A 72,089-nucleotide genomic window follows, 5' to 3' on the forward strand; every position below is an offset into this window, starting at 1 on the left:
GAGGTCCACAGTTTATCATAGATATATACAGATCTATTCTAACAGTGCAAAAGTAATGATAGAAAAGTAATAACAATTTAGGTATTTAAAAAAACCCATTAGAATTCATGAAACAGAATGTCCCCACAATCTGCACATCCTAAAGGCATCACCTGTTCATTGCAGCATGTTTGGTCAGCGCACTCTCATATTAAATGCTACATACACTTACAGAGCATTATATTTCCATTTTCTTCTGTTTTCAGCTCATATTGTTTTGTCCTTTCTGTTGTTTCAGATACTAGAGTATACTACTTGCTCAAAGACTAAAGCTAACAGTATGTGTGTGAAAAATAGGTGGTGTTGAGGTAACTAAAAGAATGTTTACAGGAAAAGAGGCTTAACTAAACTTTAATTTTACTAAATCTAGGCCTATATTCTTAAAGCTTCTCAAAGCATGAGTGCTAACCTAAGGTGATATTTTTGTCTCATCTACAACACTGACAAACAAATCCTAGATAAGCATTGAGAAGCTTTATGTACATGCACCCCAATTAAAGCATAATTAAATGCTTATTGTAAAATTATTAATGAAAATTGTGACAACATTTAAGGCTCCAGGTCGTAAGAGGAAATGTGATAAAAACCACAAATCAAGTGGAATGGTGGAAATGAAGTCAGACAGCGACAAACCAAAACAGTTCAATGATATACAGTGTATTGTACAATAGACAGTATGATATTTATATATTTATATATATATATATAAGAGACAGTGTAACACTGGATTATAACGTCAGGAGTGACACAGGCCAAAATAACTCACTAAACCTAAACAGACAAAAGAAAAATACACATACAACTACACTACGTGGAAAACACAGAGCAAACCCACCCCCCAAACAAAATGGCAGTCACTTCCTACTTACCAGTGAAACACAACAAAGGGAACAAAGTGGAACATATACAAATACACAACGGCAAAAACAAACTGCTAGTGCAAAGTCAACATGGGAAGCAAAGTCATACACTAAGCCAACCATCAACACTGCTAACAAACAACTCAAGAGAACATCTCTCTCTTCCTCTAGCTTCTTCCCTCTTTTATTTCTCCTCAGGGTGGGCAGAGTCTTGTCTCCTGATTTTCTGCAAACATGAAACTCTGTAATGGAATCTAGAAGTGGATCTAGAATGGAACACACACACACACACACACACACACACACACACACACACACATTTACATTTACGGCATTTAGCAGACGCTCTTATCCAGAGCAACTTACAAAAGTGCTTTGTCATTTACTCATAGAATATATCCAAGTACAGTACAGTAGTTTAGAATCAGACATACCAATGAACTAGAATACTGTAGAATACAGGGATGAATGCTAATAACTAGAAGTACAAAATACATAAGGTCTATCTTAAACAATGATAAGTGCTATAAACAATAAGTGCTAGAGTTTGTTAAACAACATAAACAATACCCTACAAAAAGTATTAATTTAGTCAGTCAATATGGGAGCAGTGTCAGTTGTCCTTTAAATATTCTGCAAATAGATGGGTCTTCAGTCTGCATTTGAAGACTGCAAGGGACTCTGCTGTCCGGACAGGAAGTGGGAGTTCATGCCACCATCTTGGAGCCAAGACAGAAAATACTCTCGATGCTTGTCATCCATGAGACCTGAAGCAAGGTATTTCAAGCCGAGCCGTACTTGAGGTTCGAATTACTCGAGGTATAGATTGGGCTTTGACCATTGACCTCATGTATGAAGGGGCTGGTCGATTTTTGGCTTTGTAGGCAAGCATCAAGGTTTTAAATCTGATATGCGTGCAGCTACAGGAAGCCAGTGAAGAAAGCGCAGCAGTGGCGTAATGTGTGAACTTCGGAAGATTGAAGACCAGTCGTGCTGCTGCATTCTGGACAACTTGTAGAGCTTTGATGGCTCTTAGAGGAAGACCAGCAAGTAGCAAGTTGCAGTAGTCTGGCTTTGAGATCACAAGAGACTGCACAAGCACCTGGGTAGCTTCCTGTGAGAGAAAGGGTCGAATCCATCATATGTTACAAAGGAGGAATCTCCAAGACCGGGTTAGATTAGAAACGAGTTCAAAACGACAACTGGTTGTCCAAAGTTACGCCCAGGCTACAGGCAGCTTCGAATGGTGATACTAGGGAGTTCTCAAAGGAAACAGTGAGGTCATGGTAAGGGTTGGGAGTACCTGGGATGAACAGAAGCTCGGTTTTACTGGGGTTGAGCTTCAAGTGGTGGGCTATCATCCATGACGCAATGTCAGTCAAACATGCTGAGATACATCTGGAGACCTGCATGTCAGAGGGTGGAAAAGAAAGAAATAATTGAGTGTTATCAGCATAGCAGTGGTAGGAGAAACCATGAGAAGATGTTACATCACCAAGATAATGAGTATACAAAGAGAAGAGAAGGGGGCCTAATACTGAGCCTTGTGGAACACCAGTGGAGAGTCTACATGGTTTGGATGTGGATCCTCTCCATGTCACCTGTGCCGGTTTGTAGCCAGACTGGTTGGGATCATGCAGCTGGTTCTGGGTGAAAAAAAGAATTGATTATAAACTGCTTTAAAGGGCTTTTGAGAGAAAAGAGAGAAGTGATACCAGTCTGTAGTTGGTAACACTGAAGCTGTCAAGTGTGGCCTTCTTGAGGATTGGTACCACCCTGGCGGTTTTGAATGCAGTAGGCACGCATCCAGAAGATAAGGAGTTGTTGATGATGAAAGAGATGAAAGGAAGCAGATCTCTTGCGATTGTCTGGAACAGAGGATCCAGCAGACATGTAGTCAGATTGCAGGAAGTGAGGAGTTGAAGAATTTAATCTGAGGAAAGAGGAGAAAAATAGGTCAGAGAGTTGGATGTTGGGGAATATATGTTGGTTGGAAGAGTGGGCACAGAGGAAAAGGACTGGCGGATTGCTGCAACCTTCTCCTCAAAGAAGGTGATAAAATCCTCCAGAGTAAGAGTAAGAGGAAGGAGGGGGAGGGGGAGGATTAAGGAGAGAAGAAAAAATAGTGAAGAGCTTGCGTGGATCAGATGCTGATGATTTGAAATTCTCTCTGTAGTAGGATGACTTTGCAGATGTTACTTCCAGTGAGAACTTGGAAAGGAGAGACTTGTATGAGCTGAGGTCTGAATCTACGTGAGATTTCCTCCACTGCCTCTCTGCAGTCCTTCGTTCTCTCCTGTGGCAGCGAAGTGTTTCTGTTAGCCAGGGGGCAGGTGGGGAGGACTTAGCAAGTCTAGAGGAGAGAGGGCACAGAAGATTCATTAACGAGGAGAGTGTAGAAATGAAAGAATTTGTAACTGTATCCAAAGAGAGAGAAGACAGAGAGTCAGGGTGAGGAAGGGTGGACAAAACAGTAGAAGTAAGGGAAGAGGGAGTTATGGAGTGCAGATTGTGATGGAGGAAGGAGGAACATGTTGGAGAGGACAGGATGGAAAGAGAAGGAAGGGAGAGAGAGAAGGATAGAAAGTGATGGTCCGAGAGGTGGAGGGGGGTGACTGATGTCCGATGTTGTGGTGGTACAGGTGAAGATCAGGTCCAGAACATTGGCCGCTTTGTGGGTCGGAGGAGAGTGGTTGAGGGTGAGGTCAAATGCTGTCAACAGTGGAAGCTTGTCTTATGGATACACACACACACACACACACACACACCAAACGAACACAGGACACAACAATTGAAAAAAATATGCTTTTTTCTCTTATGGTTAGTGTTTTTCAGTAATACTCACACGAATGCTTTATTGTCCAAGACAGGAGAGATTATGCTCTCCTGTCAGTCAAGAAATGCAAAGTAAACATTCACTGAGCCTCCTAAAGCTAGGTTGCCTTCATATTACTGGGCTTTCCAGAAAAAAGATTGATTAATACTTTGGTTCCACAGCCAATATAATTTATATATATAAAGTAGAAAGCATATGTAGATTTTTCATATGCGCTTTTACTTTGTTTAAAAAAGAAGGACGATAGGTTAAAAAGATAAAATATTGTGCAGTAACCATAACTCTATTAACACGGTCACTCAGGGTTAACACAGTTCGCCACACAGGGGCGACGTCTGCGTTGAAATACCTTTAAATATAATTGACTTGAATATCAGTTGTCCTTCACTCTGGCAATGGTCATTTTCATGTGTCTTACTTGTCCGTTTTATGCTTATTCATATCCCCCAAAAGTCTGTTTAGACAAGCGGTACGTTTAAGCTCTTTCGTATCTTTACGCACCGCATGTCTTGTCTTAAACTGGTTGTTTTTCCACAGCCAATAGTTTGACGCTTTATCGTGGACGTTGAGCCAAAGCCATCATTTAGGGCCAGCCGACGTTTATCTGTCTAAAACGGTATCTGGAGAGAGAGTCTAGCTAACTGGAATATGTCCACTCTTTTGAAGAAAAATCATGGACAACAAGAAGATGGAAACAGATGGCGGAAAAGAAATCATATCTGCTTATATACACGCAGTGTCCCCGATAATAAAAAAAAATGTCAACGTGAAACAACAAGTAGTTAAATGCAATAATTCAGATGGGCAGAGATGAACACCACCACTGGAGAAACATGAGGGTCGTGGCTGACAGAAACTCCACCAGTTAAATTAATAAAAACAACAAAAGTATTAAGTAAGTACCGATATTAAATCACTGTTAGAAATGTAACTGTTCGGGCAACCAATGGAGCGCAATGAGTTTCCTAGTTGTACCTGGTTTTGTGATCGCTAATGGCGAACGTTTTCTGCTAGCTAGCTATTTCTATTAGCTCGCTAGTTAGCTCTATATTAGCTAGCAAAAGTCAATCTATACCATCAAACCTGTACGTTTAAGCAACACCACATAAGTAGCCATCTATATCACTATAAATGGCACCTTTCCAGAGAATGAAACAAAGTAGCTAATTAATCTTCGCTATCTTGTTAATAGCGACATAATTGTATGGAAATGCAGAGTTTCAGTAGCTAGTTGGCGCTATAGCTTGCTAGCTACGAAGCCGCCGTCTTAGGATGTCAAACCCAGACTTGCTAGTGGGATGCTTTTTCCAGAGCACCATGTCACAAGGCCAAAATGATGATAACCAAGTGGCTCGGTGAACAAAACATTGACATTTTTGGTCCATGGCCAGGAAACTCCCCAGATCTTAGTCCCATTGAGAACCTGTGGTCTCTCCTCAAAAGTGCAGGGGACATGTAGAGTATGTCAACAGTACAATCCCAAACCTGCAATTAAGGTGGCACCCGGTAAGTATCCGTTGTCATTAACACCAGGGGAAGAGATAGTAATTGACTACACAGACATGGTGGACTCAGCACAGGGGTACACGTACGTGGCCAAAATCTGTGCACAGACAAAATTAAATTTGGTTGACACCTTCCCTTTGGCATTAATGCAAATGAGATGTTCAGTAAATGCAACAACTGGTTTTACCCCTTTTGAATTGCAGACAGGTCGAGGACTTCCAGGACCCCAGGGACCCTTAACAATAAATGAGAAAACAAAGACATCTCACACACACATCATACTTTAATGAATTGCAAAGTATCGTTTCAGCTTTCTCCACGCAGGAGGGGGACCGGACAGGGAGCAGACAAACCCAGACGATACCCGTTAGGGACTGGGTGCTGCTGAGAGTCATCAAGAGAAAATGGAGTGAGCCGAGGTGGACAGGTCCATTCCAGGTGACAGAAAGAACCAGCCACGCCGTACGCCTGAAGGGTAAAGGGGAAACGTGGTTTCATCTGAGCCAGTGCGCTGCCGCAGAGTCACCGCAGAGGAGTCTGCAAGAGACAGCGAGGGACCTTGCTGAAACATCACCTAACTCATGAGTGTCATTTTACTGGTAGCTTTAGGGGTCCACCTTAAGACTCAGGTGTCCATTACATGGTATAGTAAACTATGGTTAGAAAAGCATGTTTAAATGACGGTGGGAGTGATTTATCACACTGTAACCTGACTTAACCTACACATGTATTCCCACCTTTGTGTTCCTCAGCATCCATTCATATTTCAAATAAAAATGATGACACCCCTCTATGGGTTCATAATATTTCTTTATAGCAATTCATCAAAAGCTAATATCAGTTCTACATATCACAACAGAAAACAGATCTCCAAACAAATCTTGGTGTAAACTACCATATGAAAATTTACTGGGTCCCTTTGCTTTCGTGTCTACCTACACTTGATACAGCATGATTAGGATCTCAGAGAGCGTTACAGTTAGTAATGGAACTACAGGAGCCACAGGAAGTATGCTATTATTGGAGTGAGAGAGAGGGCAGGAGAGAGAGAGAGAATGTGAAAGAGAAATGGGACAGCACAGGACGCTTGCAGTCTGGAGAGATGGGAACAGAAACTAGCCAAAGGAAAAAATATGTAATAATACTTTTGGCATAGCAGGAATCACACTCTGATATGCCACTGGAAAAAAGATTTTTAAAAGGCATTAAAAGGGATAAAAGGCTCTTGGATATGATACATGGACTATACATCATACATTTTGCACATCTCTTATTATGTATGTGTCTGTATAAGAAAAGATGATTAAAAGACTAAATGAATAAAAAAGATGATTAAATACAGGCTGAGTTTGTAATAATAACAATGCTTGCTAGGATTAGCAATACAAAGACAAATAATCTGGAGAAATGCAAACATTCTAGGGAAACTGGACCAATAAGAATATGGACCTCATTAATCTGGATGGAGTAAAAATAACCACGTCTATCGCTAATCACAAAATGGAATGCATTATTCCATACTGATTATAAATGTGCATTTAACCTTCATTTTGCTGTCCAGGAAGCCATCTGAACCTTGACAACCTGCATATGGAATATGCATTAAGATTATGAAAAAAAAAAGACTTAAATAGCCTGAGGAATGGGTGAATATAGGTCCTTGAGTGGTCCAAACACAGTTTTGAGAAAGGAAAGCATGTTGCTGGAAACCATTTCTGGCATAATAATAATTAAAAAAAACCAATCATTTTAATGAAGAGGGAAATTGCATTTGTTCCAGGGTATGTGCTGTCTGTACTCTCTGGACAACTGAAGAGCAACTGACAAAAACATTCTCTTCCCAGCTGCTGCATCCATGTATAAAATATTAAGGCCAGCAGACTTAAAATGGCATGTTTCTCAATATGGACATGTGTAAAAGAGCTGTAATAAAAGAACTGCATCTTTCATCGAATTTTGCTGTGGTATATTCTGTTCAATTAGAAGGATTTAGTTAAACCACTCTGGTTTTTTTGTCCCCTGCCACCAACATCCCTTGCTGTGGGGGAGTGGCTGGTGTGGAGAAGCATGACGAAGCATTGTTTACTTTGAATCATGTGTCCAGAGTTACACATCACTTCACCCAGCATATTTTTTTAAATTGCAAAAAATTGTAGGGGGAATTGTGATGTTCATGGTAACGTAGAGTGTGCTTCACACTGCATATTAGAAAATTACTGCACCTTTTTTTGTCCTGTATCATATGACTTGCTATGTGGGGTGTGTGTGTGTGTGTGTGTGTGTGTGTGTGTGTGTGTGTGTGTGTGTGTGTGTGTGTGTGTGTGTGTGTGTGTGTGTGTGTGTGTGTGTGTGTGTGTGTGAGTGAGTGTGTGAGTGAGTGAGTGTGTGAGAGAGAGATTTATCATAGTCTGGCTCCACATGAATAAGTACATAAAGGCTAAATTACTGTGCTGGAAAATGGAATCAGTCCACCAACATTTTAATTGCTTTAATATAGAAGACAATATGAACATCAAAAAATTCTGATTATTTGAGTGCTTTGTATCCTCAGAAATAATTGCACATAAAGCACAGTTTAATCAGTCTAGTGGTTAACAAATCTTGCTACCAAATGATGCCAAGTTACCTCTTACTTTTATTCACTTTAAATGTGGCCTGGTACAAAAGAGGGTAAGAGATTGTGAAGTTGAACTGACCTGAGAATGGTTATCTCTGTTCTAGCTGTACTCTGCTGTGATCACCTTTTCTTTCCAGAGGTCAGTTAGCTGAATGAAGCTTGGTTTGAATGAATTTCATTGGGCAACTGTGCTTATGACTGCAAGGAGCACTGTAGGGCATCCCAGGTGACAAATATCTGGAAATCAGCAGTGAATAATGAAATGCTTAGGTAAGACTGGTCATCACTGCAAAGAACACCAGACATGGCATGAAATGTCTTCCAAATTTGGATCTACTGACAAATTGGTTTCTTAGCTGCAATATTCAGAATTTCTTCTTGCTTTCTGGGCTTAAGGAGGATGCAGTGGCCACTGTTTGTCATCCATTTCCAAATGCTTTTTGGGACTATGCACTAGTATGAAAGCATGCATTAAAGCTTGAATGTATGATTTCCTCAACCTGGGCTTTCTTGAAAGCTATAACAATGAATGATGCAACATTGCACAGCCAGTGCTATGGCTTCTCCTGTTTCCAAGGCAACAGCTTACAATGCACATGATGGTCATGCACCACCTTACATGAGTCCTAAAAATAAAAGCACTACAAAAGGCTGCAGACCCCCAGTGTAGCCTTGCGTCTGCTGTGCTCATTAAAGTCTATGAAACCTTGTTTGATCAGGACCAATAGTAATTTTTCATCAGCTTACACTAATGGTCTTTGTAATGATGAGCGTTAATGATTAGAGGGGGTATCTCCCTCAATTATAGAGTGGATGAACTCTTGTTATGCAATTGATTAATTGACAGAGGTGCTGCAAGTTCAGGAGCCTCTCAGTTGGAAAGGTGTAGGAAATACTGCAGTCAGCAAGGTATCAGCAAGCACTTAGAGTGCCAGAGAGTCTAAGAATAGAAGCTGTTTTTTTCTTGGCCTTCTGTTTTTCAGTGTGGCAGCATCGCTGAAAGGTCAAGATGTTGTTTTAGCACACAGAACCACCTTTGAGTAACACAAGACAAAGAACGTGTCTTTTCTGAGAAGCGTGTAAAGAGACAGCAATCACTTGCTAAAGCCTGCCCAAAAAACAATAGCATCGATCAGGGCTCTGCTCTGCTTCAGACAGGACTAGGGGAAAATGCTCTGACAGATGTGGTGATCATAGAGGGGAGACAATTGCATAACTATAAAGCAGTTAATGGATTGAATATTTAAATTACTGCTTTCATGTGCAAGTGGGTCCACCCAAAGTAGCTGATTAAAGCTTTTGGTGGACCTACGGTCTTTCCATTGTCTCTGCATAGCCATGAAAGCCACTAACCATTCACATTATATAAAATGATTCTTGGGAAGTTGAAGGTTCTGGGTGGTTGTATTTCTACAAGCCTTATTAAGTGTCACTATAAAATATCACAGGAGAAATGCTGATGAAATGCCAGGATCAGATTTAGCCTTGGCCTAAATGAACCAATCTTGTCATGGCATATTTGTTGTCATGTTGTGGCAAATCTTGGCCTAAATGTGTCTGCTAAACATTAAGGCTATATATCCAAAATCTGGGCAAGCAGCCAGATCTCTCTACATCTCTCTCTTGCGATCTCTCTCTCATACAAAACACATGTACACATGCATTCTATCACTGGCTGTTTCATAAACCCCCAGACAGTTTCTATCCTCTTACAGGTCAATTCGGAAGCATCTCCAGCAGAATATCAAGAAAGAGGTTGAATGAGACTCCAGGTACACTCTGTCACTTCCAGCGCAATCACATATTTTTTATGACTTTGGAATGTGTGTTGCGGTCATTTTTAGACATCTTTTATTGTGCAAAAACGGAAGGGTTGGCACAATGAAATTGGAGTTCCATGTAAATGGTTGTGTGTATTATTGTGAAAATTAAGTAAAAGTAACAAGAACAAGACAGACCAAAACTCAGCTCAACATTAAAATCCAATGATATTGTTTATTATAGAACAGTTAGTTCTTTGATTAGACGATAGAGATTTCATGAGTGCTGATATAGAGTATAATGGTACTCTGCTTTACAAGTGCATTTTATTAACCCTTAATTACAATTGTTATCTATCTTAGATTGTAACATTTGCTGTTATCTCATCAGAGTCACGTCATCAAATGATTTGTCAACAGACTCATATTTTTCTGTTTGCACAATAAATGGGAACATGCAGATAAATGTACATTATAAAAGTAGCCGGCCTGTGGTAACATAAACCTCCACAAAGTAGCAACCTATGGGAAAATGTTTGTGTTGTTTGGTGACAGTTCAGTACCAGTCCATTTGCGGAGCTATTTGTGTTGACAGAACCAAATAAATTAGTAAATAAACAAACAAATCATAACATATTGTAGATTATTAGTGTTAACTAATAAATGGCACTTGTGGAACTGTTGTATAAAAGCAATATCACATGTGATATTGTTTGATTTAATCTCTGGCAGAACTGGCAGAACAATAAAGGCTAAGTAAAACAATCCACACCCACCTCTTGTAACTTCTAACAAAACTCAACCTCTTCCCAGTGAGTGACTAAAATGACAATGCAGGGATTTCCAGGATTACAAGGCTTATCAGGGGAGCAAATCAAATACTATAGGCACAACTATATAACATAATCTACCACAGGCACCACCCCTCATCGTATGGATACTGTATAGCAGAATATGGATATGATTATAAGTGTTAATAGAAGTGCCATATAGTAGACTCAGAAGATCCTAATTATTCATCACACTCTCCAGTATATATTTCACTTTTCCCAGTCCTTTTACACAGGGATTCACCTTGACTTATAATTGTGCGTTGCACATGCTTTTCATACATGTGCCAAAAAAGGTAACACCTTGTGTTTCTGTTTGTCAGGGCTCCTTTATCACATAAAACCAGGTTGCGCTGGGTTATCTTATTTCAGACAATGGGCTGCGTGCTGCTAAGGCTTTTTCATGAGATTAAAGGCACTAATGCTTCAGATTGCAGTCATAATTCACAGAGGCCCTTGCGGTTGTGAGTTACAGCTCAACAGAAGTCACTGTGCCACTTTTGCCAGTTACTGAGCCCTTTTGGAAGTGTATGCTGGAGGTTTCTTGCTTCTTGGGGAGGTTACTGTTTCTTTGTTCTGAGCATGATGTCAAGACAACATTATCTTATCCATTGTACAACTTTCAAGTTCTAAAATGTCAGATTGACCCCTTTTTTGTTTCAGTTCATGACAGACATCAGCTGTAAGCATTTATAAACATAGGCAATTTCCTGAGATAGTGAAAAATAAAAATAGAAAAATAGATAGACTGTTTGTAAATGAGAATGTCCTAAAATCTAATCTGAGCTCCCCAGAGTATGAGCAATAATTATTTTCAAATAGCATTTTATTTCAGTTCATTCCTTTTAAGAATGAAAGTCTGTGCATTCAGGTAGTGGAAATCAGGGGTAAAATCAGTGGCAGTTTGATCTGCAGTGATAGAGGTGCCTCAATGATCTACAGTGATCATCTTCACACATTTTCAAACAGAAGAATGTGTAGCTGCAGTAGTCTTGACAGTTTGCCAGTTACACTCTGATGTGAATTGACAATGTTTAGGGACAGCTGCCAACATCCACATTTTTAGAATGAATTCTCTTGTTTAGCAAGGGAATTTTGTTGAAGAAACTTTGTACCACAATGATGTGATTATTTTTTATTGAAAGGAACACAGAAATAAATGTCACACTGGAGTAGTGTGTATAAAGCAAAAATAATTTATCAGTCATTGCACAGCTTATACTGTGGGTGTCAATACATATAAGGACCTAAAGGTTAAGGCTGAATCTAAGGATATTGTGCTGGGTGGCGTGTCAAAGAAAAGGGTTACACAAGGGAGTATGCCATACTAACAATGACCAATTTTCTATATGATCTAACAGGAATATATATATAAGAAGTGAAAATAAGAATCAGTAACTACAACAGATAGCACCCTTTTACAAAATATTTTTCATATCACAGAAAGGAACTACTAGATTGTATCTCATAAAATTAATACATTTTGGATATATAAATTAAATTTGTTGTATAATCATGTTGTGATCATCCTGTTCCATGTATTTAATTTTTTTAATTAATTCCAGTATTTAATTTTTTACCATACTGATGTCATGACCAAAATAGACTTCTATATCATTAATTTTTTAAACAATAAACCATAAAACATCACATGAAGCGTGTTATTCTTGAAAACATTTAAATTTTTTTATTCCAGTTAAAGAAAAAATACTTGGTCAGTCCAGTGCATGGCCCAGCTGACAGCCAAATGTATACACAACATCTTAGCAAAGTCTGCACAGGCTCAACTCCATTATCCTTGTTGATAATATGGCTACAACCATATTTACTTGCTAAACTCCACCTGTCCTCCAGCACTAATGCACCTCAAATGACAGCAGCTTGTGGGCATCATAACTCTAAGCATAACTCATAACACATCAAACAGAATTGGCAAAGCACTTCTCAGCATCTCTGCAGACAGCAAGTGTTGAATATATCAGATTGGCTTCCTAGAGTGCTGCTGAGATCATTCTGTTCTGATTCTGAGTTCAGCTTCATGCCATAAGTCAGTGACCCCTTGTGTGCTCACAGTCTGTTTAAATAGCACCTTGGCAATAAGTGTCACAGAACGCTCATCTCCCGCGAGTCATGCGGTTTGGCCCGCCACGTACAGTTGGGAGGATCCCACACCTGGACCTTGTCCTGTCTGTGTATTTAAGCTGTTTGATGTACTTGGTCTTGTCTGCAATGCTGTGGACCTGTGCTTTGCTGGCATCTTTGCTGAACACACACAACAAGAGAGAAAATGTAAGGATTGGTTTATTGTAATAAAAAGAAATTGAATGTGGTTACAATAAATTTAAAACAACAACAACAACAACAACAACAACAACAACAACATAATCACCATCAAAAAGTAGAAAGATTAAAGCAGTTTCAATAGGAACTCATGTTTTTTGCTTTGATTGTTTAAAAATTCACCTGCTGACAATCTGAGGTTGACGGTTTATAGAGGAGGCATACCTCATTCCACCGCAAGGGATATAGCGCCTGCCTCGAGCTGAAGGGGTATCCTGAGGCTTCTCACCCGGGACCTAAATCCACATCAGCATCACTGGGTGATGACTCTCCAGATAATGAAGACCAAATGTTCTTTCATACTTTGTTTCTAACTACTGGGTCTGGGACTGCACTGTGCAATATCTATACCTTACTGTAAATACAATATTTGAACTATTATAATGGGAGATCACAAACTATTTACTAGGAGACAACTGTATTGCCTCATCTTTTTGTACACTGACATCTTTAATATATGATTTTGGCTTAATATATTTGTTGTATATACATACTGCTGTGTACAATGTGTGGTGCCTTGCACTGCTCTGTACTTTAGTATTTGTTTAAAACATTTGTCTACCTTGTCAGCTCTGAGGTGGGTTTCACTAATACTGTGAATAAGTTTAGTGAATAAGCTTTGTTTAGTCAGTAAGCTTACAGCATAGTGGCTGAATGGAATTAAAAATCCTAATCATATATACAAATAGACACTGTGCTGAATTGTCACCTTGGATTTCAGAGTGAGGACAGTGGCCCTGATGGTGGGCAGGTCTTTGGTAGGGATGTACTTTTCCACCATCTTATCAAAGTCGTGATGAGACGACAGGAACAGTAGCATGCGGCGACCAAAGTACCTGAGACAAATAACAGCCCCGTTCCCATGAGAGAACCATGAGGGAGGAACTTAAGGGTGACTCACAGCACACCAACAAATTGTACCAGTCTACTACATTTACTACAATTAAGCAGAGTCCAATATTTATTAGTATATTTATTTTACCAGGACACAATTCCAGTTGCCAAGACACTCTGTGTCTAAAAAACTTCTATTACTCTACAATTTAGCTGCATTTGCTGACTTCAGAGTGTCATAGTTAGGAGACTAAAAGAATAAACCAAAAGATTACTATCTGGGCATGTGAAAAGCTTTGATAGTTTTCCATCTGATCCTGGTACCAACCTGGTTTCTTGGGAAGAGTCTTGCGCCAATTTGGAGACTGCAGGTAGAATTCGATTAGTCACACCTTTTGTCCCAGACAATAAGCGGTCAGCGCCAATCTTTTCTATCAAAGTAGCCAAATGCTGAGAAGTGCACTTTCTTACTGCAGCATTCAAATGACTTTTGAGGAGAACACAAACGAGAAAAGAGAAGGAAATATTTAAAGGCACTCAAAAAAGTATGACATAATAACAAATATGTAGTAATCTAGTCAATGTATACAGTGCAATGTTTAACTCTTTCATCTTTAAAGTAACTTAATACACTTATCTATGAACTAAAGGCATAATCAAATTATCCTATTCTATTTGATGGCTTTAAAAAAAATCTTTAAGAGGATAAATCAACAAAAATACTGTCCAATGCCAAAAAACATTTCGAAACACCAAAGGATAAGTGAAAATAATAGCAAACAGCAGCCAAAGCGCTCTCATTTGTTGGCCTCTTGACTGCTGCAGCTAGATGAAAGCTATAGCTGAAAGCTAACTGCAAGTTAACTGACCCGAGTCCTCCAGTGAGAAGAGCGTTCATGCTTCGGGTGGGGGTGCAGTTCTGCACCATGCAGTCCAGGGCTGTGTCCACATCCTGCCTAATAAAAGCATTGGACTCTCCTGCTTTGTGGAGGAGGACCTTGGCTGTAGCTTTCACCTCCTGGTCCATACTTTTCTGCAGGCCAGAGTACAACTCTCCCAAGGTCACCACCGCCACGCGTGACACTCCAGAGCGTAGGTTCTGAACCTGGGGGAAGGAAGACATTCCAGCTTGTGTTATGCCAAGAAATGGCTTCATCACTCATTATTACAGTTAAATATGGCATCTAAAATGCCCTTAGATGAAAATTATTTTTATAATAATTTCAAGCATTATACTAACTTTACTGAAAGATCTGTGTAGTTTTTGGCAGCAATGTCTCAATAACATAGGCTGATGGTGTATGACAAAAAATTTAATGGTATTATAGGTTAATTTTAGGAATCAGACAGATTCACAGGAAGTTACAAGGAGTCAGACGCAATAGTGAGCAGATATAGTCACTTACCTCTTGATTAAGAACAAGGCAGACATCATGAAGCCTACTACTAAGCACATCAGAGTGATACCGTGCTAAACTACGCATGAGTATCAGGCCATCAATCTTCTTCTCCCTGTATGAAAATATTGGACAAACACAAACTGTAAAAGTAGGTTATCATAACTGAAAAAAGATTATGAAAGAGGGGACAAAAGGAAAAAAGTGATAGTGATAAAATCACTTTACTAATTTCTAAGCATATGTATCATATATGCAGAAAATCATAAATTACTAAACTGTTTTACTTGACCCTAGCCAAATGCGTCATAATTTTACAGGTATGAGATTTACCAGTCATCAGAGCTAAGCAGTCTGAAGCTCTGAGTGACAGCAAGGTCCGGTTTAGAGAACGGCCGCAAAGCCAGCTGCTCATGGGGATTCTTCCTGGGGGTTCCTGGTGTGAGTTCATCTAAAGAGGAATACCGCACCACAAACAAACTGACTACTTATTTTAGGGCTACCAGTTCAACTTTGTTTCAAATCAACTTGACTGCAAAACATAACATTATTCAAGATGGCCAACTACATTTAATGGCCTTGCACAGTATTTTTTCTCCTTACTCAAAATGTTGTATTAGCTGGAAGTATGTGATTATCTTCATACTTCTGCTTCAGTTCAGTAGTTATTGGGCATTGTAGAGTGCATAAAACAACCTCTAATTGTTTTATTTTTTCTATACCGCCTAACTTCTATTTAGGACTTACACTTTATGTGGTGTTATCTTTGATGTCACAGATAACACTAATTGACTATAGGGAATCATAAGCTATGTAATATTGCATATACATGAACTGTGAAATCAACTGACCCTACTACACTTCAATCACTGCACATAGCTCTTTTCAAGGAACAGAGATGACATGTACATACAAATGCTCAGTTTTTGTATACAAACGGGAAAAGGGTTACTCTACATTTTATTCCAGAAAACAAGACCAAATCAAGGTTGCTCAAATTTCTTTCTGGGGTCTAAGTGACACCCAATACAAGAGTTTGTAGCAAGCATTTTACTGTGAAATAATTTGCAAACTGAGCTCAATACAGCTCTAGATTTGCCTGCCGACTATAACTGAAACACAACACCTTTCCCCACACTTACTGGAGGTAATATTGATAAGTTAGTAAGTCTTTGATATTAATTAACAGCCATTGTTTTCATTCGACACTTTATTCAATACCGTAGCAAGTAATGGAAAATATAACAAAACGTTAGTACATGCAAACGTTTGCTAATTTTGTGCAATTTGGGTCAACAAATGTATTTTTTATAACGTTATGATACACCAACACTATTTGAAATTGCCACCAGTCTCTGCCTGTCCCATGTTTAGCTCTCTCCGTGCGTAGTCAAAGCCTGTTAGCTAGACCTGATTAACCAGCCGAATATACGCTAGTTAGCTAACGTTCCTTAATAGCTTTAATGTAAACATGATCAATATGTAATAAATGCACAGATGATATTGCTATAAATGTATTCTTAAAATACGAACTGTGGTGTCCTCTAATTGATTAGTCTATTTAAACACAGCAAGGATTCTGCTGTTGACCAAAATCCCTAATAGCTTTTCACACAGAGGCTGTCAATGAATCCTCTGAGGTCCACGCCCAAACAGCAGAATGGTAAAAGGACAACACTCTTTTTAATGTCGTTTTATGGTTTAAAAAAATGATAGTAGGAAGGTGACTGGAATATTTAACATTCTTTGGAATATATATGGTTGTTTTTTTTTTTTTTTTTTGCATTTTTAAACAAACAACTGTGCAGGGCCTTTAAAACACAATTGTGTGATACAGCGTTTAGAGCAAATCTATTTACTCAAGAGCAGTGACCATGCATGAAGCGCAGAATAACAGGTGACACTCACCAGAGCAGTTTGAAAGGGGTGGACATGCTCTGTTCAGACTGGGGGCTTGTTGGCGTCGTGGCAGCATGCGTCTGGAAGGAGCCGTGGGAGGGCTGGGACGAATGAAACTTTTGACCAGGCTTCTGGGTGCGTGTGTGCTGTTGGGGCTCGAGGGCAAATCATCCAGGAGTTCAGCCTTCGTGGATGCTAGAACACTACCGTTGCGCTGCAAATCTGATGGGAAGGAGATTAACAGGCTATGGTGACTACAGAGCTTCCATGAGTCTCAGTAAGCACGAGGAGGAGCATTCATTGAGGTCAACCGTTACCTTTCAGAGATGCCGTGTCGTCTGAGCCCACGTCAAATGCCATGTGTCTAAAGTTCTGCTTCAATCGTTGCATGTTCTGCCACTCCCCCTGTATAGGCGGAACTTCTTGCTGCTCCAGACGATGTTGATGCATCTTAACCCTTGCAAACCTAAACGGCTTTACCCTCTCCAACAAATACACATACATGAATAACCACATAGCATCTCTATTCAAGACTGTCAATCAGAACCTGGAGGACCGGACTGAAATTATGCAACGTAGGAGTCAATTTGCATTAAAATCTTATCAAATCGTTATTTTATCAAAAATTTTACTGTCAAACTGGCAACAAAGTCATTCCATATCAACAGCACATTCAAAAACCACTGCTGAAGTTAGGAAAGATTAAAGTAAAGGGAATCAATAAATATTAGCAGATTGTTCAATAAAACAAAATAAACATTGTCTCACCGCTGCTTTTTCTGGCTCAGTGCTTTCTTCCGAATCCATATGGCCAGCTGAAACAGCATGGCCATACACCCCAATCAGTGGCTCCCTGGGGGGTTTTCTTACCAACTCCTCCTGTTCTGGGGACAGAGTCACTCCAGGGTAGCAGGGAGCACCAGTGAAGCCAAAAACTCCTGTCATGGTGGTAAAAAAGTGTCAGTTTAAGGCAAAGCCACATCAACCTCTGTGTACTTCACATATGGAGAAACACACCAGTCAAAAGTGAAGGCAGCTGCATTACAATCACAGTAAACAGTTTACATTTTCATCCTGTAATTGGCATCCTTGTTACCAACTATCAAGTTCTTACTCAAAATGTGATTAGATATCACAAAGATATAACAAAGAATAACTGAAAGCAAGACATCCATTCCAGATTAAGTAGAGCTCATGTAAATGTGTGACCCAACAATGATTCAGTTTCTTTTTTTTTTTTAATTGAATCCTGAAATCTTACATTTCAATACAATTTGATATTTCAGTATGATTCATTTTTAATTCTGACACTGCTAAATACTGAAGAGCCAAAAATGCTTTGGCAGTTTCCCACTGAACAAAGACACATTTTCTAAGCAATGTAGCTATGCCCTCACCTGTTTTATCCCCCCATGAGCTGGGGTCCCTGTGACGAGGGATCGTATCTCGCTTGTTGGGCCATGTATTGGACATGGACAGTGAGGAGTTTGCATGGCATCTACGAGGCAGGGTGGGAGTCAGCTGCACTCCCGGAAGAGTGGCCAGAGGGTAGGAGGGCAGCAGAAAAGACCCGGGGGGGGGTGGATTGGAAGGAACTGAAAAGGTGCGCTCTACACTGGGGTTACCAGACAGCAAGCGGTTGGCTTTGGGCAAACCTGTATGGAAAAGAGCATCTATTCTCAAGAGAATCTTCCATGACTATTCATTTGGCAGCAAATAATGTTCAGTAGCTCCTTTCATTTGACACTCAGTGAGTGAAGTTTATGGTCAAGTGATGCCTTGATTCCAATTATTCTATTTAGCAATATTTTACAACAAAACAAATCTATTGCAAAAATTATGCAAATGTGCTATTTTCTACATTTTGTATATATAAATAAAGTAAAATCAACATCAACAAGTCACCTCTGTCAGAATCACTGAGATTAGCTGCTTTTAAAATATCTGGGTCCGCACCAAGGCTACCGCTTCGACAAAGTCTACCCACTGTCTCTCTTTTCCATCCTGGAGCATCGGGCTGGAAAGGCTCTACTGAATCTGGAGAATGAAACAGAAACAGGAAACTTGAGGACAATTTGAAGCATCAGCTCAGCATATGTAACTAATAGGCACACATCAGACTACAAATGCATACCAAAAAACAACTAAGCGGTAAACAAAAAGTGAGCAATAGCAATTTAGATTTTATAACTAAAGACTTTAACATAATTTTAAGAAAACTTAATCATATGGTTACATTGTTTACAGGAGACCTCTGTAGGCTCTTCTTGGATTTGAACAGTGCAGGTGGGATCTTTTATCAACAGACTGCAATAAAAGATTCAAGTCTAGTCTTGCCTGCAGTCTTATATTGTCAATGCCAACTAAAATAGGACTTGGTAAAAATCACAAATTCCTTACATCACACAGACCGCTGCAGCACACCAGAGCTCAACACTGGCCTTGTTTCACCCAGCATATTAAAGAAGCCATGTTATATAGATGATTGCGTTTGCAGCCATCTAGATGTGGTATCAGAAGCCAGCAAAGCAACATGACAATGTTTTGTTTGTTTGTTGGGGCGGGTTAAAATAATGACAAAGTGACAACTATAATCAATATACATGTATAGCCAGTATTATACTAAGCTTCTATATCAATGGTAGGAAGCATTATCATCCTAGGCTAAACAAAACTGCCCAACAAATAATGTGTTTCACCGTAAACCCACCCTGCATGTGGGTGGTCATGGTGCCCACTCTAGTGTGCTCTACTCAGTCATCTACAAACATATCACTGCTAAAATTAGTACTGGAGCATGAAATACACTCAAATTCAGACTTCCTCTAGTGTTTCTAATAAATACTACTCCCATGTTTCATAATCCACACACTGCTACATTGTGTTAATGCTTCGGTGTGGATTTTAGGATATTTTTCATGATGCCAAATTTTTTTTCCATAAAGTACAGGAATATTGAAAAGTACTGAAGAACGCCCATATTAATAGCAGCAGTCCGAATACTGATAGAAACCCACTTCAATGTATTCCATGTACTCATACACATTTAAAACTAAACAATGAGTTAACATTTTCATTTCATGTCTTGACCTACATGTTACAAGTCTGGGTGGCATGTTCAAGGACAAATGTCCAGATAAATTAACACACACACACACACGCGCGCACGCACGCACGCACACACACACACACACTAATTAGCTAGATAATTAGCTGCTAATTTAAGGTGTGAAAATGAAAGCATGAGTAAAGGCAGAAACAGTAAAAGACACAAGAGACATGGGAATACAAATCAACATGTATTTATAGGTTGTATGTTGAAAACCTAGTAAGAAAATAGGACAAATCTAAAATAGAGGACACAAAGAGAAAACAAAGAGACATTTACTTACCAGAGTTTGTGCCACAGTTTTTCTGATTCAGCCTCAAGGAGGTAGTGAGATCTTCCACACTAAACTAAAGCAGCAACAACAAAAAACAGTCCCTTATTATTGAACATTTATAAGTAAGCATGTAGCAAACCATGATATTCCTTTTTTTAAATAGACATCTGTTCTGTTGTAGCTCAGTACACAATGCTTTCTTAACAAAAATGTACAGGACATTGTGCAATTTTATGCAACTAAATTACAATGAAAATAGTACTGAAACAGTTCAACATGAAAAATAATGGGGGTCATGTTATAAAAATGAAGTGACTCAAAACTTACACATTAGGCAAAACAGTTCAGGTCTGCAGAAGGGCAGTAATGTAAGAAGTAATGTTGATGGAAATTGGAATATGGAATAGAAAACAACTTGTAGCCTAACACAAATAAATAAGATTCACAGCTACATAAAGGAAAAAAAAGGTAAAGTAGCTTGTTGAGTTTGGAGCTGCATTCAAAATAGTACATTCTCTCATTTTTAACCTTATTTTTCCTTTTTTGTAATTCTGTGTGTGCATGTAAAATTAACTTCATGAGGTAATCACCACCTTATCGGATAACTTTGCATTTGATGCACTGCAAGGCTGCTTGTTTACTAAACATGGGAGGAAAGACCTCTCCCAGGGTAGCTTGTTTTTCGCCTTCCTAGCGCTAACTACTCTCTTGTGTGACTGGAGGCCATCTGTAAGAGAACCAAAGCTGCCGTAGCCACTCAGTCGATCCGAATCTGGTTCTGTGTGGTGGCTCTGTGCACTGTTAACTTTCCCTCCATTAATAACCCAGTTCAGGTCAGCTCCAGAGCCAAACTGAGGTATTCGCCGTTGACCAGGCTTGGGGATGACCAGTGCGTATTCCACCATACCATCTGCAGACAATCGGGGGAGAATATGTCTGGCTCTTCGTGCCTGTACTGCAGCCATAAGTCCCTCCACATCTCCAGTGAAGTCCAACCTGTCAATGGCCTTCATGAGTAGCTGTTTTTTTCCTGTGTCAAGACAGCAGTCAAAAACAGCAAAGAGCTCCAGAGCAGCATGTCGGACCCTCTTTTTATTGTCTGCAAGATAAGGAGCCACTACAGAACACAGATTGGGGATATTGAAGTCTTTTCTGGGGTGTGTGAGCATAGCAGCTGTGATGATGTTGATGACATCTTCTCTGACTCTGGAATTTTTGTGCCTTAGCTGTCCTATTACAAGTTCCAAAACTTTCTGTGGACCTACAATCCTCATGAGGTGACGAAAAATATTCATGTACTCATTCCGGGGAACAGTCCGTGTGTCCCCCAAAGTTTTGAGGGCCACACATACAATCTGTTTATAATGTCTGTCCACGGCGTAGTCCAGGTTTTGAACCAGGAGGCTGATAACCTGTAAAGTGCCATACAAGACTTTGAAGTTTGTATCATCCAGAAGTCTACGTAAAAAATTGATGAATTCCACAATACTGTCAGAGGAAACGGTTTTCAAGTCCAGCTCTGAAATAATGTTCTTCAGCTCTTCTACCCCATTTGTTCGGCTCTGGTAGTTCTCGTGATCAAGGAGTTGTTCGTGTAACTCCGGCGATATTAGCGCATAAATCATCATTGATCAGACTCATTGATCCAATCACTGATTTGGAAAAGCAATATAGCCAGTTGGCTAGCTAGCGCACTTCAGCAGCGTGTTGGATAGGTGCTATATCACCAAGTCAGTTTGTCAGGAGCTCAACTTGGAAAGAATCCGTTAGCTAACTAGCTAAGCTAGTTAACCTAGGTTAGCAATCGCAATCGCAGTAACGCTACAGTTCAAGCAACACTGTCCAGTATTGTTGACAATTAGGATATTTACAAAGACTGTGTTCTCCAACAAGAATAAAAAGCACTTTCCTCTTTTGAATTCCAGTACGATCTTGAAAGTTGGGTATATGTAAACACATAGACTTGCTCGGAATTTTCTTCTCAGACCATCGTTCATCACAGTTCATCGTCTGGAATCAAAAAAACACTATGTCAAAAAACAACTGCTTCCATGGTGACGCGAGTTCTCGTAACCGCGAAGATTCGACCTCGCGCGTGAAAATATGGGAATTGTGACCAAATATGCTTGACCGTATTGGACCATAAATTATGTTCATTCAAATGGCCTATAACGATACAACAACTCTTCTTATGTGTAGCTGTTCACAATAACGTTATTCTGCGTCCATATCTCTGTTTAAGGACATTTACATGGTATAAAATCCCAATGGATGTCTGTACTCTAAAAAAAAAAGCTCAGCAGGTTTTCTAAATTTCACTCGTATGTCCGTGGTTTGTGGGTAATTTCAAATCTTTTGCATCTTTTGCATCCACACTAAAACAATGTTATGTTCCAGGGTGTATGGAACCCTCCAGATTCCAAACTATGTTTGGTATTAAATAGAGTTATTTTGTAATTCTGAACTGTAGCTTTTTTGTAGACACCAGATGCATACATTAGTTCTGGGTCTACATAGGTTCAGAGAATCCCAAGTGAAGTTAAAGAAATATATATTTTAGTTTTAGAATTAAGCCTACAGTGAGCCAATAGTGAACTTTCCCAGATATACCTAATTTAGTGTGTCTGTGTCTTAAACAACCTGGATCTCAACACCACCAAGATGTGGAAATTATAATGTACTTCAGGAAGCATCCTCTTGCACCCTCCTCATTAGTCATTAAGAAACTGGTCAATGCAGTGGAATCCTGCAAATTCATTTCAGATGCAGGATTCTACTATTACAAAGAAAGTACAGAAGCGCAGGTATGTCTTAATCAAAAGCTTAATTACATTTTAGGCTCCACTAATGCACAGTCCAGAAACCAGCTGCAGCATATCATTGAGTGCGCTCAGAAAGTCATCTTTCTCTTTCTCTCTTTTCTCTTTCTCATTCCTTGCTGAGCTTCATCAGTCTAGAAACTTCAAAAGTTCTGCAAATCCCTTCACCTGGATGTCACTTATTTCAGAAACTCCCCAATGGAAAACACTTTAAAGCATTCAAAACCAATACTAACCAGCATCTGACCTGTTTCTTTCCCAATGGCATATCTTTGCTGAACCACAATCCTCTGCAGTCCTGATGAAAACCAGTTCAATTGAATTCAAATTTATTTCTGTAGCACCTTTTACTACATTCATTGTAACAAAACAGCTTTACTGATGTCAGAGTCTGGACCCCCCACTGAGCAAGCCAAAGGTGACATTGGCAAGGTAAAACTATGGGTGTAACAAAGAATCCTCAAGAGGAATCAAGACTTGAAGGAGGTATCTGTCCTTAAATGGTCAACACCAGACAGCACAACAACAAAATAAGCAATGAGATCAAAATATCAGTAAGAAAGGAGTCATTTAGGAGCAAATAGTGATTAGGAATTAGGAAAAACTTAGAAATGTAATTACTGCTGAAGCAATTCACACAGCCTAGTGAACTGTCATGTTTACAAAACTGTACCTTACATGTCACAAATTTTAATTCATTTTGCAAATAGAATTGTATACTGTAAAATGTTTCATTTACTTCTACATATTGTATACGTCTACATCTTGATATTTATCCCCAGTGAAATGTATATACTGCCATTTATACTGTAGTGTGCATGTTGTATTTGGGTTAGCTATTTTCTAGTCTTTCATCAATACGCTTTTGATAACAGGGCTGCTTCTAGCTGGATTTTTTGGTGGCCCATTCCCAAGTAATTAGTGACAATGACGTGTAACTCATGCAACATGGCTGTGTGTTTAACTTCTGCCCTCACTAACAAATGCACACATTTCGTCACACTACAATTTATGAAACAGCATGTTGGATAGACTAATCATGCTTTCTCATTCATGCCATGCCAAACTGGAATCTAGCATAAATATGCTCCAGTCTGATGTGCGATCAGTATAGGATAAAAATTGTACCACTCAGTTAACAGAACAGTTATGTAAATATGCTAGGCGATTGAAATATATTACATTTCTAGTTTCCAGCAGCAGTTATCATATGCCAAAGACTGTATATACATGAAAAAGATCAATAACAAAAACAAATCTTGTCTCAACATCCACAAAGAAGCTCTTACAGCCTACCACAACTAATCACACCACTACCTTATTGTGTAGTGGAACAGAGAATAAAGAGAAAGAGGCGCGTGGTATAAAGCAAATTGAATTATAAACACATACTATATAGGGAAAATGACATTTGTGACATGCACATTTTGAAATGGTAATGTGATTGGGTTGTTTTTTTTTTCTGGAGTGCTATTTAGTGCACCCTTCTCCCGGAAGTTACGCAGACAGAACCTCTTTTGTGTTTGTTTTTCCTGACAAACGCTCAAGGCTTCTGTCACTAGCGTGTTGATCTCCGCTACTGCGATACATTAGACCTCGTTGGCACATCCAAAAGGTTGAATACAGGTAATTAACATCAGTTTCGTAATATTTTCACACTGCTTGATTGTAGTAGAGCGCGCTGGACTAGTTTGTTGCTAACGTTACATAGACAGTCGGCACATCCTGGCAAAGTTTATTTTTAGCAGCAACTGTAGTTAGCTAGCGAGCTTGCGAACATTAACCACAATAGCGAGCCGTTAGCATGTCATCAAGCTAATGGTACCCGTCTAGCTAGCTACCTAGCTAGCATCATCAGGATTCAGACAGGTGATTTGATCTCGGCCATGAGCAGCTACTGTGAATGACCTTCTGATTTTTAACATTTGACTTAAGTATTATTAGATAGCTTTGTGAAGGTCAATAGCTAGGTTGAGCAAAGAACTAAGAAGTAAACGTTTTTAGCAAGATACTTAGAATGTTTATGGTTTTCTTAAAGTGCTGGTAGCTTAACAATTATTTATGGTCTCCTTGCTGTATAATCGCGTTAACTTGGTTCTATCTAGCTAACCTAGCTACGGCGGTAATAAACATTACTGTTAGCTAGCTACTTAGCTATTTTAGCCAGCTCACTCAATGTGTTAACGTTTCATCAGAAGCCAATGCGTTCTAACCGAGTAGGTACGATATTTCCGCTTGTATTTAACTTTAACGTATTAGTCGTTTTTAAAGTTGTTGGCTAACTAACTGATTCAGCCTCAAGGAGGTAGTGAGATCTTCCACACTAAACTAAAGCAGCAACAACAAAAAACAGTCCCTTATTATTGAACATTTATAAGTAAGCATGTAGCTAACCATGATATTCCTTTATTTTAAATGGACATCTGTTCTGTTGTAGCTCAGTACACAATGCTTTCTTAACAAAAATGTACAGGACATTGTGCAATTTTATGCAACTAAATTACAATGAAAATAGTACTGAAACAGTTCAACATGAAAAATAATGGGGGGGTCATGTTATAAAAATGAAGTGACTCAAAACTTACACATTAGGCAAAACAGTTCAGGTCTGCAGAAGGGCAGTAATGTAAGAAATGTAAGGCTGTAACTTTCATCTTTGGTTATATCTTAAATTTTGTCTATAAAATTTCTAGATTCCTTTGATCAGAACTTCTCAGGGGTCATTTTTTTTCACCAAGAGGTATAAAAACAAGACGGGTGTCTAATTCCACAGTGATAACATTACCCAAGACTTCATAATCTTCTCCCTTCATTAAACATTCAACACACTGTCTAACTGCCTGGTTTCCATAAGCAAAACCACACGGCCCTATTATTAGAGACATTAGAGAGATAGATTGGATAGAATTCAGTTTGAATATATTTTTCACTAAAATGCTTGTGAAACAACTCTAGAAAAGCACACACTGACCCCAGATTATTAAAAACAGTTACATATGTTTTGCACAAAACCCCACCTTTTTACTGTTTGCGTGCTTACAAAGGAGAAATAAGTCAACAGGATGCCATTGCCTCGCTGAGCTTGAAGTAAACACGCAAGGTGATTTTCAGTGGCAAGGAAGAAACAGTTCCCTAAGGTTTCAACAGCTTAATTAAGACAAACTTCACATGCAGGCACAGGGAACAGTGAGACCTTTATCACAATGTCTGCTTTGGGAATATGATAAATTATCTCTTAACGCCAAACAAGACAACCTTTCTAACAATGGAAACTAAATGTTGTAGATATGTTGCCAAGAAACATGTAGTGTTACAAACACTTTGTAGATATTTTAAAGATCATTTTAGTGTGAGTCAATGTTATAATGTTAGCTACACCATGCAAGAAAATTACTCTAAGATAGATACCTAGCTTTACCAATTCAGCTGTATGTAAAATATATTTTAAACATCTTGCACTAATGCTTGGAACATTAGGCGTTTGATTACATCTGTGTCTGCGATTTTGAAAGTGTTTTTATCTTCCCTGTTATATCTACTATAATGCCCCATGTTGTGCAGTTTACCAAAGAGTTTTGGGGTCAGCACATGTCATGAATTACTTTCAGGTGAACAAGATATGTCATACCCTTTTAACCCACTGGTCCCTTTCTGCTTCGTGGGAGGTTGTAACCAGAACAGCACACTGTCTCTCTTTTCTCTGACAACCGACCCTCTCTAGTGAATCCTTTCTATTTGTTAGGTCCTACTCTCTGACCAGTCTGTTAAATCAGGGGGGAATCTGGATATGGTGAAGACTTGAGTTTGAAGATAAAACACCTGACAGTACATTAATCCTGTCTAAAAGAATACAAAGTTTAGGTTAGGTTATTTTATTCAACTGCAATTTAGTATTTCAGGTTCTTTCATTTTTAAATCCTTCCAATACAGCTATGGGAGAAGACAGTAGGCTATTCCAAGATTTATCAATTTGGTGGTTTCACACAAATACTACAATATATTGATGGAAATTGGAATATGGAATAGAAAACAACTTGTAGCCTAACACAAATAAATAAGATTCACAGCTACATAAAGAAAAAAAAGGTAAAGTAGCTTGTTGAGTTTGGAGCTGCATTCAAAATAGTACGTTCTCTAATTTTTAACCTTATTTTTCCTTTTTTGTAATTCTGTGTGTGCATGTAAAATTAACTTCATGAGGCAATCATTCACATTATCAGATACCTTTGCATTTGATGCACTGCAAGGCTGCTTGTTTACTAAACATGGGAGGCAAGACCTCTCCCAGGGTAGCTTGTTTTTCGCCTTCCCAGCGCTAACTACTCTCTTGTGTGACTGTTCCATGCTATTACCGTCAAAGTAATAAAGTATTTGAAGGTATATTAGGTCTACGTATACAATTCTGAGATTACTTTTTGTTACGGAGTAGCTACAATAATAAAACCTAGACAGTCAGATCCAGTGCAACTGTAAGTAGCTAGTTAGCTAGCGTTAACCTAATGAACCAGGATAGATAGGTTAGCTAACGTTAGACGGTGTAAAGCCAAACACGCCATCAGTGCTGAGTGTATTTGCCTTAGCTAGCGAGCTAACTACACAGCGGCAAAAGTCATTTGCTGGCTGTAGTGTTTGTAAGTAACACAGTAGCATTTACAATGTAATATTTAAAATTATATCTTGGCTACAAAACACAGCCAGGATCCCCGTTTCGTTGATTTGGTTGGGCTGCCAAGACAACAAAATAGTCCGCTGATGCTTTCGTTAAAGCTACAGTACTCCATCTCATGTCAGTGTCTATTTAGCTGCTATTTTTTTATTAGTTTCTGATAGGATCTTTAGACTACGTCCGATGCTTTTCTTTTGTTTTCGATGCTTTTGAAATTATCTTAAATTACCAGTTCTCTTCTTTTCTATAAGTATGTTTTACATCAAATTCGGAAACGTACAGCCTTGGTGGAAAAAAAACAACAACTATCGATTATATTTTTGACGAAGATGCTACCTATGAAACTACATTCACAACGGAGCTAGTTATGTAATGTAATGCAATAAATGTAGACCTGTTTTATATAGTCCATGCAACAAAGTTACACAGAATCCTACAATTAGTCTACCTTAAGCAAATCCAAACATTGCTGTGAAAAATCACTTCAGGGATATATTAAATACGTGCCACCACCTATGGTAGACATTTGACGGTTAATAACGCCTAATAAAAATAAACATGTTTTCTTCCAGTAAATTTACATTTACGGCATTTAGCAGACGCTCTTATCCAGAGCGACTTACAAAAGTGCTTTGTCATTTTCTCATAGAATACGTCCTAGTATTCCCAGTACAGTAGGTTAGAGTCCAATATACCAATGATCTAGACTACTGTAGAAATACAGGGATCACTGTAGTAGGAAATCATGAAACGTGTGTTGGAGCCTTTCGTGAAAAAAAACATATAGCTAGGTAGAAGCATGATGCAAAGTTGACTTTGGTATTGACACCAAGAGTTATATATGCAACTAGGTAACTCGGGTTTACTCCTTTGTGCTCTATTGGCCTGTTGTTTCCATTAGGAATTACTTGACGTTTTTGTTGTAGGGTGCTATTCTCTGCTTATCCACTAGAGGGCAATAAAACGCATTTATTCTGAATGAGCCACACTTGACCAATTCGTCAACTAAATGAAATGTGGGTCATGCAAATTTCGCACGTCTGCCTTTCTTGACTTTACACTGGGCGTTTCTGAAATGGCTGTCAAACACAATAGACTTCCTCCGCAACTAGTATTTAATAAGTTATTAAGAGCATGCAGCAGATAGAAGATTTCAGCAAATAGAGGATATTGGTAAAATAAAACCTAAATAAGAGAAAAAAGGAATAGACCAGTGCCAAACCCCAAAAGCCTGTTTTATTTAGCAATCAGAGTAGTTAGAATTTTTTAGGTGCTTTTGTCAAATGCTTGGTTTTAGAGTTAAAGAGTTAATTAATAATTATGCCCTGTGGAAGTTTGTGAGAAGCAGTTTATTTGGGCCTTTCTGAAACTATAAAATCAAGCATTGTACAAGAACCACCTATACCTCAGTTGAATTTCTATCAGTTTACATACTCTCTCTCAGACATATCAAACATCATTTCAAACTGGACTTCCATCGCTAAGCCCAGATCTTTCTCAGGACCAAATCAGTTACATCTACCACTCAATCACTTAGAAGCATATCTTTCAGAAATTAAACTCTGGATGAAACACAACTTTCTTATGTTAAATAGCAACAAGACCGAGCTTATCATAGGCTCAAAATCAATCCTGAGTAAAACTGGTTCTTTCACTCTAACCACTGATGATATAGCTATGTCCCCTTCCCCTGGTTAGAAACCTGGGTGTTATCCTCAGTGCAATTCTTTCATTTGTACATTGTACATTGTGTATATAATCATAATATACATATATTGTACATACATTGTTAATATATTTTGTACATACATAGAAAATATATATTTATCTGTATATATATTTTTTTTCTCTATGCACCCCTGGTTCTCTTCCTCAGTTTGGACAGAGCACTCTCCACCATTTCACTGCGTGTTATACTGTGTATGACTATGTATGTGACGAATAAACCGAACTTGAACTTGAACTTGGCACCCATGTTCATGCTACTGTTAAGATGTACTTCTTTCACCTGTAATATTACTAAAATCCAAAATCCGTCTGCTAATAAATCTCTCATTCATGCTTTCATCTCTAGCCTCTCAGACTACTGAAACACTGTCCTTGCAGGCATTAGCCCTTCTCTCCTTCACAAGCTTCAGATGGGTCAGAAATCTGCTGCCTGTCTTCTCATTCAATCCCAGGTACACCAGCACATTACACCCATCCTCCAGGATTTTCACTGGCTTCCTGTTAAGTACCACATTCATTTCAAATCTTCCTTTTCAAATACAAAGCTCTCCATCGTCCAACACCTAAACTATCTGATCTTCTTGACTACAAACCCAATCGCTCTATCAGATCTTCTTCTGCCGGGCTCCTTACTGTTCTACACCCAACCTTCATAGCTTTGTTGATCAGGCATTATTATTATTATTATTATTATTATTATTATTATTATTATTATTATTATTTTAACATCATCATCATTACCATCACCATTGGAGCATTACCTTATGTCTTAGCAGTGTCTCAAGAAAGCAGAGATGCTTAAACGCATGCAGAGGAATAAGGATAAAAGGCACAAATAAAGTGAAAACCAGAAACAGACTTAGTTCATTATTTCCATTTACTCAGAAATAATGAAATAAGAAATAATGTACAATTGTACTGATTGCAATCCCACAGTTGTTTACCAACAATTATGTACATACTGTACTTTATACTGGTGTGATTCCTTCATTCACACTGTATTTGGGCAGAGAGCTAATGAAACATAATAAAGTGAGGAACACTAGCAAACACTGAGTCAAGTATAAAAAAAAAATGGTATGTTAAAAAAAATTCCTAGTTATGATTTCACTTTATTTTTTTATGGTTGATGCATCTTCATAAGTGCATTACTGACAAGCTTTAGTCAGAGAGGACATAAATATCTTGGTGACTTTGTCCAAGTCTTGGTGTGTTTCATAGAGAAAGCTTTGTTTTCAACATGGCTACATGTTGGCTACTATACTGAAAAAGCTTACAATGCCTCCAGAATACATGGCTCCAGTATTCATTTGAATGTTATAGCAAAGGGGATATTAAATTAGAGAAAATGTATAACTGAATATTACTGTTTTGGATTATATAATTATTTAACGTTTGAACCCTGAATACAACATAAATTATACAGCAGTTACAAAAAAAGTCAAATGGGCTAGTTGATGTCCTGTGGAGACAAGAGCTGAATAAACATGAATTAAGTGATCATTTCCTGAAGTCATCCAGCACTACTTACTTGCATGCATTGCTCCTCCCTTACAAACACAGAGCTGAAAGGCAAAATCTGGATGTAAAAACCTGTTTCTGGTGCCTGTATAAAATGTTTGGGAAATGTCTGTGTGCGTTTGCATGGCCTTAATTTTGCCTATTAGAAATGCTACACTATAATGGCCTATAATGCTATTAATCAATGTCAGACTATATAAATGTATTGTTCCATTAGTGCAATTCTTAAGCAATGTCATAACTATAAATACTTCATTGTATGTAGTAGGCAAATGAATAAATGAAGTACATCATTGGTGAGTAGTTATTGTGGAAACCAAATTTGTATTTTTATGTGATTAATGAGCAGCCCTTTTATTTTTATATATATATATATATATATATATATATATATATATATATATATAATTGTCTAGTGTGCATTGTCTTTAACATTCCTAACATATCCTCATTAAAACTGCATTTTGAAGTTAGTATCAAATAAATGCTTGAAATTAACTACTATTAATGTATATTGTACACATTCAAAGTTACTCATTTAAGTGTGTTCTGATAAATAAAAAATCATGATGACTATAAATAATATTTTATAATGAGATGATGCACCATCATGATTGCACACTTTGGATAGCAGAGTGGTGCAAAGAATACTGTTTTTCATATTTGTATGATACCTGTGGACTAGTTAGAAAGAACTACTTTGATCACTGAGTAAAGAATTATTTAAAAATGTCTTGTACACCACATATCTGTTTGCCACTATAAATGATTTAATTCCATATTCTAGCCTCCCCCTCTTGTCCCAGTGGAGTTATAATGTTTCATAATAAGTTACAATGGGAGCAGACTCTGACAACAGCACACTCTGAGCATGTATACATCTACAAGATCCTGATTACTGGTAAAAATCAGTTTGTCAATAAGTGAACTGAAGTGTTCACATGCACAATAATAATAATGTGATTATGTAAAAAAGGACAAAAAAGCATATGAAAAACAAACAAACAAACAAATTGCTATATGGGATCAGTGAAATCGGGGGAATTCTCTACAATGGACCTGATCTTAAAACCTTGTCCTCTTTGCCCGGCTGCAGAACAAGAGAGCCCATATTCCACTTACACTGACATAAAAAAAAAAAAATAGAAATCTGATAAAGCTGTTCATTTGCCCAGATTAATTAATTAATTAATCTGGGTTTTGCTTTGTGCGATGTAGAGCCGAACACTGATAAACGTTTACGTGACATTTTACATAGGAGTCTTATTTCCCTTTGCAGGGGTAAATGCACTCAGTGGCATTTGCAGTAAAGCACTGAATTACATTCAAAATAGACATGATTTATAGAAGCAAGCATTTCAGTTTGCTCAGAAAGTCCCCTGGATCCAGTCAAATGTTGTGCTCCAGCGGAGTACCAGGACAGAAGTGATCTTTGTCTAGTCTCTCACTCATCTGTGTGTCGATCGGAGGAGCCTCCTTACAGCAGAAGTATTGCTTCCAGAGCCGCTGGAACGCCGTGCGGAACTTCTTGATGCGGAATGCATACACGATGGAGTTGACGGCGGAGTTGCCGTGGGTGAGCAGGATGGCGATGTAGAGAAGGAACATGGGCTTCTCGCAACCAGGGCTGAAGAGTGTGATGCAGTTCAGGATGTGCAGTGGGAGCCAGCTGGCGGCAAACAGCACAAGCGCAAGCGACTTGGCTAGCTTCAGCTCCTTGTTGTAGTACTTGCTGGGGTCGCCATGGCCCACACCGACCTTCTTGTTCAGTTGCTTGTGTGATGGAAAATATTATTTGATCATGTATTATCATGTGATTCATATGTAATGATTCATATATAATCATGTTAATCCTTTCCATCATATAATCCTATATGAATGGTTTAGTCTGCAACTGACTATAAAAGACAACTCCCAGTACACAGTTAACATGTAAAATGAAAAGTTATTTACTGATCTAACTTAAGCTAAATAGCAACTAAATCTTTTGAACATACAGTATTCTATTTATTATGCACATATGGTAATTCTATCCTGACTCATGAAAATGTGGAATTCTGAATTGTGTAACGTTTGTAAGAAATTGTAGTGACTTTGCTATATCCTCTTCCTCAGAGCTGTTCACAACGGAAGCATCTCACCTGCGGACTCTCGGGGTTCTCGATCAGGTGTTCTTCCAGAAGAGGAGGAACCTTTTGACCGTCGAAGAACTTTCCGGTATCTTCCCCAACCTGCCCCAGGTCTACAGTCTTCATGGTCAGTCTCTCTGTGTGCGAGCGTATGTGTGTGCGTGCAAATCCGCTCCATTTGTCTTAGTGTGTTTTCAAACCTACATTTCTGAAGCCTACTTGGTGTCTAAATCATAATCAAGATTAAAGAAGTGTAAAACCCACCCAAACTGGGAATTTAATGACAGAACAATATCAGCTATCGGCACCATGCCATTACTGTGAGCAGGTATGGACTGGAGGCTGTACATGTTGTTTCTGCGGTGGCCTTCATGACAAGTAGAGTTCTGTTGCCCACTGACACAACTTTCTAACAAACCACATATACACTGGCTCGCTTAAACAGATTCTGTTTTGTGGTGTTGCATTTGTGTTTCAGTGAATCTATGTGAGTCCATGAAGAGGCTGAGGGACTCTTCTATAGTTCAAGGCATCGGAGACATCATGGTGTCTAGAGTGAGCTGGCTAGTGTTACTCCCTTTCTAGTTCACATCATCTTTTGGTGCTGTCTAAAATGAAGGGGTTGTTCTGTGTAGTGTGGGATATACTTGTTGCTTTACTTGATATGTCAGTAGCTCATGTGTTTGTGTGTGTGCGTGTTAGTTTGAAGACGCTGCAGGAGAGGAGTTCCAGGAGCAGGTGTCTCACCTGTGCAGTCAGCAGAGTCAGGCACTGGAGCTCATTAAAAATAAACGCAAAGACCCACGTTTCACGCACCTTATACAGGTAACACTTTTTAGAGGTATAAAGCCTTTGGACAAACCTACAAACACTAGAGCTTCTGCCATATTTGTTAGTGGGCTGGGTTGTGAATTGGTTGACCCATATTTTGAATTGGAGACTATCCAGTCTTTTATATTTGACTTTTATTGCAGCACATAACTTCTAGTGATGCTGTTTTAGGTATAAATTGGTGTTGCAGTCAACAGAATCCACATTTGGACTTGGATGTCCTTGGCTCATTCGTGTGTGTGTGTGTGTGTGTGTTAGGAATGTGAAGCCAGCCCTCACTGCCGCCGACTACAATTAAAGGACCTTCTAGTGTCTGAGATGCAGAGACTCACCAAATACCCCTTGCTGCTGGATAACATCATCAGACACAGAAGGCATGTATAGAAACACTCACATACAATGTATTGAACCATGAAAACACTTCAGTATACACACACATACCATCTTACCAAGGAGGCAAGCACACACACCCTTTCTCCTGGATTAACACTAGTATGTGCCCCCACAACAGCTGGTTCTCCAGACCTGCAGCCATTGCTGAGGGCACAGGCGTGCTGCCGTGGGATACTACGAGCTGTCAATGAGGTCGTCAGGGAGACGGAGCACCGGCGACTGCTCAGCCGTTATCAGCGCAGGCTAGACTTGTCCCCTCTGGAGAGGCAGGCCAGTCCTGTCGCTGCTCAGTTCAAGGTACGGCCTTACTATGTATCCACCATCTGCCTTCCAAACAGCTTCTCTGGTCTTGGAGCACCTGATCCAGAGTATGAATTATTAACTATATTCTTTTTCTATGTAGAATCTGGACCTGACCACTAAGAAAATGATCCACGAAGGACCGTTGACTTGGAAAGTTAACAAAGATAAAGCTATCGGTAAGAGATCATCACAGCTGAACAAATCACTGTTAACTCTGGGGAATGCAGCTATTGAGAGCATGGTGCTATGCTGACTTGGAGTTATTTGGTTCCCTGCTACCTCACACATGACATGGTCTGAATAACTGTGTGTGTGTGTGTGTGTACACCTGCATCTGCCTGTATGTTCATACGTGTGTATACACATGTTTCAAGGACTTTTAATGTGAATGGATGCTTTCAGTGATCTGTGTGCAAGCTTGCATACATTTTTGTTTTTCCTCTTGCAAATGATTACTTGACAGGTCCATTCTCACTCTGTGTGTGTGTGTGTGTGTGTGTCTGTTCCAGCCATTCATGCTCTGCTTCTCTCAGACATGTTGGTGCTACTCCAAAGGGGTTCAGGTGACCGTTTGATCTTGCTATGTCCAGCGCGCTCACTGGGTGGGGTTTGGGGTAGGAACACGAACCTCAAAACCCCCTTTTGACCCGTTGTTCGCTTGGATTCATCTCTTGTCAGATTTGTGGCTACAGGTATATTTGTAGTTATTCTTACAGCTATGAATAGCCAGAATAGATGAATGGGTCTGGAATAACTATGTCTTTATTTTATTTTTAAAAAATTAAGAAGCCAGTTAGAAATTGCATGTGGGTTAGTTTGAATACATTGTTTGACAACCTGCTCTTCTCTATCAGATAACAAGGCCTTGTATGTGATCAGTACATCAGAGAGACAGATATACGAGCTGGTGGCTGGGACTTCCTCTGAGAAAAACACGTGAGTTTGTTTTTTTGTCTCTCTCTGACCCACCATCTTCTCATCAAGGTCAACCAGTCAGCACTGCTGTGTCTGTTTTGTGATAACATTTATGGTGTCAGGCCATTTATGTTCAGATGATTTTAACAACATTGTGCTGTTGTAGAAATTGGGACCTGATGGCTTTAGCGATGTTTCCACAGATGGAAGAACCTGTTAGAAAAGACCATCTCCTCGGCCTCTGGAGGCAGTGAAGCCACCAAGCAAGGATCAACAGCTATCCCAACTGACCAATCAGAAGCCTACATGCATACTGGTGGGCAGGGTTATGTGGGAGGACGAGCTAAAATGGCTGATGCTGCTCTTCAAGATGGTAAGAATTTGTTACACTCCGTTACACAGTCATTGTTGCACTATGATAGTTAAACAGTATATTTCTGGTGGTGGTGGTGGTGTTTTTATAAATAGAATTTTAGCAGGCTCAGATATTTACCAACTTTTTTGCACCCTTTGTGTTCTGCCAGTCAGGACACTAAGACTGTTGATCCTTGGATCCTTGGATCCTTTAGAGGCTGCCAGTCAGAAGCAGAAAGTGACATCATTGTCCTCACAGCAAGAAGGGCAGGAGATGCCTTGCCAGTCACCAAAAGGCCGTTCACACCTGGAGATGCTGAGGCATGAAACGAGGCCCTGCCAATCACGAGCAAGCATACGGCAGCGCATGATAAAAAATGTGGATGGAATCTTTCAATCAATGAAGGGGCTGATGAAAAACCTGCATCAGCTTAGGGTAAAGTGGATATATTACTCACGCTCTCTCAAACACACACACACACACACACACTATCATTGCAGCTAGCTAGCACTTTCATGTTATGTTTTAAAAGAATGGCTTTGTGCACTTGTGAGATCCTGGTTAACTCCTTGTTTTCATTTTCATAGGAGATTGAAGCACTGTAGACTGCTCACAATGGTGAGAAAAAAGTCACCTGTCAGTCAGTTCAGATGACACCATCCATGGGTCTTCCTCCATTATCAGGACACCATCTATTTATCTTGGGTCGAGCGATGGTAAGTGTGTCAAAGAAGCCATTTATAAATACTGGGGCTAAACCTGTTTAATGCTGTACCACAATTCTTTTTGATTGTACCAAACAAAAAGATCTAGTCTGGAATCACTAGAATAATTTGGGGTTGAGTTTAAATGGAGCACACAGTTGAATATTAAAACATCACCGCAGATCTTGGGTCTTGCTATTGCCAGACTGAAAACTGGCCTTCAAACCTGTAGCAATTCCCAATTTTAACTTTAAGAATTTTATGTATTTATTTGAATAATGTTTAGTATTGATTTTGGAGTTGATGTAATTATGTTGCTTATGGTGTACTACCCCTGCAGACTGTGGCAATTGTATGGTCATCTTTCCAACCTGTTTAGGTAACGAAGAAGGGCCAACAGAACCAGTTCAGCCCAAGATCCATTCTACAGGATTTTGATTTATTACACGAGACATTGTAAAGAGTTTTACTTACACATTTGAAACATGAACACACACATACTAAGGGTGTGGCATTCCTGCCATTTCATACATCCTGTGTAGCTCTTTACTAGAATCCCAGCATGCCTTTCTCCTGGGAGAAACCTGCAAATATTGTATTGTCTGCAACTGAGAAGAGAGACAGGACAGACGAACCTTCAGCTCATGCACCGAGTTGGAATAAAAAGCATTCAAATGAAAGTCCAGATATGTGAGGTGTTTTTTTTTTTATTAGGTAAAGCTAAAGTTGGAACAAGGGAACTGAGGTGACAGTTTAAAAAAAAAATTAGTCAATGAAGATGAAGAAATGGAACTAAAATGAGACTGAAAATGTATGGCTGAGGAAATGAATCTGCCCATTAAAGGGACCCCCCCCCAAGCACTTTACCCAATACATGTATGTTAATACTCACTCACGTCATCAGTGACAAACTGGCAACCCAACAGGTGCCATTTTGCTCGAGGACCCATAATCAGCCCATGTCAACTTGACCCAAGATTGTGGCTCTCTTCGCCTTATGGAATGTGTGGATGGGTGACTTAAACAAATTCAGGTTCTTTTTCACTGGGACCCCTGCAAGACACATGGGCTCCAAGAGAGTATTTTGCATTAATATCATCATATGTCTATGTTGTATCCTTTATTTTATAAATTAACACTATGCGAGAGCAAAGAATAAAGAGTGTGGAAGGAGTTTATTTTATTTCTTTAAGCGTTCTACAGAATAGAAAATAAAGGTTTGGCCTCTCTTTACGCACAATGGATAAGGCAGGGCGTACTGGGATTGCCATTGTGTTGTGGCAAGACATCATCTTCACTGCTCATTACTGTATACTTATTTGTGCAGCCCTGTTCTGGACTGACTCCTGTCAACATTGCAGGGAACAAAAAGGAACATATTTGTTGTCTGATATCATGTCATTACCTATGAAGGGGCACCTTCTGTGTAGTGTAAATACTGTGAAGCTCGTCCCTCACCTCTTGAAATGGCTCAGTGATGCCAGGGTTGGTTTTTGACACATATGAAAGGATTTATACTTTGATCTGTTAAGATGTTGGTAGAAGTGGCTCCTTTACACTGACTCCAGTTTGGCCTTTGTTGTATAATGGCTAATGTTATGGTTCAAAAAAGAATGAAATTGTCCAAGATCAGTGTTAAGGACCAGGTTCTACCTTAATCTAGCTGCATCTGGATGCTAATAGCCTAATGCTAGATTATGCCATCACATTTCCCTTTTATAAACTAACCTGTGAAAGGGAGAAGGAAGAATGGCCCTCTATCCTGTGTGGCTTTCCCACTCCCATGTGTTGGGACTGTTTTGAGGGTCGTTGGTGTAATTGGATTTTGGGGTGAATGTGGACCGGGCTTTGACAATTGACAAAATGTATAGAGCGGCTGGTCCATTTTTGGCTTTGTATGCAAGCATCAAGATTTCAAATCTGATGTGGTCAGTTACTTCATACTGCCAATGAAGTGAGCGCAGCAGTGGAGTGACATGAATTTAGGAAGATTGAAGACCAGTGATGCAGCTGCATTATGGACAAGCTGTAGAGGGCTGATGGCTCTTAGAGGAAGACCAGCAAGTAGCGAGTTGCAGTAGCTTAGCTTTGAGATTACAAAAGACTGCACAATTACCTGGGCAGCTTCCTGTGAAAGAAAGGGCCGAATCCTTCGTATGCTACAAAGGAGAAATCTGCAAGACCAGGTCAGATTTGAAATATGAGTAGAGAATGACAACTGGTTGTCCAAAGTTATGCCCAGGCTACGAGCAGCTTCAGATAGTGATACCAGGGAGTTCTCGATGTACATAAGCTCGGCTTTACTGGGGTTGAGCCTCAAGTGGTGGCTGTCATCCATGACACAATGTCAGTCAAGCATGCTGAGATAAGTCTGGAGACCTGCGTATCGGAGGGTGGGAAAGAAAGAAATAATTGGGTGTCATCAGCATAGCAGTGGTAGGAAAAGCCATGAGAAGATATTACATCACCAAGAGAACAGGTATACAAAGAGAAGAGGGCCTAATACTGAGCCCTGGGGGACACCAGAGGAGAGTCTACATGGATTGGAAGTGGATCCTTTCCATGTTACCTGATAGGACTGAAAAAACTGGAATCAGATTGTGAGCTAAGAAAGGGAGAGAGAGACAAGTACTCATGCATGTGAGCACACAGCTAGACAACATGGAAAAAAGACACCCAACATGCACCCAACATGCAGCAGGAGTGGCTAAAGCCATACAGAAAACAGCGCATCTGGTAATGGGACATCCAATCACGGTACTAACCACACACAGTGTAATAGCATACGTGAACTCACAAGCCTTCGCCTTGACAGCACTAAGGCAACAGAGGATCAGCAAAATTTTGGAAGCACCACACATCACGTACACGCATGAACGAATCAACATGGCAGACATGATGGGAGGAGAAGAGCCTCATCAGTGCGAACAGGAAGTCAAAAAGCAGGAGAAGGTGAGACCAGACCTAGAAGGAGAACCAATTCCAGGAGCAGGGAACATGTTCACCGATGGATGTGGATTTAGAGGACCATACGGGGATATAAAAGCAGGGTGTGCAGTGGTGGCAGAAACACAGGGAGAAGTAGATGAATTTTGGACGGTGAAAGCAGAAAGGCTGAAAGGTTAGCAATCAGCACAGCGAGCTGAGGTAATGGCAGTAGTGGAGGCCTTGAAGTTAGCAAAGGGCAAGGAAGTGAATATTTATACTGACTCTGCTTACACGGTAGGGGCAGCACATGTGGAGCTAAGACAATGGATGAGAGCAGGGTTTAGGACAGCGGGAAACAAACCAATTAAACATGAGGCAGAAATGAGGGAGCTGGCAAAGGCCTTGCAGGGACCAGAAAGAGTAGCTATCATAAAGTGCAGGGGACATGTAGAGTATGTCAACAGTACAATCCCAAACCTACAATTAAGGTGGCACCCTGTAAGTATCCGTTGTCATTAACACCAGGGGAAGAGATAGTAAATGACTACACAGACATGGTGGACTCAGCACAGGGGTACACGTACGTATTGATGCGCGTAGACAACTACACAGGGTGGACGGAAGCGTGGCCAACAAAACGGGAAGACAGTGCTTCAGTGGTAAAGTTCCTGGTGAACCAGTACATTCCTCACCATGGGTTTCCGAGAAAGGTGAGATCAGATAATGGCACTCATTTTACAGCGCGCAATTTGCAGGAGTTAGAGAAAATGCTGGGTCTGAAACATTCATTTGGGGCAGTGTATCATCCTCAGTCTCAAGGTAAGGTGGAAAGGATGAATCTAAATGTGAAAAACAAAGTGGCCAAAATCTGTGCACAGACAAAATTAAATTGGGTTGACGCCTTCCCTTTGGCATTAATGCAAATGAGATGTTCAGTAAATGCAACAACTCGTTTTACCCCTTTTGAATTGCAGACAGGTCGAGGATTTCCAGGACCCCACGGACCCTTAACAATAAATGAGAAAACAAAAACATCTCACACACACATCATACTTTAATGAATTGCAAAGTATCGTTTCAGCTTTCTCCACGCAGGAGGGGGACCGGACGGGGAGCAGACAGAGAAAATGGAGTGAGCCGAGGTGGACAGGTCCATTCCAGGTGACAGAAAGAACCAGCCACGCCGTAGGCCTGAAGGGTAAAGGGGAAACATGGTTTCATCTGAGCCAGTGCGCCGCCACAGTGTCACGGCAGAGGAGTCTGCAAGAGACAGCAAGGGACCTTTCTGAAACATCACCTAACTCACCTGACCCAGACGGGTCAGGTGTTCACTCCCACACAGAAGGGGCAGAATAATCCCCGGGAGCAAAAGGGTGAAGGTAGTCCACCCTTAGACCCCGAAGTAAGAAGAACAGAACACCAGTGATGACTTCTGGACAATTGTGTTGTTTGATTATTTGTTGGTGTATTGTGTTGTGTGTTTCCATTTACAGTTTGGTCACGCTTGGGTTAAATAATAGCATGGCAGTAGGAAAGGATTAAAACATTAAGAACAAGACGGTGAAGCAGAATGGGGGTAGAGATTGGTGGATGTGTAGCATGTGCAGCCACAAGACCCAGACTTATAACAACCCCGGCACCCCTATTCCCACAAAAAGACCCCAAGGGTTATGTGTGCATGATTGGCCTGACTAAGGAAAGAAACCCTAAGAATTGTGACACTTTGAGCGTTATTTTCCCCCCCATCAGTAACAGAACCAGAACAGGACTATTTTCACCCAAAAAGGGGGAGGGGAACTACACTTGCTTCGTTAGAAGTTCAAGCACACCTCAAGTACGCTTGGGGCACATCCCGGCGGTGTAACCGCACAGTCACTGGGAACGAGTCTGTGGGTTCATGGGCACGAGCAGGATTGTATGATTATTGTGGAAGGATGACTTTGGTTGTTAACATGCCAGAGAACTCGGAGGGGACATGCGCCATGGTCAGGTTAGCAGCTCCTGTATTACTGATAGGCAAAAAACTACACAGGGACCCGGTAACTGATGCAGCAAGACAGAAGCGAAAGGCAAACCATTTTGATTTAACAAGGAATACCCCCACATACATAGATGCAATAGAAATACCTCGTGGAGTTCCGGACAGGTATAAGTTAGCAGACCAGATAGCAGGGGGATTTGAGAATATTCCGATACTTTCCGCATTATTCCCCATTACTCCAAATAAAAATGTGGATCGGATTAACTATGTACATTATAATGTCCTCAGGCTAGCCAACCTGACTAGGGATGCAGTGCAAGGACTTAGAGATCAGCTGGGACCAACCTCACTGATAGCGGTGCAAAATTGTATGGCATTAGATATGTTGTTGGCGGAAAAGGGGGGCGTCTGCGCTATGCTTGAGGATATGTGTTGTACATTCATTCCTAATAATACCGCTCCGGATGGGTCAGTTAGTAGAGCATTGGATGGTTTGAAGACCCTATCAGAGGAAATGCATGAGAATTCAGGCATAAACAACCAGTTGGAATCCTGGATGGTGAGCCGGTTCGGTCAGTGGAAAGACTTAATTGTGTCATTGATGGTTTCATTAGCCACATTCACGGGAATTGCTGTGACATGCGGGTGCTGCTGTATTCCATGTATTAGGGCGTTAATGGTTAGACTAATCTCAGCTATGATAGAAAGGAAAGATGTGCATGAGGGTACCACGATGATGCCACTGATACAGGGGGAAAGGGACGTAGAGACAGGAGATGCCAGAATAAAGGAGTGTGATTGGTGATCTCTTTGTAGAGATCAAAAGGGGGAATTGTGGGGTTTCAGAAATTAAATGAATGCTAAGCTTACACTAGTAGAGAATAATGCGCAGAATGGAATAGGACTAATCCTTGAATAAATAAAATAATTACTGTATGTCCAGACATAACAGGAAATGCCCTAGACGTGCATATGTGTGATTATGCAAGAAGACACGTGTACGAGACGGTCAAACAGAGGTGACGGCTGAGATGGAAAAACACAAAAGCAGAAGTGTCACAAGGCGAGAGAAATATAAGTCTGTCTGTTGCAAAGTTATGCTTTAGATCTCACTCGCACTGTGTTGTGAAGTGACATCTCCAGAGCTCTGCATTAATAAAAGGCCACAGGGTAACGCATTGGTTCCTGTCTCTTCTTTCCTGCATCAACGGACACGACATTAACTAATGATATAACAGAATCTGGCCCTTAGCTATTTTATTAGCTTTTTATCAGGGCACGCTTAGTAAAACGTCACATCACTACATCAACCTTTTAAAAAAATTAACAGGCAATCAAATTATTTTGGCTATACTAAAACCTGTCCTGGAGCAATGCCTAGCTAGCTGGATAGCTAACACTAACATGCAAGACTGAGTTTGTTTTGCAGAAGTAGCAGACGCTAAATAGCTGCCTTGTAAAAGAGGTTTGCATTGGGGACTGTTTGTATTTGATGTATGCACGTTAGGTATTATTGCATAACGCTATTTGTGATGTATTTTTGTTTTTCAATCAGTCACATTCCGAGCCAAACTTCTCTTAGCTATCTTGTATCAGTGGAGAACTACTTTTGATGGCATTGTTACTAGCTAACTGTTAGCTAGCAAGGTAACAAGGTAACTCTTTTCAAACAACAAAAAGAAAAAACACTTTACTGTGATTAACAACTATGAATTTACTAAGTTGTGATTGTTTCATAGAAGGTCTGATTAGCTAGCCTAGCTAAAGCTATGTTTGATACGTTTTGATACGTCTAACGACACTGGCATTTTTGGACGAGTAGCTTTATAGTTGCTTAGCTAATGTCACAGAATTAAAAGTAGAATCAGAAGGAAATGTTGAATATTGTGTCATTGCACCAGCCATGAGGCATTAAAGTGTCTGGACAAGAACATAGCTAGCTAGCTAACTGGCTTAGATCACTACTGCAGCTCTCACACCTCCGTTTATTACATCATAATAGGTAATGTGGACTTTTTAAGGACCATTGTTGCGTCTGATAACCCGTTCAGAAAAGGTGTTCTTCAGCTGAATGAACAGATACTGAAACGAACACTAAGGAGATCATCCAACATTGAACATATTTCACTAGACACACTAGTGGAAGAGCTGCTGAGGTTCCTGAGCCATGAATTTCCGGCCTACAGCATCTACTCTGGACAGGTATGTCACCGCCTTGCACCAGGATGCAGAGATCCATGAGCATGACTGAGATGTAATTATAACTATATACACCTCATTAGTCTGATGCTAATGAGCACACATGCACACCTGCTGTCCAGTTCTTTAACATCCATATCCATCACCTTGATTTATCTTAGTTAGTTGCTGCTGAAGCTCTGTCTCTCTTTCTCTCTTTCCCCATGCCTCCTTCTCTTCCTGTAGGAGTGTGGATACACCACTGGCGTTGTTGCCTGATGCACCTCCTTTGGAAGAGGACACGGTCCACTGTCAGAACTGGCAGGAGACAGTGGAGCCGCACACACTCGCCTCTCTCGGCTCCCGGGAGATCGAACGGCAGGCTGTCATATATGGTAAAACAGCAAATGTGGTGCACAGCAACTGACTATAAAAGACAACTCCCAGTACACAGTTAACATGTAAAATGAAAAAAAATTATTTACTGATCTAACTTAAACTAAATAGCTACTAAATCTTTTGAACATACAGTATTCTATTTATTATGCACATATGGTAATTCTATCCTGACTCATGAACATGTGGAATTCTGAATTGTGTAACGTTTGTAAGAAATTGTAGTGACTTTGCTATATCCTCTTCCTCAGAGCTGTTCACAACGGAAGCGTCTCACCTGCGGACTCTCAGGGTTCTCGATCAGGTGTTCTTCCAGAAGATGAGGAACCTTTTGACCGTCGAAGAACTTTCCTGTATCTTCCCCAACCTGCCCCAGGTCTACAGTCTTCATGGTCAGTCTCTCTGTGTGCGCGTGTGTGTGCGTGCGTGCAAATCCGCTCCATTTGTCTTAGTGTGTTTTCAAACCTAAATTTCTGAAGCCTACTTGGTGTCTAAATCATAATCAAGATTAAAGAAGTGTAAAAGCCACCCAAACTGGGAATTTAATGACAGAACAATATCAGCTATTGGCACCATGCCATTACTGTGAGCAGGTATGGACTGGAGGCTGTACATGTTGTTTCTGCGGTGGCCTTCATGACACAAGTAGAGTTTTGTTGCCCACTGACACAACTTTCTAACAAACCACATACACACTGGCTCGCTTAAACAGATTCTGTTTTGTGGTGTTGCATTTGTGTTTCAGCGAATCTGTGTGAGTCCATGAAGAGGCTGAGGGACTCTCCTATAGTTCAAGGCATAGGAGACATCATGGTGTCTAGAGTGAGAGCTGGCTAGTGTTACTCCCTTTCTAGTTCACATCATCTTTTGGTGCTGTCTAAAATGAAGGGGTTGTTCTGTGTAGTGTGGGATATACTTGTTGCTTTACTTGATATGTCAGTAGCTAATGTGTTTGTGTGTGTGCGTGTTAGTTTGAAGACGCTGCAGGAGAGGAGTTCCAGGAGCAGGTGTCTCACCTGTGCAGTCAGCAGAGTCAGGCACTGGAGCTCATTAAAAATAAACGCAAAGACCCGCGTTTCGCGCACCTTATACAGGTAACACTTTTTAGAGGTATAAAGCCTTTGGACAAACCTACAAACACTAGAGCTTCTGCCATATTTGTTAGTGGGCTGGGTTGTGAATTGGTTGACCCATATTTTGAATTGGAGACTATCTAGTCTTTTAGATTTGACTTTTATTGCAGCACATAACTTCTAGTGATGCTGTTTTAGGTATAAATTGGTGTTGCAGTCAACAGAATCCACATTTGGACTTAGATGTCCTTGGCTCATTCGTGTGTGTGTGTGTGTGTGTGTTAGGAATGTGAAGCCAGCCCTCACTGCCGCCGACTACAGTTAAAGGACCTTCTAGTGTCTGAGATGCAGAGACTCACCAAATACCCCTTGCTGCTGGATAACATCATCAGACACACAGAAGGCATGTATAGAAACACTCACATACAATGTATTGAACCATGAAAACACTTCAGTATACACACACATACCAGCTTACCAAGGAGGCAAGCACACACACCCTTTCTCCTGGATTAACACTAGTATGTGCCCCCACAACAGCTGGTTCTCCAGACCTGCAGCCATTGCTGAGGGCACAGGCGTGCTGCCGTGGGATACTACGAGCTGTCAATGAGGTCGTCAGGGAGACGGAGCACCGGCGACAGCTCAGCCGTTATCAGCGCAGGCTAGACTTGTCCCCTCTGGAGAGGCAGGCCAGTCCTGTCGCTGCTCAGTTCAAGGTACGGCCTTACTATGTATCCACCATCTGCCTTCCAAACAGCTTCTCTGGTCTTGGAGCACCTGATCCAGAGTATGAATTATTAACTATATTCTTTTTCTATGTAGAATCTGGACCTGACCACTAAAAAACTGATCCACGAAGGACGGTTGACTTGGAAAGTTAACAAAGATAAAGCTATAGGTAAGAGATCATCACAGCTGAACAAATCACTGTTAACTCTGGGGAATGCAGCTATTGAGAGCATGGTGCTATGCTGACTTGGAGTTATTTGGTTCCCTGCTACCTCACACATGACATGGTCTGAATAACTGTGTGTGTGTGTGTGTGTGTGTGTATGTGTGTGTACACCTGCATCTGGCTGTATGTTCATACGTGTGTATACACATGTTTCAAGGACTTTTAATGTGAATGGATGCTTTCAGTGATCTGTGTGCAAGCTTGCATACATTTTTGTTTTTCCTCTTGCAAATGATTACTTGACAGGTCCATTCTCACTCTGTGTGTGTGTGTGTGTTCCAGACATTCATGCTCTGCTTCTCTCAGACATGTTGGTGCTACTCCAAAGGGGTTCAGGTGACCGTTTGATCTTGCGATGTCCAGCGCGCTCACTGGGTGGGGTTTGGGGTAGGAACACGGACCTCAAAACCCCCTTTTGCCCCGTTGTTCGCTTGGATTCATCTCTTGTCAGATCTGTGGCTACAGGTATATTTGTAGTTATTCTTACAGCTATGAATAGCCAGAATAGATGAATGGGTCTGGAATAACTATGTCTTTATTTTATTTTTAAAAAATTAAGAAGCCAGTTAGAAATTGCATGTGGGTTAGTTTGAATACATTGTTTGACAACCTGCTCTTCTCTATCAGATAACAAGGCCTTGTATGTGATCAGTACATCAGAGAGACAGATATACGAGCTGGTGGCTGGGACTTCCTCTGAGAAAAACACGTGAGTTTGTTTTTTTGTCTCTCTCTGACCCACCATCTTCTCATCAAGGTCAACCAGTCAGCACTGCTGTGTCTGTTTTGTGATAACATTTATGGTGTCAGGCCATTTATGTTCAGATGATTTTAACAACATTGTGCTGTTGTAGAAATTGGGACCTGATGGCTTTAGCGATGTTTCCACAGATGGAAGAACCTGTTAGAAAAGACCATCTCCTCGGCCTCTGGAGGCAGTGAAGCCACCAAGCAAGGATCAACAGCTATCCCAACTGACCAATCAGAAGCCTACATGCATACTGGTGGGCAGGGTTATGTGGGAGGACGAGCTAAAATGGCTGATGCTGCTCTTCAAGATGGTAAGAATTTGTTACACTCCGTTACACAGTCATTGTTGCACTATGATAGTTAAACAGTATATTTCTGGTGGTGGTGGTGGTGTTTTTATAAATAGAATTTTAGCAGGCTCAGATATTTACCAACTTTTTTGCACCCTTTGTGTTCTGCCAGTCAGGACACTAAGACTGTTGATCCTTGGATCCTTGGATCCTTTAGAGGCTGCCAGTCAGAAGCAGAAAGTGACATCATTGTCCTCACAGCAAGAAGGGCAGGAGATGCCTTGCCAGTCACCAAAAGGCCGTTCACACCTGGAGATGCTGAGGCATGAAACGAGGCCCTGCCAATCACGAGCAAGCATACGGCAGCGCATGATAAAAAATGTGGATGGAATCTTTCAAAGAATGGAGGGACTTATGAAAAAGCTGCATCAGCTTAGGGTAAAGTGGATATATTACTCACTCTCTCTCAAACACACACACACACACACATACACACACACACACACACACACTATCATTGCAGCTAACTAGCACTTTTATGTTATGTTTTAAAAGTATGGCTTTGTGCACTTGTGAGATCCTGGTTAACTCCTTGTTTTCATTTTCATAGGAGATTGAAGCACTGTAGACTGCTCACAATGGTGAGAAAAAAGTCACCTGTCAGTCAGTTCAGATGACACCATCCATGCGTCTTCCTCCATTATCAGGACACCATCTATTTATCTTGGGTCGAGCGATGGTAAGTGTGTCAAAGAAGCAATTTATAAATACTGGGGCTAAATCTGTTTAATGCTGTACCACAATTCTTTTTGATTGTACCAAAAAAAAAGCTCTAGTCTGGAATCACTGGGATTATTTTGGGTTGAGTTTAAATGGAGCCCACTGTTATCACTCATAATCCGGTTTCAGTTGTGAACTGTCTTTTGTGATGTTTCTTTAACCCAGTCCCCCACTGCGAGTAAGCCTGAAAGGCTGGGCCAGGCCAGCACTGAATGCGTAGACTGCTCATGCAGTCCTCCACCAACGAGCTGCTCACATGCCTGGGTGTGTTCTTGTGCCGGCGTTGCTGCCTGCTGAAGGACCTGACTGCTGACGAGCCTGTGTAGTGGCTGCGCATTGTGGACCGCTACGTGACACTGACAGAATGGCAGGAGCAAAGCTTCCTCATTCCAAGCACCGTGGTCTTTCTCTACATGCTGTGCCGCGACATCATTTCAGCTGAGGTGGCCACCAAGGAGGAGCTGCAGGCCGTCCTGCTCACATGCTTGTATGTGTCTTGCTCCTACATGTGTGAGGAGATCAGCTACCCAGCCAAAGCTTTCCTGGTGGAGGAAAACAAAGGGGCCTTCTGGGCCCGATCCCTGGACATTGCTAACCGCATGAGTGGCAAGATGCTGCAGATTAACAATGACCCGCAGTATTTTTGGCAGGTCTTCACTGACCTGAAGAACAAGATGGTTCATTAAAGGATTAAATAATAAAATATTTTATTAATTAAACATTTTGTTAAAAATTAATTTTAGTTAAAAAAAAAAAAACCCACATAACTGCAAAGTCAGTTGTTATAATGTGTGATGTAATTTCTCCCCACCTAGTGTTATTACATCTCCTAATCTTACCAAAAATGTGCCACTTGATTATAGTTATGTTAACTTGATATCAAAGATGTCAAAAGCAGCTTTTAATGTCAGATGATGCTTGTTGGCATAAGCATTTATAAATGTTCAAGTATGTTTATGTCAATTGTCATTAAGGGCTTATGTTGGAGTCATCTAGCACTCTGAACAGTGCCCTTCAGTAATGTTAGCCAAATTTCTTATCTGTACCATCAAATGAGCTCCACTAGACCTAATCTGCCATACGACAGCACTCAAACACTGCCAGTTTGAAGTGGTTCTGCTGTGCCCCACAACTTTAGATATGTCTCCCTATTCTGAGGGAAAACATTTATTTTCAGAAAATGAATTCTATACTCAGCTCAGCAGTGAGAATACTGTGAAGTAAGAACTGAAGCCTGAACCAGGCCTAAAAGCTATTTAACTTTGTGGCTCAAGGTGAAGATGCTCTGACATGCAAAACAGCTCTCTGATGTATTGTGGTTGGGTGGAATGAGTCTTTGATAACTAAGATTGTAACTAAGATTGAAACTGCTCACTGCACTACAACAAGTACACAAGGTGTAATGAACTTGCTATGAGAATGATCTCAGTAAGTAACTCAAAAAGGATAGGCTCATCATAATGCATTAGCTAACATTCGGCACTAACGTTAGAAACATTAGAAAACGTTAGAAAACGTTTTTTTTGTAACGTTAGAAAAAAGATGTACAGTTCTAACAATTTATTTAAGATGCCACACCTTAAACATTTGAAGTTATTGTTATTTACAGTAAATTTATTATAATGCAAAATAATTTTAAATGTTATTACAATGACCTCATGAACTATTGCACAATTATTTTACAAGGGACAGACTGATTGAGTAAATTTAAAATTAAGAAAAGCTTAAACAAATTTTAAACAATACAGAAACTATACATATAGAATATAAAAAGTTAATAACAACAATCACAATAATAATAAGAATAAGAAGAATAATAGTAATAATACAAACAAGGATGACAATAACAATCACAATAATAATAATAAAGTCAGTGTCTTCGGCTTTTCTTCTTAGGCTGTTCAGGCATGGGTTCTCCACTCATGTCCACTTCAAAGTGCAGCACGAAGCTGTTGAAAATTGGAGTAGAGAAGGTCTCAGTCACGTTGAACTGTCCATCAGGCTTCACTTCCTCTCGCAGAGTCGGACAGAAGAGTACTTCCCACAGGCGCTGCTTGATCCTGCAGCCCAGTTCTAGGCTGTAGGGCTTGGCCTGTCCGGAGGGACTTCAAGTTCAAGTTCAAGTTCAAGAGGTTTTATTGTCATTTCAGCTATATACAAGTACACAAAAAAAACACGACAATGTTCCTCCAGGACCATGGTGCAACATAAAAACAACAGTGCAACAGACAACATGCTACACAAGTGCAAACAGTCCAATATACTGCAAAATGTCATTAAATAAACATTAAATAAACAATAATAAATACAGGACAGGACAAATACAAAATACAAAATGAGTAGACAGTGCAATTTAGTACAGTACACAGTACTGGGCATATGTAAAGCGAGTTGTGCATAGCAATCAGTGATATGCTACCCTGAACATAGCAGTCACCGGTAGCAGCCAGAACAGTTCAGAGTACAGTGCTGGTTTAGTACAGTACTCTAGCAGCAAGTAGGATAATGTGCAAGACTGCAACAGGAGTGCATAGTTTATTTGTGTGACGTTTGACTTCAGCACTAGTCCGATGCAAAACAATGTGTGAGTGTCTGTATAGATATGTATGTATGTATGTAGGTACGTATGTATGTGTGTGTGTGTGTGTGTGTGTGTGTGTGTGTGTGTGTGTGTGTGTGTGTGTGTGTGACTGTCTATAAGCATGTATAAAAGTGCCCATTTTGGAATCTGAATTGGAATTGGAGTTAGCCAGAGTTCAGGAGTCTAATGGCTTTAGGAACGACACTAGCGTTGATTTTGATTCTAGCCACAGTTCTAGTAATAAGCAGAATTACAACTCTGCATGCAAAGTCACTGAACGTTTGACTGTTAATTCTGTAGCAAGCATAATTGAAAAAATTACATGTCCTAAATGCATGTGTCGTAAATACATTGACATTAGTATTTTTAATTAATTTCTAACATTCGGAGACATTCAGAGGTGTTTCTATTAGGCCCAGAGTTAGCTAGGTCCCCACTGTCTAATTACTCAATGAACCTCAATGGTCTCCCAATCACATCTTATCTAACGGTTAAAGATCTTGGAGTTATGGATCCCACTCTCTCGTTCAAAGCTCATGTAAATAAATAATGTTTCTAGGACCGCCTTTCTCCATTTTTAAATTGACTTTATTAAGAAAATTCAATTCAATTCAATACAAACCCTCCATCACAAAAACCTCACAAACAATATCTACCAGAGGACACAGACTACCTTCACTCTATACATTAATAATTAACAATACAATTTACATCTGTAAATTAGGTATACATCCATTTATATGTCAAAGAGTCCAGGGAATTTTTCCTCTCATATCAAACGTCTTCAACCTTTTTAACTCACACACAATCTGTTTAAAAACTATTTCTGCAGGTATTATACATTGCTCAATAATCATCTTACATCGTGTTTTCCAAATCTTCGAATTTGGCACACAAACAATCATCCAACAAAGGTCCTTCACATTCTCAGTCAAATTCTCATTAAACACTCCATACATAATACTTTTCCTGTTATGATCCCATTTAAACCCAATACCTTTCATTTTCTCCCAAATTTCAATAGTCCTTGTGCACTGCAGTAATATATGTTCTATCATTTCATCGGTTATGCAATTTTACATCGTACAGGCAATCTTCCAACAGATATAAGCCATGCAGTATCTCAAACATTTTCCGAGATACTTTTAGACTGTACATTTTTAACACAGGTTTCACATTCTGTCACTGTCAGACCCTTATAATTGACATTCCCCCAAAATCACAGTCTTGTATTGTTTTATATATCATTTTATTTGGGGACTTATTCCAATCAATATTAAGCTGCCTATATTTAAACAAAAAATCTCCATATAGTAATTTAAAATAAGGAGCATGTTTCCTTGACTTGCCTCTTTTCTTTCCACTGATTTACATCTCCTACCCAAATTGCTTTCCGAAATATAGCTTTCGTTACATTTTTGCAAAAGGCATTTTCTAATTTCTGAGCTAACTCAACTCCCCCTAATCCGCCTTTATCTTTTGACTTGTACATAATTTCCCCAAATAAAACGAACACACATTTTATTCAACCTCTTAATACATTTCTCATCCGGAGGGAAAACCATAGCCAAAAACAAGAATTTCGAAAAAATAAAGGTCTTAACCTCCTGTATTCTAGTCTTATAGTTTGACACCCTCCATTTTCCCAATTCTAGTTTAATTTCACACTCGTTTTTCTCCCAATTCCATTCGCTACATCTACCATTTACTACCATCAAACCTAATATTTTAATTTCATTTTTTATTTCTACATCTATTGGTACAGGTTGCCCATCTCCTATCCATACCCCTTCACTTTTACTTTCATTTAATTTTGCTCCAGCCACAACTTCATACATTTCAAAGTGCCTTTTAACTATATGAAACTCATTTTGATTCTTGACATAAGCCGTCACATCATCTGCGTACGCAGATATTTTCCATCTTTCCATACCTAACATGTGAACACCTTGTAATTGCTGATCATTTTTAATTTTATATAATAGTGGGCTAATAGCGATGACATATAATGCAGCACTCAATGGGCATCCTTGTTTAACCCCTCTATGTATTTCAAAATCTTCAGTTAACACACCATTAACATTCATTTGTACTTTTGATTTACTATACAATAATTTAATCATATTTACAAACCTCTCTGGAAATCCATAATGTTCCAATGTACACCATAAGTAGTCTCTAGAAATATAATCAAAGGCCTTTTTCTGATCCAGTCCTATTATATAAAAATCCCTCTCAGACCCTTCAATAACCAAACTCCTTATTACTCCTAAACTATCCCACATGTATCTTACTCTTATCGCACATATCTGTTCCAACTCTATGATATCATTCAATATTTCTGACATCCTATTAACAATTATTTTTGCACAAATTTTGTACTCCAAGTTTAATAGGCTGACCTGTCTCCAATTATCCAACTTACAAGGATCTCCTTTTTTTATATATTAATGATATCACACTATGATAAAATGAATCATGCAATTGCCCCCCATCTAATGCTTCATTAAAAACATCAGCTAGAAGATCAGCAATTTCACTAACGCACACCTTATGAAATTCAGCAGGTAAACCATCGGCTCTAGGATTCTTGCGTGGGTTTCATTCCTCTATTGCTCTGATAACTTCTTTTTTCCTAATTAATTCTTCCAACTCCTGCAGCTCCTCCCCTTGAATTCTAAAATAATCACCTGGAATGTAAACCTAGCCGAGGTGCAATTTGTAAAAGGACATTTTTTTTCTCTCAGAGTTAGAAATCTGGAGAAATAAATATATTAATTTATTACCCCCCATCAGAGGACCTTTAGAGCTTTATTATTAAAAAAAGACAGACAGATGAACAGAAAAACGCAAAATGTATATAGAATATTTTTAAGTATTCGCCATCTGCACCATTACAGGAATGATGTGTGTGTGTGTGTGTGTGTGTGTGTGTGTGTGTGTGTGTGTGTGTGTGTGTGTGTGTGTATGTATGTATGTATGTATGTATGTATGTATATATATATATGGTTATGTGCGAGTACATGTATGTTGGATTGTATATGTACACGTATTAGAGTGTGATATTTATCGTTTATGGATTGGCTCTGTATGGATTTTATCAATGGTGTCCAGTCTAGATGATCGGTTCTGTTATTGATTAATAATTAATAGAATTATTCTATTGATACATAGTCTATCAATAGATTTTTCTATTGGGTGACACTAATATTATTTTTTGTTTTCCAGTTCATGAGTATGTTTTTTTTGTTTGTTGTTTTTTTGCAATAATATTTTTATTATATCAATATAATAATGTTATACATAGTATCCTGTCATATTGGTTGATGATATATCTCCTAGGAGAAATAAAGATGGTGTTGGATGGATATGGTTATTTAAAGCATGGGATATGTTGGTGATGATGACTTGCCAAAATTGCTTGATAGGTGTGCTCTGCCACGTGGTGTGAATGTAATCGTCAGCTGTGTTTTGAGTAAAATATGTACAGATTGCTGAGCTTGTGAAACCAATTTTAAACATCCAATGTGTAGTATAATGTACTCTGTATTATTTTGTACTGAATACATTGTGGGTTAGTGTTGCTGTCATGTGGTAATTATTATTACACATTTTAATCCAAACTGTGGCATCGGGGGCTAGTAATAAATCTTCCTCCCATTGTCTCGATGGGAGAGTAACTGTGAGATTTGATTTCACTATTATTTTGTATATCTTAGATAATAGGTTTTTTGAATTAAGAATGTTTGTTTATAAAATCTGATATGGATGTAGGTATCGGAATTGATTTTTGAACACATAGGTGATCTTAGCTGATGGTATTGTAGGAACTGGGGCTTTCTATACCATATTTTGGGGCTAGTTGTGGGCGTGACATGAAAGAAGTCTTATGATAAATATGTTTAAGGTGTGTAATGCCTTTTTCTATCCAAGAGGTAAAGTTTAATATTTTTGTTCATGGTAAAGTCTGGATTGTTCCAAATGGGAGAATGACTAGTTTGTGTGAGTGTGGAGTTTGATATCTTGTGGAATTTCCACCAGACTGTTCGTGTCATGGCCTCCTTCAAACTGTTGAAACATGGATATTTTTGAATATGAGTCTGGGCACATTTGAAACACCTGCCGCAAACATTACTGACATTATTTCTTGTTTATGTGGTTGGCTGTGTTTCTCTAGTCACAAGTACTTCTGAATGCTCCTCCAGAGCACCCAGAAACCCTCATAGTGGGTTTCTCAACTTGCTCAGACTCAAATCTGAATATCGGCGTCTGAAACATCTTGGAGAGGAACAAAAAACACAACACATTTGATTAAATTGTTCTGGTCACCGGGACCGGAGCTCAACCCAGTGGAGCAGGTCTTGAGCTCAGCTCTGGTAAAGGCTACCAGTGCACTGAAGGGGTCCATGCTCTAAACTCTGGGGTCCCGTCGGACTGACGCGTTGGGAAAGCGGTTTCTCTGTATGCCCACTCATGATGAAAAGATTGTGAATCTTTTATGTGAATGTTTACGTAAATATGAGATTTTACACTCAGAATGTAAATAAAGGTAAGGAAATAAACACATTGTAGTTGATGGTGTTAACAATACCCAGCGTTAGCCTACTTGATCGAATAAACTAATATTATTAACCTATTAATAATACAAAAAAAAAATCTGTATTAACAATTTACTATTTGCCATACAGCTCTGCCTTGAGATCTGAAGTAAATGACTTTATGTAATATAGAATGTAATGTGAAAAAATAAATTCGGTAAATTCTGGCTTTAAAAAAGTTCTTTCAGTGTTACTACCACCTGTTGTAGATCGACAGTCACACACCCCCTCTGACAGCCGTGCTGGGCGGTTGAATGGGGTTTGTGTGTATAGGATATACTAATACTGGACGCTGCAAGCAAACGTGCGGCCACATGCTCTACGTCGGCACTGCAACGAGTTGGGGAGTATACGGCAGGAGGAGAGAGAAAGCTTCGACTAAGTGCATCCTCACCTGGGCACACTCCACATCATTTCCCCTTATGGAACATCCATACCTCCAGGGCACTACGCTCCATCACTCATGCCCAGCACAGCACATACTCACCTGGACACACTCCTCACCATGTCCCATGCTACATTCCGGAGCTCCAGACCTCCAGGAATGCAGCGCACCAGCCGACCCTTTAGGGACCACACTTAAGCCCCCCTCCTCGGGCTAAACCTCTTAGATTGGATCAAGGGCTAATTTTCAATGGATCGCAGCAACGTAGCTGCTCTGCCACTCACAAGAACCTGGCCCAGAATCAGGTCATTTAAGGTCAATTAGCACCAGGTTCTCCACAAACATGCTTTGCAGCTGAATCCCTGGTCCATTCACACGTGTCTTTGCTCACTGGGGTCCGGGAGGATTCTGATTTGGAGGCGTTCAGTCATAATCTCACACGCACCAAATGTCTGAACCTGCGGTTCCTCTCATACTGAGCAGGATTACTGTTGCAACATCACATCATCAGTAGGGTAAAACTAACCTGTCTCATGACGGTCTAAACCCACCTCACGTTCCCTGTTAGTGAGTGAACAACCCAACGCTTGGTGAATTCTGCTTCGCAATCATGGGAAGAGCCGACATCGAAGGATCAAAAAGCGACGTCGCTATGAACGCTTGGCCGCCACAAGTCAGTTATCCCTGTGGTAACTTTTCTGACACTTCCTGCTTAAAACCCAAAAAGCCAGAAGCCCCATTTTCACGGTCTGTATACCTACTGAAAATGAAAATTAAACGAGCTTTTGCTGTTCTGCTCCATGGGAGGTTTCTGTCCTGCCCAAGCTCACATTAGGACACTTGCATTACGCTTTGACAGGTGTAAACCCCCCCCCAGTCAATGAAAACATTTTTAATATCTGTGGGAAAAGAGGGAGAAATGTATCCAACAACTTTCTTTTTTAATGTGCAACACAGTCAAAATTGTGAACTCATCTACATGCAAAAACCACAAAAAGCCTTTACAAACTGGAAACTCTTACTGCATAATTAAAACATTATACAACTTAAGAAAAAACATAACATAAAACATCGGTAAACATGAGAATTCAAACAACAAAATGAACCAAGCTTATTCAAACTGAGAAGTAACAGCAGTAACTCTAGGCATGACCCATGGCCTTGCGGTGTGGTGGGCCTCCTCCTCCATGTTGTTGTTGTTGGGGCAGGGGAGAACTTCGGCAGCACCGCAGAACGGTTCGGATAACCCTGGTACCAGCACGCTGTAGTTGACACAGAGTAAGCCATTGGTGTTGGTATGATAGCGCACGTTGTAGAGTGGCACGCCGAACCCATACATTTGACACAGGAAGTGCACAGCATTGCACGTCCGCAAGAAGTGCTGTGGGCGGGGGTCGTGGGAGGCCGCCCCCACTGACTGGAAGCGCGTGGGTGTGAGAAGAGCCTGGCGGACAGGTGTAGGACCCGGAGAGGCGAAGGCGCCCACTTCTTCACGCTCGTCATGTCTGCGCTTGGAGCTGCCAGAGAACCAGTGGGCAGTGATGAAGATTACTCATATAAACCTTACTCATATAAACACCACCTGGATTGGCTTTGACATATTCAGGTGGATTTGGGCATGTCATCCAAAGCACACAGAAGCAATAATCTGTTAATACACCATAATTCTATAATCCCAACCCATCAATAAGAACCCTTAACGGCAATTGAATAGAGAAGGCAGCATACCGTACTGAGTCTGCATTGTCTAGGGTGTTGGAAATTCAGGTTACTGGCCATCATAAATACATTCCAGGTTTACAGTTAATGAGAGGTAGTTTGGTACTCCATCACTACACCTACAAGACAGTCTATAAGGAGGCCACACTCTAAGTGATGTGAAGGCGTTTACTCCAGACCTTTTTGTGTATTAAATGGGTTTGTTCTAGACCTTTGCTAGCTCTCTAGTGCAGGATCTAATAACGTAATGACAAACAGCTGGCTGAGAAACAAGCAGCCATGGGGCCAGTTACTCATGGTCCCGTTAAATAAGAGGATTCAGAACAAACTGAGCAGTTATTATTGTATAGTTCATCCATTATTGATGTTAATTTCTCAAATTAAAGATGTGGTTTTGCAGCTTAATCTCAATGGAATTTTTTAAATTTAAAATGCTCTGAGTTAGACTACAGAGTCAGTACAGCATATGTGTGTGTGTGTACACATGTGCATGTGTGTGTGTGTGTGCGCGCGCGAGTGTGTGCGTGTGAGCACGAGTGTGTGTGCGTGTTTGTGCGTGCGTGCGTGTCTAATTGCGCACAAACGTTTCTTGTGCAATGTGAAAAAACAAAGAGCTAGATAGAAAAAGAGAGGGAGATTGATCAAACAAGGAGGGAGGACCTAGCTAAGCTAGGACTGAGGGGAATGACTTCAGGGCAGAGGTGGGTAGATGAATGGCTAAGATGATGGACTGTTGGATGGACTGATGGTGTTCAGTGTAGACCCAAAACAGGGCCTTAAAATCCAGCCTTAGGGGAAACCCACTTAAAGACAGACAGGTGAAGGTTGTAGGTCACATACCTACAATGGGCTTCCCTCACTGTCTATCCATCGGTACGTTACCGATACATACCTGTAGATGGATAAACAGATACATACATAACAATACATACCTATAGAGAGATAGATACATACAAACATACATGCACACAGAAAGACATAAAGAAGAATTTTAGGTCTACCTTTGATATCGAAGAAATCAAGAGTTGTCCTAACTATCACACACACAGGCACTAGGTTAGCTAGCTAACTATTCGACGAAACTGAGTACACAAACGCTATGGTAAAAACCTGTGTAAAAAGACCAAAACCTGAAGTAAATTGTTAACTGGAGATGGTAAATGTCATTAATGCATTATGAGCAAAAGATAAACTCGTATGTCAAATGCACCACGAAAGAGCTTAAACGTACCGCTTGTCTAAACAGACTTTTGGGGGATATGAATAAGCATAAAACAGGCAAGTAAGACACATGAAAATGACCATTGCCGGATTGAAGGAAAACTGATATTCAAGTAAATTATATTCAAAGGTATTTCAACTCGGACATCACCCCCGTGTGGTGATCTGTGTTAACTCTGAGTGAGCATGTTAATAGAGTTATGGTCAGTGCACAATATTTTCTTTTTTAACCTATCTTCCCTCCTTTTTTAAGCAAAGTAAAAGCCAATGTGTGGTGTGTGTGTGTGTGTGTGTGTGTGTGTGTGTGTGTGTGTGTGTGTGTGTGTGTGTGTGTGTGTGTGTGTGTGTGTGTGTGTGTGTAGGCTCATAAAAAGAATAACTGGAGTAAAATATACTGGATGTGGAAGCATGTTCTGGTTCTCCGGCAGCACTAATTGCCAGGAAAGCCCTGCATGCCGCCAAGTCCAGGTCTCTACACCTCTGCACTGTTTCACTCACACATCAGCATGTGGGATGAGCAGGACTAAGACCTTTGAGGGATTTAACCTTTAAGAGATAATCTGTTCAGAACATCCTAAAAAATTTTAGGAAAGTTCTTAAGGGCTATGGTAGTGTTATTCAAATGAGTTCATGAAAGTTTGTAAGGGTTACATTAGGGTTGATCGAAAGAGATCATTCCAAATGACCTCTATAAGGCTTCATATAATAAGCGCTTTTAGCCTCACAGATGTACTATATCTGTAGCCTTTAACAGCAGGCTAAGCTTCACACCACGTCTCTTCTGCCCTCAGGCGGTTGGCAGATGAGATGCCTAAACTGCAGGACTACCTGGAGAAAGAGGACATTGAAAAGAAGCTTCTGAGCCAAACCAATGAGGAGCTGCTCTGTAAGTAAAATATAAATATCTGTAAATATCTGTATAATATGTAAATAAAAGGAAGATGTGGTTGCATAGTGTAGTCATTTGATTATAAATAATCTCATAATAATCTTATCTACAAATTCTGCAGGAGTACCTGGAGAAAGAGGACATCAAAAAAGAAGCTTCTGAGCTGAACCAATGAGGAGCTGCTCTGTAAATAAAATATCTGTATTATATGTAAATAAAAGGAAGATGTGGTTGTATAATGTAGTCGTTTGATTATAAATAATCTCATAATAATCTTATCCACAAATTCTTACACATTTACATAGTAACATTCACTCATATACTCAAATTCCATATCATACATAGAAAACGTCCACCTCATCTATTTCAGTTTTTTCCTGATCAATAATACAAAAAGAAAAAAGAAAAAAAGTGAACAGCACCCTCTAGCGATGAACCTCAATTATTTCAAGCGAACTAAAACATGGCTAGGTTAAGTCGGCGTTATCTTACAGCTAGAACAAAAAAAAATGCTCAGATTAACTTGTGTCTCATGGCACGCAGCTGAGTTTAAAATTAAACACAATTAAATCAAATTAAATTGACCCAGCTGCAACAAGCTCAGCAGCCACATTTAATTTCACTGATTGGTCAGTTAGCCAGGCTATACAAAACAGGCTATTGTTAGAAATTCTGCACATGTGATTCGCTTAGCTTCACATCTCACACTGCTTATAATTATAAGATGACGTATCCACGTTCGTAATAACGTGGTGAAATCTGCCAAAAATGCTGAGACTGAGCATAATAAATAATAAGACAATCTGAGCACTTAGTGAACATATTTCTAAATGAGAAGAAAAAGTTCCTCCAAACAATATAAAGCACACAATTCTATATGGGAAAAGTTACATTTGTCATTAAGAGAAGCACTACTTATTACACAAATGTCAATAACTGTCGTAATATTAATAGTTCAACAGTCTTCCTCTGTCTATTATACGCACTGTACACATGTTAAATATCTGCCTTGAAGTTACAATGAAATGACTTCCGGGCGCACAGAAAATTGTTATATACACACAGACATCCCCATACCAACATAAGCATAGTGCAACTCTATGTTTACGCACCAGGGATTGAGTGGGCAAGTGCGTGTATATGCAAGTTTAAATTATTATACACAAATGTAAGTAGTAGGCTATTTATGTGAAAATGTTTCATATGTATGTACAAGTCGTGTTTCCCTGATTTCTCCCTAAAGGGCCCCTCATAGTTCAGCAGTAATGAGGCTAGTTAGATTTTGCTCAGAATGAAGTACACTTTGGGATGTTATATGTATCACAGTCTCCGGTGAGCCGTACATGGTTAATCAATCCAGGTTGAGGTAGAGTCACTGCATTAATGACACGTCTGTTTGCATTGCCAGTTGTTGCTATGGCAGCAATGAAATTAGGAAATTCAAAGAAAAACAACTCATCTACACTCTTGGAACTTTAGAACCCCATATGTCCTGTGGCCTGATGTCACATGTGAGGGGAATCCCATGAACACCTTTACAAATCAGTCTGTGGAAAGTCACTGAAGAGGACAGAGGAAAAATGAGGCGTTTCTGGAGATGGTGTACTGGACGCATCGAGGACGAATATACAGACACAAAGGATGTGGAGGGTAAATGTAAATATAATGCCACTCACACCTGCGATTGCTGGTGCTGCCACTCATAACTGCGGTTAAAATTCCTTTTTTGTCTTTAGCGCTGCATTGTCGCCTCTATCTCCCAATAATTCATAATCCAGGCTTTAGAAATCTATTATTTAACAGTTAACAATTTACTTAAGGTTTTGGTCTTTTTACCACAGGTTTTTACCATTGCGTTTGTATACTCAGTTTCGTCGAATAGTTAGCTAGCTAGCTAACCTAGCTGATTTAGCTAACCTAGCTAGTCAAAGCAAAAGATCCGTAACAGTCCTGTGAGTAGCCTATTTTAATCACGCTAAAACGACACAGTGGTGTATATGACGTCACTGTGTGTGTGTGTGTGTGTGTGTGTGTGTGTGTGTGTGTGTGTGTGTGACAGAATAGAACAAGTTATTTTATAAAGGTCCGACTGCACGCGGTGTTGACATTACGGTCAGAGCGCAAACCGACACTGCAAAATAACGATTGCGTGCCTTTTCCTCATATTGGATAGTTAGGACAATTCTTGATTTCTTCGATATCAAAGGTAGACCTAAAATTCTTCTTTGTCTTCCTACGTGTATCTAATTACTTTTGTATGTTTGTATGTATCTATCTATGTATGTATGCATCTGTGTATCTGTAATTATGTATCTGTGTGTGTATGTATGTATCTATCTATCTATCTATCTGTAACTATGTATCTATTTATGTACGTATCTATCTGTATCTATGTATGTATGTATCTATCTGTGTATCTATGTATCTGTATCTGTAACTGTATCTGTGTATGTATGTAAGTATCTGTACTGTATCTGTGTATGTATGTATGTATCTATCTATCTATCTATCTATCTATCTATCTATCTATCTATCTATCTATCTATCTATCTGCGTATGTATGTACGTACGTATCTGTATGTATGTATGTATCTATGTACGTATGTAACTATGTATCTGTGTATGTATGTATGTATCTATCTAACTATGTATTTGTATGTATGTATGTATGTATGTATCCATCTGTAACTATGTATCTATGTATGCTTGTTTGTATTTATGTATGTATCTATCTATCTATGTACGTATGTATGTTTGTATCTGTATGTATGTATCTATGTATCTGTAACTATGTATCTGTATCTATCTATCTATCTGTAAATATGTATCTGTGTATGATTGTATGTATGTATCCATCTGTAACTATGTATCTGTATGTATGTATATATGTATGTATGTATCTATGTACGTATGTATGTTTGGATGTATCTATGTATGTATGTATCTGTATGTAAGTGTCTATCTATCTATCTGTGTATGTACGTATGTATGTATGCATCTATCTGTATCTATGTGTCTGTATGTATGTATGTATCTATCGCTCTATCTATCTATATCGGTAGGTATGTAACTATATATCTATCTGCAGGTATGTATTGGTAGGTAAGCATCTGTCCATCTGTAGGTATGTATTGGTAGGTATCTATCTCTCTCACTGTAAGTATCTATCTATACATATGTATCAGTAGGTATATATGTATCTATCTGTAGGTATGTATTGGTAGGTATGTATCTGTCTATCCATCTACAGGTATGTATCAGTAAGTATGGATCTAGCTATTTGTCTGCAGGTATGTATCTATAGGTATGTATCTATCCATCTGCAGGTATGCATTGGTAAGTATGTATATGTTTTTATCTATCAGCATGTATGTATCGGTAGGTATGTATCTATCTATCTCTCTATTGATATGTATAGTTATGTATGTATCTGCCTATCCATCTATAGGTATGTATTGGTAAGTATGTATATATGTAATCTATCTGTAAGTATGTATCGGTAGGTATGTATCTATCTATCTCTCTATAGGTATGTGTTGTTTTGTATGTATCTGTCCATCTGCAGGTATGTATTGATAAGTATGTAGCTATGTATTTATGTATCTGCAGGTATGTATCGATAGGTATCTCTAGATAGGTCTATCTCTCTTTAGGTATGTATAGTTGTTTATGTATCTGTCTATCCATCTATAGGTACGTATCGGTAGGTATGTATCTATCTACCTCTCTATTGATACATACATAACCATACATATCTGTCTATCCATCTATAGGTATGTATCGGTAAGTATGTATCTATGTATTTATCTATCTGCACGTATGTATCGGTAGGTGTGTATCTATCTATCTCTCTATAGGTATGTATTGTTATGTATGTATCTGTCTATCCTTCTGCAGGTATGTATTGGTAAGTAGGTGTCTATGTATTTTTCTATCTGCAGGTATGTATCAGTAGGTATGTATCTATCTATCTCTCTTTAGGTATGTATAGTTGTTTATGTATCTGTCTATACATCTATAGGTACGTATCGGTAGGTATGTATCTATCTATCTCTATCTATCTATCTATCTATCTATCTATCTATCTATCTATCTATCTATCTATCTATCTATCTATCTGTCTATAGGTATGTATAGTTCTGTCTATATCTGTCTGTCCATCTGCAGGTATGTATCTATGTATTTATCTATCTGCATGTATGTATCGGTAGGTATGTATCTATCTATCTGTCTGTCGGTATGTATAGTTATGTATATATCTGTCTATCCACCTACAGGTATGTATCGGTAAGTATGTATCTATGCATTTATCTATCTGCACGTATGTATCGGTAAGTATGTATCTATCTATCTCTCTTTAGGTATGTATAGTTGTTTATGGATCTGTCTATCCATCTATGGGTATGTAACTGTAGGTATTTATCTATCTCTCTCTCTATACAGGTATGTATAGTTATGTATATATCTCTGTCCATCTGCAGGTATGTATCGGTAAGTGTATATCTATGTATTTATCTATCTGCAGGTATGTATCGATAGGTATGTATCTGTCTGTCTCTCTTTAGGTATGTATAGTTGTTTATGTATTTGTCTATCCATCTATAGGTACGTATCGGTAGGTATGTATCTATCTATCTGTCTATAGGTATGTATAGTTCTGTCTATATCTGTCTGTCCATCTGCAGGTATGTATCTATGTATTTATATATCTGCATGTATGTATCGGTAGGTATGTATCTATCTATCTGTCTGTCGGTATGTATAGTTATGTATATATCTGTCTATCCACCTACAGGTATGTATCGGTAAGTATGTATCTATGCATTTATCTATCTGCACGTATGTATCGGTAAGTATGTATCTATCTATCTCTCTTTAGGTATGTATAGTTGTTTATGGATCTGTCTATCCATCTATGGGTATGTAACTGTAGGTATTTATCTATCTCTCTCTCTATACAGGTATGTATAGTTATGTATATATCTCTGTCCATCTGCAGGTATGTATCGGTAAGTGTATATCTATGTATTTATCTATCTGCAGGTATGTATCGATAGGTATGTATCTGTCTGTCTCTCTTTAGGTATGTATAGTTGTTTATGTATTTGTCTATCCATCTATAGGTACGTATCGGTAGGTATGTATCTATCTATCTGTCTATAGGTATGTATAGTTCTGTCTATATCTGTCTGTCCATCTGCAGGTATGTATCGGTAAGTATATATATTTATCTGTCTGCAGTTATGTATCGCTAGGTATGTATCTATGTATTTATCTATCTGCATGTAGGTATCGGTAGGTATGTATCTATATATCTCTCTGTAGGTATGTATAGTTATGTATGTATCCGCAGGTACGTATCGGTAGGTATGTATCTATCTATCTGTCTATAGTTATGTATTGTTATGTATGTATCTGTCTGGCCACCTACAGGTATGTATCGGTAAGTATGTATCTATGTATTTATCTATCTGCACGTATGTATCGGTAGGTATGTATCTATCTATCTCTCTATTGATATGTAAAGTTATGTATGTACCTGTGTATCCACCTACAGGTATGTATCGGTAAGTATCTATCTATGTATTTATCTATCTGCACGTATGTATCAGTAGGTATGTATCTATCTATCTGTCTATAGGTATGTATAGTTATTTATGTATCTGTCTTTCCATCTGCAGGTATGTATCGGTAAGTGTATATCTATGTGTTTATCTGTCTGCAGGTATGTATCGCTAGGTATGTATCTATCTATCTCTCTATAGGTATGTATTGTTATGTAGGTATCTGTCTATCCATCTGCAGGCATGTATCAGTAAGTATGTATCTATGTATTTATCTATCTGCAGGTATGTATCGGTAAGTATGTATCTCTATCTCTCTTTAGGTATGTATAGTTGTTTATGTATCTGTCTTTCCATCTATGGGTATGTAATTGTAGGTATTTATCTATCTCTCTCTCTCTCTACAGGTATGTATAGTTATGTATGATTCTGTCTGTCCATCTGCACGCATGTATCGCTACGTATGTATCTATTTCTCTATCTGCATGTATGTATCGGTAGGTATGTATCTGTCTATCTCTCTATAGGTATGTATTGTTATGTATGTATCGGTAGATATGTATCTATCTATCTGTCTATAGGTATGTATAGTTATGTATATATCTGTCTGTCCATCTGCACGTATGTATCGGTAAGTGTATATCTATATATCTATCTGCAGGTATGTATCGATAGGTATATATCTGTCTGTCTCTTTAGGTATGTATAGTTGTTTATGTATCTGTCTGTCCATCTATACGTACGTACGTATCTGTAGGTATTTATCTATCTCTCTCTCTATAGGTATGTATAGTTATGTATGAATCTGTCTGTCCATCTGCAGGCATGTATCAGTAAGTATGTATCTATGTATTTATCTATCTGCAGGTATGTATCGGTAGGTATGTATCTGTCTATCTCTCTATAGGTATGTATTGTTATGTATGTATCCGCAGGTACGTATCGGTAGGTATATATCTATCTATCTGTCTGTAGGTATGTATAGTTTTGTATGTATCTGTCTATCCACCTACAGGTATGTATCGGTAAGTATGTATCTATGTATTTATCTAAAGGTATGTATTGTAATGCATGTATCTGTCTATCCATCTACAGGTATGTATCGGTAAGTATGTATCTATGTATTATCTGTCTGCATGTATGTATCTGTAGGTATTTATCTATCTCTCTCTCTATAGGTATGTATAGCTATGTATGAATCTGTCTATCCATCTGCAGGTCTGTATTGGTAAGTATGTATCTATGTATTTATCTATCTTCATGTATGTATCGGTAAGTATGTATCTATCTATCTCTCTTTAGGTATGTATAGTTATTTATGTATCTGTATAGACAAATAGATAGATACATACCTACCGATACGTACCTATAGATAGATATCTATAGGTACGTATCGGTAGGTATGTATCTATCTATTTGTCTATAGGTATGTATAGTTATGTATGTATTTGTCTATCCATCTACAGGTATGTATCAGAAAGTATGTATCTATGTATTTATCTATCTGCACGTATGTATTGGTAGGTATGTACCTATCTATCTCTCTCTATAGTTATGTATTGTTATGTATGTATATGTCTATCCATCTGCAGGTATGTATCTATGTTTTTATCTATCTGCAGGTATGTATTGATAGGTATGTATCTATCTATCGCTCTTTAGGTATGTATAGTTGTTTATGTATCTGTCTATCCATCTATAGGTACGTATCGGTAGGTATGTGTCTATCTATCTATCTATAGGTATGTATATTTATGTATGTATCTGTCCATCCATCTGCAGGTATTTATCGGTAGGTTTGTGTCTATCTGTCTCTCTGTAGGTATATATATTTATGTATCTATCCATAGTCCATGCCACAGGGATCTAGAGCCACTCTGCTGGAACTGTGACTCTAGTTTCCTCCCATAGCGCTGATTCAGCTCTCTCACCGCCCTGTGCTTTCCGTATGCCACAGACTTGTACTTGTTCATGTTCCTGATGAGCCCCACGTTGTAGGCAGTAGTGTGAGAGTTCAGAGGCTTGCAGATGGTTTTTTTCTCACCCTGGTTGGGAAATGTCTTTATGGTGGCTCTTGGAATCATTTCGTCCACCAGTTTTCCAATAAACCCTCCTACTGCCTCCGTAAACTCGGTTAGGCACCATCAGCAGGTTTAGGGACCATCAGTAGGGTTAGGGACCCTCAACAGGGTTAGACACCATCAGTAGTGGGGTTTCTGTCCACAAAGTTTTTGCAGAATTGGAAAAAGCCCAAACACCCAAATATCACAAAAAGATTTTTACGCTAGGATGAGATGGAAAAGTCAGAATATTGCTAAAGTCAAAATGTGAAAAAGAGTTATGGAAAAAGGTTTTTTGAATAAACAATGATGTATCAAGCCAAAAAACTGAGCCATTTTGCTTGTTGAAATGCCAGCCCAAATCACGGTAGCCTATGTCATTTATACAGGGAGTGGGAGGTAAATCAGGAGTATGTAAAAATGATAGCTGAGTTGTAGAAGTATATTCATTTTTATCCCAGAGATGTTCTCAGTGTTCTCCCTATATAAATCATCTCAATTTTTTGCAGCAAGGTGTGAAAATTGTCCATTGCCATCACTGATAAAGAAGAAAGAATCAAACCCCGGGTATTTAAATGAATCATTAACAGGAAATAAGGAGGGTAGTTGAATTGAACTGGCCATGTTGTTCAAAGATGTAAGAGCTGACCAGTTGGAAAAGTTGGACCAGTTAATCTCGTATCCTGAAAAGGACCTAAATGTGTCAAACAACTGCAGAAGGTGCACACTAACTCTCTAACTCTCCCCCTCTGTGATTTCTAGGTGTTTGCCATCAGCATGTACCTGAATGTCAACCTCAAAATTAAATTTATTTATTAATACAAATTTTTATTACTACTTCTTTTCCCACCAATTGCTTTACATCAGACACTGGACAAGTAATTTAAACCAATCATGATTAGACATTGAGGAGCTTAATTCAAGAAGTAGGCATCAATAGCATTCCATTCATAAACAAAATTATTAAAAAATTGAAATGTTATGAATACAATACAATAAGTACTACCTTGAATACTTGGTAGATTTCAAACAAAATTCTTAATTGCATCTATTCTCCCTATGATCAAACTTTATGGAACAATCCCATGTTTTTAATCAATAACAAACCCTTTGTATTTTGCACATGGAGGCAGAGAGGTATAATCAGCCGGGCACAGTTATTCTCTGGTATTTTCTTTGACGTCAGAAAAATACAACATACCAGATAACTGTCACTTTCAATTTGTACAAAGATGTTTTAAAGAAAACAGTCAATATCAGACACTTTTGTAACCATACTCCCCCTAGCCATATATATAACTACACTAAATTAAACCTCAGAAAATGTTAACACAAATACATAAACTCATAGCATCAAATAAATACAATATCTCACTCCTAGTTGAAAAATTGACCTCAGATATAAAAGAGGTGCTATCTCATCAGCTCTGACCCTACTGATGGTCCCTAACCCTGCTGTTACAGGCTTTGCTGAGCCTGCCCACCATTTAGTAGCGTTCCTGCTTGTTTTTAATTTTATTTTATTTTCATTTATTTTCTTTTGCTTCTATTTGAAGCTGCTTTGTTTTCTTTGTGTGTTTCATTAATAAATCGTCACTTAATGAGTACTGTTAATCGCGCCTTGTTCCTGATGATGTCACATTCAGCTTTTGTCCTTTCAGCGTCACTCTAGCATCTCCCACCATTCAGTGCAACCTGTTCCACATTCCAGGTCCATCAGCTCTGTGAATTTGCACCCATGTTTTGCCCCACAATCCCTTTACAACATCTTACTGCTGTTTGCACATTATACTGAGTCTACTGGATAAAGGCTGATATTAGTAAAAAATATTGTGATATTGTCGTTCCTAAATCCCCAGTCAGCTAGTTGTAAAACTGAACCTTCAAATATAAAATCCTGTAGAGGTCTGCATACAAACAATGACGTATGTGACATCACTAATGAAAATTGAAAAATAAAATCAATGTCCCCCTAAAGTGCAGCCAAAGAATACTGGCCAGGGCATTAAAAAAATAAAATAAATAAAATGACATTTTTAGACTACTTTCAAGTTATTCTAACAAAATAGGGCTACTTCACATTAATTATGTAGTAAATGGTGACTTGTCATTTCTATCGTAACACTACACCTGCTGACCTGCTGGTTGGTTGAATGCAAGGAGAGTGACTGAACACACACACACAAGCAGAAGAACCAGGAGGTGTAGGATGGAGAGACACATGGAGGATGTTGTAAGGAAAAATAGGACCCAAAGATGTAGTTTTTAAAGTTTATCACTCTTTTACCATCATCATATACAAACTTAGAAGACAGATACTGCTCATTTTGGAGAACAGATTAAGTGACTATTTTTGCAGTGTAGACGTCACAACGTGTGGTTCTAGTACTACCACTGTGAACTACTCTGACAGCTAATTACTAAATGTGTCTAGAAATGCACATTTCACACCAAAAAACTCTTAATAACTTTGTTTATGTCTAAATCATTGAATGATAAAGAAAATTAGTCAAATCCATGAAGTTCCCCTTTAACTTTAGGAGCATGCTCATAGCTAGCTATGAGGTCACTGAGGTCCACACCTTGGTCATTTTCAGAGCTAAAAATTAAATTTTACCGAGAAGAGTGCATTCTTAACTTGGTTTAGACCTGTTATTTAGTGCCAGCTATGTGTGCGAGAACACAGCAGCCCCTGATGGCATCAGCACCTCCACTGACAGAATTCTAATTGACATACATTGACAGCAACACTGCAACAGGTGGCTTGTGTGAACTGGCAGACAGCGTAGCATTTAGTAAGACCAAGCAATGATTCATTAGACCATTATCTACAAGAAACATTCAGAACAGTACCCTGTGTAATATGGAACAGTAACAGTATAATATGTGTACTCTGGCTATGAAGACAAGCCTATTTTTTGCATATTAGTAGGTTAGCTAATGTTTCATAAATTGTTACTGATTAAAAAACAGCTTATAAAAGGAAAGGGTTAAGGTAGTAAAATGACAAGAAGGCTACAAAATAATTGTTTTACAACAATGGCTAAGTAATGCCTCGCTGTAAATGTCTCCTTTTACATCTGCCTCATCTAGGAAATGATGCAATTGTTCATGATAGTCACAGATACGTGACTCACATGGTAGAAATATTTACAAAGTGGAAATGATATTAATTAAACACTGGAATAGTTTTCATAATGTTCATTTTTCTACTTTTTACAATAATGTTTGCATGGAACGTAGGTGTGAGCTAACAGTAGCTAGTTTACGGAGAAGATAGCTAGCTAGTTGGTATATAGCATTTTTTACAACAGCTATTGTCACAAATATAGTGTTATGATCACCTCAATAAATTGGCAATCAAAAATGATAAGATTACTTGGGGCACCTGTAAGGTGCGGCGGCCCGAGTGCCGTAGGGCGAGGGGCAGGATGCACAGACTCTACCGACTGGGACGAACATTTATTAACAAACGACACAATGGCACGCTTATCACAAACAAGGAACATGAAATGGTTAAAGTTAAACAAACACGATACACAAGAATACATCTAACAAACACATTACATTCAGACATTACGCCAACAATAACCAACATCCTGCACACTTTAACACGCGTTTATATACATTAAGGTGCAGGTGTATATACGAGGTGCAGGTGTGGTTACAGACAAGACAGTCCTCGCACTGCACATGGCGGGTCGAACCACGTGAATCGCGGGAGGCGAGCGTTCCGTGACAGAACCCCCTCCCAAGGGGCGCGGATCCCGACGCATCCGTCCAATGAACGTGAACCTCCAGGTACCGTGTACACGTACACACAAACACAGCATGGCAGTGCCCGGCGCCCAGGCGGGCCAGGTGCCGCCAGCAAGAGAGACCTCGCGGGGAGAGAGAGAAAGGCAGCTTCCCTGCCTCTCTCGGGGCAGTCCGGTACACTCCACCACACGTTGCGCCTGTAAACACAAAAGGCGCAAACAGAAACACACAATAGCACCAACACACAAACACAAGGCGCTGTGACGTGGCGCCCGCCGTCCCCGCAGGCTCCTTGACGTGTCCGAGGCCTCAGCGGACACGCGGGGGTGCACGTCCGCCCCGGTTCCAGACATCCCTAAACGGTCCTCCTCTTTCCCGCCGCTCTAAGAGCGTCCCAGAGGCGGGTTGCCTCTGAGGCTTTGGGCAGACCTTTCCAGTTTCGCTGGCGAGTCAGCTGAGGAGAAGGGTCTTGGGAGATCCCGCTGGCTCCACGCAACCGCCCTCTTTCTGGTGGTTGTGGTGCCCCTCGGTCCTCCCTGGCCCGGGCTCAACCGCCTGAGGCCCCCCCCAAGAAATTCCTGGGGCTGTTCCCCTCTACCTCCGGAGAAGACGCAGACAACGGTCCTCTCCCCAATATCCTGGGATCCAGGCAGAGGTGCAGAGGATGTTCATGCACCCCCCGCTAGGAATTACTTTTTTTGTCGAGGGAGAGTGCGTGCTGTAGCGGTTGGTTATTCTGTAACGTGTGCTGTAGCATAGTCAATGTTCACTGTATTAGTGTTCACCGTATGTGTTTAATGTTAATCGTTTCTTGTTTGTATCAGTCGTGAGTGATTCTTGTGAGTGCCGTTAGTGTTTCATGTTAAATGTGAATAAATGTTCGTCCCAGTCGGAGGAGTCTGTGCGTCCTGCCGCTCCCCCTACGGCACTCGGGCCACCGCACGTTACCGCACCACTCTGATTAGCAGGGAAAATTAATGAATTAATTATTATTTAAGGACTATGTTAAATCAGTCTTGACTCATAAAGTCACAAGTTCAACAATGTGATTATTACTTCTGAAACCCTAACTAAATAAATAAATATGGCAGTGTCTTTACTTAAAATTCAAAAAAATCCATCAACCCATTGTATAGAGTACATTGTATTAACAGAAAACTTTTTATCCATCCAATTTGTGTTTGCAGATGTCAAAACAATATGGATCCATATTCACTGTGTATTTTGGTCCAAAGAAAGTAGTTGTCCTGACAGGATATCAAACTGTCAAACAAGCACTGGTGAATCATGCAGAAGAATTTGGAGACAAGAGAC

The 72,089-nt window shown here is 39.5% G+C and overlaps 1 protein-coding gene, 1 long non-coding RNA gene and 1 pseudogene across 2 annotated transcripts; 2 read left to right on the forward strand and 1 right to left on the reverse strand.

Annotated features, from left to right (window-relative positions):
* Positions 1–12,562: 12,562 nt before the first annotated feature.
* On the reverse strand, positions 12,563–21,988 carry LOC118240474 (TOG array regulator of axonemal microtubules protein 1-like). Its single transcript, XM_081708887.1, has 15 exons — positions 20,895–21,988; positions 20,311–20,374; positions 18,824–18,955; positions 18,239–18,573; positions 18,015–18,027; positions 17,689–17,856; positions 17,236–17,406; positions 16,928–17,140; positions 15,353–15,470; positions 15,029–15,134; positions 14,492–14,727; positions 13,951–14,109; positions 13,498–13,624; positions 12,912–13,024; positions 12,563–12,710 (listed from the first exon to the last, which is right to left on the reverse strand). Exons 1-15 carry the CDS (start codon positions 21,927–21,929, stop codon positions 12,563–12,565), a joined length of 3,138 nt encoding a protein of 1,045 aa, XP_081565013.1. The 5' UTR covers positions 21,930–21,988.
* Positions 21,989–32,797: 10,809 nt separating this feature from the next.
* On the forward strand, positions 32,798–33,990 carry LOC145655094 (uncharacterized). Its single transcript, XR_014121269.1, has 3 exons — positions 32,798–33,291; positions 33,643–33,719; positions 33,867–33,990. It is a non-coding gene; the product is annotated as an uncharacterized LOC145655094 (long non-coding RNA).
* A 36,809-nt stretch (positions 33,991–70,799) lies between these two features.
* Positions 70,800–72,089, forward strand: part of LOC145655096 (cytochrome P450 2K1-like) — an 8,447-nt pseudogene continuing 7,157 nt past the window's right edge.

Source organism: Electrophorus electricus, unplaced genomic scaffold (assembly GCF_041902795.1).
Source record: "Electrophorus electricus isolate QZ-2024a unplaced genomic scaffold, ASM4190279v1 Scaffold172, whole genome shotgun sequence".
Classification (NCBI taxonomy): Eukaryota; Metazoa; Chordata; class Actinopteri; order Gymnotiformes; family Gymnotidae; genus Electrophorus; species Electrophorus electricus.

Coding starts and splice junctions, on each gene's coding strand:
- LOC118240474 (XM_081708887.1), bottom strand. CDS start 21,929: ATGATGATTTATGCGCTAATATCGCCGGAGTTACACGAACAACTCCTT. Junction 17,141..17,235: donor CGACACGGCATCTCTGAAAG/GTAACGGTTGAC, acceptor CCTTCCCATCAG/ATTTGCAGCGCAACGGTAGT. Junction 14,110..14,491: donor CTTCTCACTGGAGGACTCGG/GTCAGTTAACTT, acceptor TCTCCTCAAAAG/TCATTTGAATGCTGCAGTAA.